Source organism: Cyphomyrmex costatus, unplaced genomic scaffold (assembly GCF_001594065.2).
Source record: "Cyphomyrmex costatus isolate MS0001 unplaced genomic scaffold, Ccosl1.0 scaffold323, whole genome shotgun sequence".
Lineage (NCBI taxonomy): Eukaryota > Metazoa > Arthropoda > Insecta > Hymenoptera > Formicidae > Cyphomyrmex > Cyphomyrmex costatus.
The window spans coordinates 1-58,542 of record NW_017277374.1 but is presented as its reverse complement, the minus strand read 5'-3'; the positions used below and the strand labels follow the sequence as shown (position 1 = coordinate 58,542).

General features: G+C 29.6%; 5 protein-coding genes and 1 long non-coding RNA gene across 6 annotated transcripts in view; all 6 read left to right on the top strand.

The window, feature by feature from the left end:
• LOC108775818 (xanthine dehydrogenase/oxidase-like) overlaps positions 1-2,431 on the top strand; it is a 14,370-nt gene extending 11,939 nt beyond the window's left edge. Inside the window, exons 13-16 of the mRNA XM_018542264.1 lie at positions 164-422; positions 551-632; positions 1,037-1,144; positions 2,361-2,431. Of these exons, the coding sequence (XP_018397766.1) occupies positions 164-422; positions 551-632; positions 1,037-1,144; positions 2,361-2,431 (520 nt within the window). The remainder of the gene's footprint in view (positions 1-163; positions 423-550; positions 633-1,036; positions 1,145-2,360) is intronic.
• Positions 2,432-4,150: 1,719 nt separating this feature from the next.
• LOC108775819 (uncharacterized) lies at positions 4,151-6,384 on the top strand. The gene is made up of 4 exons (XR_001940770.1): positions 4,151-4,202; positions 4,651-4,757; positions 5,987-6,036; positions 6,363-6,384. It is a non-coding gene; the product is annotated as an uncharacterized LOC108775819 (long non-coding RNA).
• A 43-nt stretch (positions 6,385-6,427) lies between these two features.
• Positions 6,428-24,018, top strand: LOC108775817 (xanthine dehydrogenase/oxidase-like). The gene is made up of 16 exons (XM_018542263.1): positions 6,428-6,546; positions 6,797-6,928; positions 7,285-7,441; positions 7,635-7,875; positions 10,064-10,590; positions 10,697-10,991; positions 11,381-11,896; positions 12,055-12,238; positions 15,439-15,735; positions 17,186-17,627; positions 17,890-18,018; positions 20,811-20,941; positions 22,004-22,262; positions 22,385-22,481; positions 22,882-22,989; positions 23,948-24,018. Exons 1-16 carry the CDS (start codon positions 6,443-6,445, stop codon positions 24,016-24,018), a joined length of 3,690 nt encoding a protein of 1,229 aa, XP_018397765.1. The 5' UTR covers positions 6,428-6,442.
• Positions 24,019-32,394: 8,376 nt separating this feature from the next.
• On the top strand, positions 32,395-45,483 carry LOC108775820 (xanthine dehydrogenase/oxidase). Its single transcript, XM_018542265.1, has 16 exons — positions 32,395-32,498; positions 32,778-32,909; positions 33,807-33,984; positions 34,174-34,378; positions 34,949-35,475; positions 35,584-35,881; positions 36,768-37,295; positions 38,776-38,950; positions 40,476-40,772; positions 41,715-42,153; positions 42,436-42,564; positions 42,675-42,805; positions 43,180-43,444; positions 44,240-44,336; positions 44,766-44,876; positions 45,407-45,483. Exons 1-16 carry the CDS (start codon positions 32,395-32,397, stop codon positions 45,481-45,483), a joined length of 3,693 nt encoding a protein of 1,230 aa, XP_018397767.1.
• A 1,821-nt stretch (positions 45,484-47,304) lies between these two features.
• LOC108775816 (uncharacterized) lies at positions 47,305-48,706 on the top strand. The gene is made up of 2 exons (XM_018542262.1): positions 47,305-47,489; positions 48,430-48,706. Exons 1-2 carry the CDS (start codon positions 47,314-47,316, stop codon positions 48,704-48,706), a joined length of 453 nt encoding a protein of 150 aa, XP_018397764.1. The 5' UTR covers positions 47,305-47,313.
• A 4,429-nt stretch (positions 48,707-53,135) lies between these two features.
• LOC108775815 (xanthine dehydrogenase 2) lies at positions 53,136-58,114 on the top strand (the record flags this gene model as incomplete). The annotated part of the gene is made up of 7 exons (XM_018542261.1): positions 53,136-53,254; positions 53,625-53,756; positions 54,669-54,825; positions 55,015-55,219; positions 55,771-56,297; positions 56,405-56,702; positions 57,596-58,114. Coding segments are annotated over exons 1-7 (1,942 nt in total), but the record flags the coding sequence as incomplete, so codon positions are not given.
• Between the last annotated feature and the right edge of the window lie 428 nt (positions 58,115-58,542).

The window sequence follows — 58,542 nt, the reverse complement described above, 5'->3', positions numbered from 1 at the left end:
GAGAGAGAGAGAGAGAGAGAGAGAGAGAGAGAGAGAGAGAGAGAGAGAGATAACGCACAACAAAATTAATAAATATTACACATTACATACCATTTTTATACATATATATATATATATATATATATATATATATATATATATATATGTATATATGTTTCTGTAGGCTGGTTACTGGACTAACGGAAGATAAGAAATCTTACTCTGTTTACGGTGTTACCATTGCCGAAGTAGAAATCGATGTGCTGACCGGTCAGCATGTAATTAGAAGAGTTTATTTGATGATTGATACTGGTCTAAGCTTGAATCCACTAATTGATGTCGGTCAGGCGGAGGGAGCTTTCGTGATGGGAATAGGATTCTGGACTTCTGAAGATCTGGTGTACGATCCTAAAACAGGAATATTAATGAATAACAAATCATGGGTATGTTAAGTTTATTAAATTTCGATATACGCAATATATCACCAGAACTCTACTACTTCAATTCACTGAGATTATCTAAAAATTATATAATTAAATTAACTCTAAAGTGTACATGAATATTTTCATAGAATTATAATGCACCAGGCGCGAAGGATATTCCTGAAGATTTCCATGTATACTTACGCAATATGGCTATCTACGGTTCAAAATGTAAGAACATTTTTATTTAAATTTAAATATGATCCGAGATTACTTTGGTCTTTATAGTACGAAAGTAATAAAATACTCTTATGATGTGATATTGTATAATATGAAAAACTAATTTATTACTTTGTATGATGTAAATTTAAATCTCGGATATTTCCTACATTTTTTGTATTTATGATTAAAAGTACGTAAAAATTTTTTTAGAAAAAATTTCATATAAACAAAAATTTAATCGATTTACAAGTATGCGTTTCAATACATTATTTAATTTGTTTAAAAAATATAACAAACAAATTTTAATTAAAATATAAAGAAAGTTTTTATTTTAAAATTTTATTTAGAATATTAGAATCAGGAATATTTAACCAATGATGTATTGAATTAATACCGAATATATATGTTTGCAGCGATCAATGAAGCACCGCTTTGTATGAGTTACGTAATTCCAATAGCGATCCGCAAAGCATTGGAATCTGCTCGAATAGATGCAGGAAATTACAAATGGTATCAATTAGGTAAGTTTTAAATAGAAATACATTTGTATCCTCTAACAATTCAACATTAATCGCCTAACTTCGTGATTCGGATTAATTTCTACGTTTTTGGCAACTAATCATTTCATTGTCTCTGCACTTTAATTCGGTGCTCGTATTAAAAAGAAAACATTTTTTAAATATTTTTACGAGATACAATCCAAAACAAAGTTTCCCCAATCTAGGAAAAACAAAAAAAACAGTAATTAAATATCTAAAAAAATTTAATTTCAACTTATTGCACTATGATTATTTTTTTGTATAAACGCAATTTTTTTCATTTATCATGATGATATTGCATCCTGAATATGTTTTTCTACACCTGTTTGCACCAAGGGGTACCAATTTTAGCAAACCGCCGTTTTTACTTCCTGGTTAATATTAATTTGCCAGATTTATAGAGTTTCAAATAGAGAAAAAAATGATAGTTGCTTGAAGCAAGATTCGGAGAATACAGAGAGTTTTTGTAAAGCTCGAAAAATCACTCAGGGTCGTGTTCGGATGCGTTACCCGATTGATTGAACGTATCAACTTATTCTTGCTCAAGTTTGTAAACGACATGAATAAAATGATATACGGAGACACAGAAGGTGACGTTCTGAACGTATTTCAGAGTTGCTCTTTAAATGAAAAAAAAAACTCATTTTTTATTTAATCGTAAATGGTTCGCGAAGAGTGGACACACCGTGACTCACAAGATTAGATTTTTTTTGCAGTACAAATACATTGAATAAATTTCAATTTTTTTACACAATGTAAGTAACCAACTTGTAATAGATTAAGATTTTTTTCTAATTTTAATAATTGTTTTTCTATTTTCTGTAAGAAGGGAAACTTACTTTCAGGTTAATATCCTCGTTTAAATCAACTTTTTTGCTCCATGATTCTCTTTGAAACTAAATTAATAAAGCCACAATTAAAGGGTTGTTTTTTAAAGTCTCGTTTTCTTTTAATCATTTTTCAGAATTATTATATCAATAACATTCTTCATATTAATCACAGTTCACAGTATTCACGACTTATAGTTGGACACAATTATTTAAATTTTGTTGTTAAAAACTGAAAATGTTTTACATTATTAAATTCGAAAATTTATGTATTTAACCTGTATATAAGATATGTAGTTTCTTATAAAATACCAAAATATTAGTAAAATAATATTTAAGATACTTTAAAATATATTTCGTTATGTTTATAGATGGACCGTGTACTACCGAACGTATACTTCTAAATACTTTAACTAAAGTAAACATGATGGTTTACGAGTGAAGAAATTTAGGAATTGTTCACAACGAAGCCGGTGTTTGAAATAAATTTTGTGTTTGGCTAACCTTTTAAGTAGAATAATTAAAAAATTTCCTCAATTAAATTTAATTGATGTATTCATGTTTTGTTAATATACAAGAACTTTTATAGTAACAATTGAATTATAATGATTCGTTTAAATAAATGTCTCTAAAATCACTAATGTAAGTTTTCTCATTTATCTACACTATCTTCATTAAATTCCTTTAATTCTAATATGCTAACATGTGAAAACGTATTCGAGCTAGTTAGACATTGAGTGCTAAGTTAATTTCTCGAAAATCATCAGGAAACTCACATTTCATTAAAAGATAAGATAAGTTGATCATAAAATTTAAAAAACTCATGTCGTTGTATACATATAAGTTTGGAGTTCTTGATAGACAATGTTGTAACAGAGAGCGTCATGAGTTTCAATCCTTAAACAATTTTGAATTATTATACATCTTATTTGTATATTATAATGAAATTATGTTACGTGCTTCATATCGCTTTAAGGTAGTAACTAATAACATGTTCAATGATATTTTTTCTATTTAAATTAATTATGGTATTTGTACTTCTAAAGATTATAAATATTTAACATTAAAATTGTGAAACACGTTTGGAAACGTTGTATCAATTAATTAAGTGCTGCCAAGCTTCTTGTACGTAAAATTAATTAACAGTCATATTTTATTACTTAATATCGATATTTAATGTAATAAAATAATATAATAACATGATAAAGTACACTATAAGCAAGAAGCAATCCTTACATTGGTCGAGCTCTTTCTGGTTCATGATTAATAAGTGCTTTAAATAATTTTATTCTCGAGAGAAGAGTAATGTTTGTACTTAAAAATTATTATAAGTTTTACGAGAATATTAGTATTATAAACCTTATGATTCTGCTTAGAATTTAGGAATAAGTTAGAAAACATGTGACAGAAAAAATGTATCAAATTTAACATAAACCGCATGTCTCAAACAATCCACTCAAATTTTTTGGATTAATTTAACACAAGATGAACATGTTAGAAGATTACACAAATATTATGTAAAAGAATAAATACAAAAAAGATAATATCGATACGGGGATAAACTTCCGAAAATGGCCAAAGCCCGATTTTCATGAAATTTAGCTGAAATACTCCAAATAAAGTCAAATGAATGGCCTTAAATGGATTTTTACCGACAAAAATTAATAATTTAAAAATAGGAGGTACTAGGAGTCAAACGTAGATAACTTTACGCAAATGCTGTCATATATCAAACAAAACTTCTTTATTATAATAATTATGCTACGGCATAACTATTATAAAAAGCATAATTATTATAATAAAGTTATAAAAACATAATTATTATAACAAAGAAGTTTTGTTTGATGTATGTATATTAGAGAGAGAGAGAGAGAGAGAGAGAGAGAGAGAGAGAGAGAGAGAGAGCGCACTTGACTCCTAATGCTCGTGTCTCTCCGAGAGTTTATATACGAAATAAATTAAAGACACAACAAATCCATCTGTCCTATTTGACACTGTTTATAATTATGGGAACGTCATATGACGATATCGTACGTTATTGCAAAAACTGGTGTTCAAACTAGCGTATGTATTTGGTATGTCCAGAGGAAGTATTTACTGATAGTTACTAAGAAAACGTGTAAACTTGAAGATGCTTTTACCTGTCCGATGAAATTGTAACGAGAAATATTGAAATACCATACGTATGAAAGCGTCTGTTACAAAAAAACAAGGTTAGTTAAAATAAATGTCTACTTGAAATTTTTATATTAAATTTATGATTTAAATTCGTTTTTAATATTATAATCTCATTCAGGACATTATGATACATTTGGTATAAAAAATATATATATATAGAATATATCCAAAGAATATAAGTTGAAAATATTCTTCCTTGTTTACCAATCGATTTTATGCAAAACAACTCTTCATTGAAATTTTTCTTTAACAATATGCAAAATTTATATTACAATATTTATTATAATATATGTAACACTTATTACGCTCATATTTTTATAAATGTGGGTACATTAATAGTAAAAGTTTGTATAGTTCTTTTAAAAATATTACAAACAATTCTTCTCAACAATTCACTTTTGTGTCTTGCATTGCCGTGTGATAAGTACTTATTGTTAGTGAAAAAATTACAGTATCTAACAATCACAATTTTCCGAATTTTAGACCCTATTTCTATACTGTCCTGCAGACAGTGTTTTTATAAGTACCTTGAAACGAAGGTTAGTCATAATTTGATACGATCAACGAATAGAAATGGAAATGGCAAAAATGTAAGTCCTTGAAAAAAATCTGTAACATGTGAAAACTATTAAAATGTAGATGCGATAAAGAGTGAACATAAAATTTCATTAATAATATTTTAGAGTTCTAAAATCACTTATTTCAACACAAAATATTTTATTAAAATTATAAATAATAATGAGACTCAATAATTAAAAACAATAGAAATAGAATAGGCTACGAGTCTAAGTTAGGATGTGAGATGTTCTTTAATATAAACAAAATGTAAAATACAAAAGTTAAATACAAACGTTTCTACGTTTCTGACTTTTGTATTTTACATTTTGTTTATCATGTATTATACTTATAATAACTTCAGGAAATGGAAAGTTACTTTTTAAAAGTAACTAGTTACAGTTACAGTTATCGCTTTTTAAAAGTAACTCGTTATACAGTTACCGTTACTTGAAAAATAACTTTTCGTTACTTTTCCGTTACTTTTTCAAAATTAATTAAAAAATGTACTTTTGCATTTTTTTTTATATGTAATACTGACAAATATATAGTTTTATTTAAAAAAAAAAAAAACAATGTAGAATGGCTCAAATAATAAATTAAATAAAAGTAAAATGAGAAGGGTTACGAGCCAAAAATGAAACAGTTTATTTCCGATAAGAACGACGATGACAATGTAATTAAATGTATAAATACCATATATATTAGAACAATACATGAATAAAACAAGATAAAAACAAGCGACGTTTCGACACTTATTATCATCGTATTTTAAACTGTTTCGCTTTTGGGTTCGTAGCCTTTCTCTCATTTTACTATTATTTAATTTATTTTTTAATTTTTTTTAAACACAATTTTGTAATTCTAAAACCTGTAAAATATGCAGCAAACTGAAATATTTGTATGTCCTATGTATTACATAGAAAATAGAAGTGTAAAATAATTACTGAATCATAATGGCCGAATGTCTAAGGGCTTTCAAGTCTTATTGATAAGCGCTGTAAATAGCATGTATCCAATCGAACCGTGTTCAATCGTGTGCAAAGTAACGACAAAAGTAACTGTAAATTTCGTTACCGTTACCCAAAAAATGTAACTCGTTACCGTTACAGTTACCAAAAAAAGAAAGTAACGCAGTTACCAGTAATGTTACCAAAAAAGTAACTGGTAACTGTAACTTCGTTACAAGTAACGAGTTACTTCCATTCCCTGAATAACTTATATAACGTTATAAATAACATGATTCCTAATCTATCGTATTTAGATCTGGCGACAATAGTGTAAACTTTCTAATTAATGCAGCACCATATTCAAGTACGTATTGCTTGTACTCAATGTGTAATTAAGGAAATAAAAAATTTTTTATTGTATCATTTAAAGTTAAAGTAACATAGAAGAAAGTTAAAGAAATCAATTTGAAATATGATAACAAATTTAATCTCAGAATTTATCATTTGTGTTAATGATAAGGAAACATTTAATACAAGATCGAGTTAATCATATAAATAACATACAGGAAAATTATAAAACTTAATTATGAAACTTTAACTGTAATTGTAAGCTTTAGAAATAAAAAATAATATGTGTGTTAAGAATAATATTTACGAGCCGCTATTATAAAATTGTAAAACCGCTTGCAGTATTTAATAACAGTATACCCGCTAACACGTCTCTACTTGTCTTTATCCGCGAATATGCGAAACTTCGAGGCACTAAAGCGATGTGTTATGAAGGCGATTGCGGTGCCTGTATCGTACATGTAAAATTCAAGAACAAAAATATAGCTGTGAATTCATGTCTTGTACCAGTACTGATCTGTGACGGGTATGTATGTACTTATTAAAGAGGATATAAGCAATCAAACTTAATTTCTAAGAAAGTGTTATGGATTTCTGTAATGACGTTACATGCGAAACTATTGTCTGCGATGCAAAAAATTCATCATGGAAACGTTAAAATCTTTTTTTTTACATTCGTATATATTTATTTTATATTTTATGCCAATTTTTAATTTCAAAGAATACCGAGTACATGTTCATATTATTTAATATTCCATAATCACATAATGTCACAGATGGGATATTTACACGATTGAAAGTGTAGGTAACAAAAGAATTGGTTATCATAAGATTCAAGCTGAACTTGCTTTAATGAATGGTTCGCAATGTGGATATTGCTCACCTGGCATGGTGATGAATTTGTATAGGTACGAAATATTAAAATAGTTAAATAATTTGTAATGTTAAAAGAATGTTATATTATACATATATTTTTATGCTTTTCTCCCTTTATGATAAAATTCTTTCGGAATTGTCGGGCATAGAACAATATAATATATAATAAAATATCTTTAAGAAAAATTAATATTTATAAAAATATATTAATAAATGCATCCTTGTAACTATTGTCCAATTATGAACAAACAAGTTGCAAATTAATGTAACGAATAAAGTCGTAGAGAATTGCTACGCTTAGGTCAGGTAAAAATAATATTTAATTAAGGATAATACTGAATGTTTGTAACAACTCTGCATTAATGTATTTATTTTTTATACATTGCAGTCTCGGGTTAGAAAAAGCTATGTCTATGGAGCAGATTGAAAATTCATTTGGTGGCAACATTTGTCGATGCACTGGATATCGCGCAATTTTGAAGGCTTTTAAGAAATTTGCCTTCGATGGTGAATCAATGGAATCGAAGGCCGTTCACGACATTGAAGTAATTGTGAAAAAATTTTCCTTCTTGTTTCCAAGTTTAATCTTTATCATAAATTATGTTTTTTTCAATTTTATTTTATATATATTCACAGAAATATTTGACTTTGTTATTACAACAAGGACCATTAACTTCACTATGACACTAATTGCATTGTTCCTATCTGAATGTAAATATAATAAAATACGCTTTACAGGAGTTACATAAGATTAGAGTTTTCCATCCCCGGCAAAATTTGTATCCACGTTTGTATCCCCACAAAATGCCATGTGTACGTACTTACTACGATAAGCAGCATTCTGATGGAATCACAATGTTGAGCATAAAATTAGAGGACGCATACTTTTACAAAGTTACCACAGTCGAGGCTCTATTTGAGTTATTAAAAAACAATGCACAGGCAACGTATATATTAAATGGTGGAAATACTGCATATGGTAATTTTTCTGTATTAGATTAACACAAAAATTTAAATCTTTTTATCTATAATAATAACATATTAACATGAAAAGTAACTAATATATTATTAATAGAGTTGCCAGTACAAACTGAACATACATAAAGTGTATGCAACTTTCGGTTGATTTTCGAATCGTCTCCGCCTTACGCTATCTTACTCATCTCACCACCTGCGCACAGATCAAATGTCGCTCCAGCATCAAGCGGCATTTGGACCGCGCACGATGAGGTGAGGGGGACAGCGAAAGGCGGAGGCGATTCGAAAATCTGCCGAACGTTGCATACACTTTATGTATGTTCACTTTGTACTGGCATCTTTATTAATAATATATCAGTTACTTTTCATGGTAATATGTTATTATTAGATAAAAAGGTTTAAATTTTTGAGTATCCTTTTTTGAACATGGCTTGAACTTTTCATTTTTATATGATTTTTTCGATTATCACTTACTTTTTAAAGTACAAATATATTACAAATATATAAAAAAATGATTTAAAAATATTTTATTATAACGAAAGAGAGTAAAATACGGCGAAAGAGGGGAGTGGTGGGAGCGATGGAGAGGAGAGGTGAGTCTTATAATTTAAACAATTCATTCGTTATCTTCATACACCAAACGTTTCGGCTTTCAATATGGCCATCATCATTGGTATTACTAATCAAAAATTATCAAAATATGAGATTAATAGTACATTGTGTAACAAGTGTGTATTAGTTGTTTATTGTGCGACGCTGGCGCGGGAGCGCACGAGCGAAGCGAGTGCTACTTATGGGTTGGTGCGTAGGGCGCAGCCCCCCCCCCTCCACGAAAAAGAAATTAAAATATTTCGTAAATAAACATTTTACAATACAAAATTTTGTATTGCTCATTACTTTTAATTATAATTGTGAGATTATTACAATTTAAAATTAAATTTAAACGTTATTGTAAGTTGAATGATATTTATAGATACTGTATTGTCGTTTTGTCGTAGTTACTTTATTATTGGAGAAAACTATGCTTCCCCCCCCCCCCTCCCCCCAGATGCCCCGAAAGGACGCTCCGGTCAGCGCGTTTCTTCGTGTTGATATTTGTACGAGCGCTACCACTACGTTGCGTTATTTTTCATAATGTAACGCTTTTGCTTGGAGTTAGAGAAATAATTCAATGGCTTCAGGTATTGGCTACTTACCGCACGCAAAAGCGTTGCTGTGTAGGGCACATTACGTGCACGCGTGAGGAAAAACTAATAACTACATTCGTCATTGTCATAAATTAAAACGATTGTACGTGTTGTTCTGTTGTCGATTACATTGTTACATTCGATCCGAATTATAATATGAAGATTCAATCTTGTTTTTTGTAATAATAATACGAGATAATCAAATAACGTAAGTGTTAATCTAATTGTATTGTGATTGATTCCTATGTAATTATTCAAGCCAATTAATAGATTTCGTTATTTATGATCTTTATGGATGAACGAGTTATAGTTTCCAAACTATATCTCTTTGTTCCATGATGATTATGTATCGCTGGTTTTCTTACGATTTGATGGTTTTCTTACGTTTTCTTGCGATTGTATTTGTAAGAAAACCAGTGATACATAATCATCATGGAACAAAGAGATATAGTTTGGAAACTATAACTCGTTCATCTATAAAGATCATAAATAACGAAATCTATTAATAGACTTGAATAATCACATAGGAATTAATCACATTACAATTAGATTAACACTTACGATATTTGATTATCTCGTATTATTATTACAAAGAACAAGATTAAATCTTCATATTATAATTCGGAACGAATGCAACAATGTAATCGACAACAAAACAATACGTACAATCGTTTTATTTATGACAATGACAAATGTAGTTATTAGTTTTAATCTTATATTTTAATAATTTTTGATTTGTAATACCAATGATGATGGCCATATTGAAGGCCGAAACGTTTGGTGTATCAAGTAACGAATAAATTGTTTTAATTATAAGACATATTCGTTATTACTACCTGTTGTATCATGTAAATTGTAACGAATGAATTATTTAAATTATAAGACATATTCGCTATTACTATCTTGCGTGTGGTTTAATGCTCTACCATCGCCTTTCGTTTATTTTGAAACTACGTATAGTCTTGATATTGATATATAACAATGTGGAAATTTAATTTGCAGGTATTTATCGTTCGAGCAAGAAAAATATGTACATTGATATAAACAACATTCCAGACATGAGTAACATTACAAAAACTGATTCGACTTTGGTACTAGGAGGAAATGTAACTCTTACCATGGCGCTAGAGGCATTCTTAAAATATTCAACAGAAACTGGATTTAAATATTTAAGTCAATTGGCCGAGAATATAGAGATGATAGCAAATGTTCCCGTACGAAATATTGGCACCGTAGCAGGGAATTTAATGTTAAAATACGAGCACAGAGAGTTCCCATCCGATTTGTTTCTGATATTACAGACTCTCGGTACTCTGGTACACATCCTGGAAAGTCCTTCTCAGAAGGAAAGTTTATATTTATGGCAATTTCTGAAACTCGACATGCACCATAAAATCATTTATAGCGTTGTATTACCAAAGCTTACTGATCAGCATATATACAGATTCTATAAGGTCATGCCTAGAGCCCAGAATGCTCGCGCTCATGTCAACACTGGCTTTCTCTTCAAAATCGATACCGACGGCAACGTAACAGAATTTTTTTAATTGTTTATATTACGTTATCATTAACTAGTCACTCAAATTTTAATTCTTCAAGTATCATTTGTTTACATTTATAATATTTGTCAATAAGGTGTTGGAAATTCCTGACATTATCTTTGGTGGCATCAATAAGAATTTTTATCACGCAAGTGGCACGGAGATTCTATCGATGGGAAAAAATCTCTTTGACCAGAAAGATTTAAAGTCACTGTTACAAATGTTATCTGAGGATCTACAACCTGATCATACGCTTTCGAATTACTCACCGGAATTTCGCAAGACTCTTGCCATAGGATTATTTTACAAGTTTATGTTAAGCATCAAACCGGAGGTGAACCATTTTTATCGTGGTGGAGGCACGTTCTTAAAACGAAGTCTCTCTTCAGGTACTCATAATAAAATGATGTCTATAATATTTTTTTTAATATTTCTATTATAAAAATTTTTATAAATCTTTTCCGTTCATATACATAATGATATATTTATAAGGCGATAACTAAAAAGATATAAATTTCGCAAACACTTGGAATGTATTTATGAACAACGTAACGTTCTCATTAGAGATTTAAATCTTTTTCGGTACGAAAGTTGTATAAAAATTATCTGCAGAAGAGAATTCAAATTCAGAATAAATATGTTTGCAGCAGACATAATTAGAAAGTACATTCCGATAATTAGAAAGTGTTTCCGAATCATATCCTAATCTTTTTGTATATACGTACGTATATTACAATTCAATATCCTTTTACAATTCAAAATGAACATAATTTTTTAGGTCAGCAAAAGTTCGATGAGAATTTCGACGAGTGGCCAGTGAGTAAGCCTATGCCAAAGTTAGAAGCTTATGAACAGGCAGCAGGTGAAGTCCGATATTGCAATGATCTGGGTCCATATCATGGAGAAGTGTTTTGCGCTTTCGTTGTTACCAAAATCTGTAAAGGCAAGATCAAGAGTATAGATGCAAGTGAGGTGCGTAAAATGAAGGGCGTAATAGCGTTCTTCAGCGCCGATGATGTACCGGGAGAGAATTTGTGCATTTCTGCCGCCAGTAAGTTGACGTCCTTGCCAGAGGATGAATTGCTGTTCGCCAAAGAAAATGTTTTGTACGCCGGCCAACCGGTTGGCGTAATCGTCGCAGAAACGCATAATTTAGCTAATGAGGCTGCGGATTTGGTACAAATTACATATAGCGAAGATGTGAAAAATCCGATAATAAGTATTGAATATGCTATTAATGCGAATGATAAAACTAGAATCAGGGAAAGCGTCAATATTCCAGCAAAACGTAAAGGTAGAAATGACATATAAAAAACAACATATTTAATAATAATTTATTAAACCGTTTCTTTTCTTTATTTAAAGTAGAGGTAATGTCGCCAAAGCAAACAGTTATCTTAAAAATAAAAAATAGTACATTGAAATAAAAGATTATTTTTTATTATTTTACAGGAACCGATATTGAATATGTAATAAAGGGTGGCTTTAAATGTGGTAGCCAGTATCACTATACCCTAGAAACTCAATCCTGCGTATGCGTTCCTGTGGAGGGTAATATGAACGTCTATCCATCGTCACAATGGATGGATCTCATTCAAGTATCGATCGCTAATTGTCTTAATGTCCGGAGTAATAGGTGATTAATTTATGGAGTCAATCTCTTCTGTGTTAAAAATAATTATATTAGCCCTTTTGGAATAATATAATTTATACTATAATAGAATTAGAAATTATAAGAATTATACAAAGTGCTTGACAAGTAATGTAAAATTTCATCAAATTGGGGTAGAATGGACTAATCTGAGAAGTAAGATCCTGTACCGTTTTATAATTTTCGCAATAGTTAACGAGATATTAATTTATAAAGATATCCAAATTTTTTTTCGCCTGACCCGCTGGTAAATGCAAGCGCATGATTTGATAGGACCGCACATCGAGGCGCATTGCGCGCATTTACCATCGTTAAGTATGAGTTGCTTATAAAAAGCGACAATGGTAGTCGTTAGACATGAGTCGCGAAGTCTATTGCCACTTGTAAACAAGGGCAATTTGGATATTTTTATAAATTAATATCTCGTTAACTATATTGCGAAAATTGTAAAATGATAGAGAATTTTTTTTCTCAGTTTAGTCCATTCTAGCCCTATGCGACAAAATTTTTCATTTCTTGTCAAACACCTTGTATATATATGTATATGTATATATACATATAGAAGGATATTCTGAAGCATTACTATTAAAGGTGCATTTCATTTACATATATGTAAGTAATGTTAAAAATACAATCATTACGAATTTAAAGATGCATATGATATACATTAAGGTACACTATATGTAGAGGAAAGGCTCCTATTATGAGATACTGAGTTTACTTTAAGTAAATGCTAGAAGTTTATAGGCAGAATTTAAAAAAATAATAGGTCATTTTGAAGAGAATTTAATAAGCTTTAAGATAGTGTTATGTAAAATTTAATTCAAATTTTATTTTATTTTTTAATTAAAGAAATGTAAAAGGTGAACAAATCGCAAAGTCAAAAAATTGTGCTCCTAATATGAGATACCCCGAGAAATCGATAATAAAGCACAAAGTACATCAGTATTAGAATTAAAAAAACTTTATTTGATGTTTCTAAAATACCAACGAGTACAGCCTGTGCGCGTAAATTGAGCATGTGATGCATTGTACTCAGGATTTTTCTTCAGTAATTGGAACGAAGTATTGCAGAAACAGACCCTCAATGTTCATTCCGATTATTCTTTTTATTATTGTACAATAACATTTACACTTTAACATCGATTTTCACTTGGACACAGAAGTATAGATTATTTTATATTAGAAATATCCTGGGTATCTCTTATTACGAGTATCACGTCTTACAGTTTTACGATCATCAAATCTAACTTCTTTAATTAAACAATTCAACATATTCCGTATTTTTCTATCAGTACAATCTTACTCTATTACTACATGAAGAATTTATTGATAATATATAAGAATTTATACAAATAATTACTTATTAAATAATAAACAATGATTAAAGGCTTATCTCAATGAAACTTGAAAAAACATTCAAATTCTAAAATTTTATTTTACAATTACTGTAGGCATGATTTAACAATGAATTTTCCACTAAATAGTTTTCAATCCAAGAGCAATAATTTCATGGTAGAATCAACAGATAGCATTTATTAGTTTAGTAGAAACGCCGCTATCTCATATTAGGCGCCTATCTCATAATAGGAGACTTTCCTCTATTACAAAAATTTTAACATTTACGTAAAATTATAAAATATATTATTATTGTTATAATCTTTCTTTGAATATGAAAACATATTTACATATACAGTCGGAGGTAAAGTACTTAGTGTTACACGAAAACAAAATATTTATGTATGTACATATCTAGGGATGTAACGAATATTCACTTTCGCATATGCGCATCATTTTAGACTTTCGCTTTCGTTTTCGCTTTCGCATCTAATTATGCGAATGTTTTAACGAAAGATTTTGTCCGGTCCGTGGAATTGGCAGCTTCATCGAGGGCATACTAGATGATGGGAAAGTAGTTTACATTTCATTCGTTGGTTTGCCAATCTAAATAAGCCAATAAGTAATACTTATTCTTATTAGAATTAGTTATACTTTTACATTTTATTTTATGTTGACTTAATAAAAAGTATATTGAGTTAATTTACTTATTGTTAGAGTTATAGGAGTCAGTTTATTTTATGTATTTACGAGTTGCAATACAAGATTCAAGAATAAGAATATATTTTATTTTATTTTTATTTTATATAATTATAATTAAAATGTATTTTGTATTTTATTTGATTATTTAATTTAAAATAAATAAGTCGTTCATATGCAAATACTAATTTACACATTTGCATTCATCTTTTTCAATCCATCATTCAATAATTTGAATAGGAATTAGCAATATTTTTTAAATATTATATATTATTTTTCGTGACTGTCAGTAATTGTGGCTGATTTAATCATTCAGCAGAAAAAAAAGATCTTTCGCATTCGCAAAAAAATTTTTTTTCTTTCGTTTTCGCATTCGCTTTCGCTATAACCACTTTCGTTACATCCCTATACATATCGTATATGTATATACGTATACACATATATACAATATAAAATATAAAATAATACAAAATAATTTATAAGGCTCACGTGAATAAATCAATAAAGGAAAATATAATCGCCATTAAGAGCCGACATAAGTTAGAAGTATGTAAACTCAATTTAAATAATATAATAAAATTCAATAATATATAAACGTTTCAACCCTATATTCGGATCCTTTTCAATATTAGTAACAATATTAAAATCTTAATCGAAATACATGAAGATGTCATACATCAATTCTTGTTCATATAAATGCTAATTTAAATGACTGTCAAGAATTGATAGTGTTAATAATAATACTATATGCAATTATTGTGAAGCTTCATTGGACTGCTCAGTGAAATGAAAAATGTTTAATTTATATGTAAGATATTACTCGTTCAAAATTAAAATATATAGTTAAAATATATAGTGATTAAGATTTTAATATTGTCACTTATATTGAAAAGGACCCGAATATAGGGTTGAAACGTTTATATGTATTATTGAATTTTATTACACTAAATTAAATTTACATACTTCTAACTTATGTCGGCTCTTAATGGCGATTATTTTTTCCTTTATAAAATAAAAACTAAATCACATTTCCTTTTTCTTATAGAATGAAATAAATTAAGTAGGTAATATAATAAGTATTTCAAAATAATATTAGCAAACGCAAAAAGTAAACTTAGCATAAATTGCGTGAATGTAATTTTTTTTAGCATCAATGTGCATGTCAATCGACTAGGTGGATCATATGGATCAAAAATCTCACGCAACGCGCAAATTTCATGTGCTTGCGCATTGGTATGTCATAAACTGAATCGTCCAGCGCGATTCATCACGACGATAGAGAGCAATATGCAATCGATAGGCAAAAGATGTTCTACGCGACAAGAATATGAGATTGGGGTAAACAACAACGGAGTTATACAGTATCTCGACTCGAGACATTGGAGCAACTGTGGGTCTAGTTTCAATGAATCACAGGCTGCTATGGTAGCTTCTTACATGCAAAGGTAACACAACACAATATGCAGAGCAAATAAAAAGTTACGTAATATATTATAACAATATCATATTAAATGTATATATACAGGGTGTTACGCAGTGGCGTAGTCAAACCCTGGTTGGACCTGGCGGCGCCAGGATAACTTTTTTGGAAAGCCTAGCGGTGCAGCGCCAAGATTCTTTCTATATAATTATTTAAAACTAATTTTTTTAGTTCGTGTAATAAGTCGGTAAAAGCAGAAAAAGAAGCATTTATATATTTAATAAAATCTGAATTTCGACATGACATCATGGCGATAGCATAGCTAACCAAAACGTCAAATCATAGTACTTAGTATATGTAGGTCTGTATTCAGAACGCGCTTACAACGATGTTAACGCTCTAATAGTTTACGTTACGCATACTATGGAATTTCAGAGATAAAAACGCGTCCTGAATACGGATCATAGACTTTATCTAAAAGGATCGCTTGCAGATCAATTGACTTCGATCGCGCCTCGCACGACTATATTCACTCTCCTATCTTGCTATCCCTGCCATAATACTGTACGTATATAACCGTGTACGCATATTTACGTGATTTTCAAATCCATGGGAAACAGGATCGAGTTCTAATATAAATAAAAAAATACATAAGAGAAATTAGATCGTATAAGCAACATCACATTTTTACGAATAGACGAATAGTGACAGGCGCTATTATCCTATTTATAATTTTTATTACCATGACTATTTCACTCTCTCTTTAAAAATAATTTATATATTTTATATTAAATGCTACCCCAAAGTCTCCCAGATATCAAAATCATCGCTAGGTTATAAGGATTTTCAACTGTTTGATTGATTAACATGGTCATTGAAAGTGCGACGTTGCCATATCTTCTAGACTTCGTTAATTCTCGAGAAAATGTATAAAATCAAAATTTTTTATTGATTGAACTTTAGTATCATGCGATAAATATTTGCGGTCTTGTTACACACGCTTCTTCATAAATTCAATTACATGAGACTCGTTTTTCATTAACTTCTTAATTGCGGTTTCGATGCTGTATGAAAATCCGTGTCATATCACAACGAAAATGGCTATACTGCAATGGTAAATATAGAAAAATCGGCTAAGTTTGATGGATTATATCTCAGGAATGGGACGATAATTCGAGCTCAAATTTTACAGCCATATGTATTAATTCCTAAATTACTTGAGACGAAAGTTTCAAGACATTCTTAAATAATTGTGCTTTAGGGTCTAACTACCATAAGTGGCAAATTTTTAAGCATAGACAAATATTAGGATAAGTTAATCCGTTTGTTTCCTATTTTGAACAAAATTTTGAATGATATTTCAAAGAAAGGGAAAATATCATAACGCTAATGCGAATAAAACAAATTATTTTAATTAATAATGATAAAGAAATATTTAATAATTAAGTAATTAATAAATCAACTTTTATCGTTAGAAGCTGCTATATAACCGATACTTGGACGTTCATTGGATTCGACGTAAGAACCGATTTACCGTCTAACACGTTTTGTCGGGCGTCAGGATCTACGGAAGGAATGGCTATAATCGAGAATATGATGGAACATATTGCAAAAGTGACACGATTCGATTCTGTACAAGTCAGATTGGCAAACATGAATGATGTGGATAAATCTGTTTTAATAGCTATGATGAACGATTTATCGACAAAGGCGAATTATGATGAGATGATGGTTAATACTCAGTACTTCAATTCACTCAATCGTTGGAAGAAAAAGGGAGTTGCTATGGTACCAATGAAATACTTGATAACGAATGATGAAGGACAATACAATGCAATGGTGTCGATTTGTGCTCGCGATGGTACGGTATGCGTGACGCATAGCGGTATTGAGATCGATCAAGGTATACATACGAAGGTACGATGATGCATTGGTTTATATGTAATCAAGTGATTTCATATTTTTTATTTAATTATTAATAGACTAATAAAGAATCACTTTTAAAAATTCAATTTCTTTGAAAATTTGAGTTTCTATAATTTTAATAGGAAACGTTGTTATTTGACATTTCTATATATTTAACATTTCTTATTTTTATACAAATTAATTATTTCATAACTTTATTAAAATTAGGAAAAATTCAATTTAGTATGTAAGACAAATAATTCTTGTATACCAGATAGCTCAAGTAGCAGCTCGTACATTAAAAATCGATATTAACACAATCACCATTAAAACAAGCAGTAATTTAATGGCACCCAACGCGTCAACTACAGGACACAGCATTACCACGGAAAACTGCGGATACGTAAGAATTCAATACGTCTCTTTCACTGTAAAAAAAACAATTTTATATTCCTATAGACATAAAGTGAAATACACATCGAGAATGGAAGGTCTTGGATCAGGAAATATATAGAAAACAAGGTGTATTTAAAAATAATTTATTGTTAGACAAGGGTTGCAGAGTTTAAAAGATCTACTTAGCCCGGATCCTCATACGGACAACAGCGCTTTGACACCGGACGCTGATTGGTGAAAAACGGGTTATGGGGGTAAATTTTATCCTCGCCACCGGTTTTTCACCAATCAGCGTTTGGTGTCAAAGCGCTGTTGCCCGTATGAGGATCCGGGCTTACTGATCACATTTGTTTGATTTTGGGTAATGCTGCTGAGGCTAGACCAAGGTCACATCAAAATGGGAAACCTGTATTTTATTTCAGAATCTATTATAACCCCTGATGTCAAGATTCTAGTAGCACAGACAATTGGCTATTCATTGGCTAAATGTTGGTTAAATTGGGCATAAGTTGGCCAATATTTCCCAATGTAATGCCAATATTGGTTATATAATGAATGCCAACGGAGAATATGTACCACTTAAAATCTTTCGTTTCCTTTCGTTCTAAGACATAAAGAATTCTGATTATTTAAATTTCTTATGCCTTATGTGTTATGCGTTTTGTAAGAGTCCCCGTCTAAAGCGGAAGGCGTCGAGTGGTTTACCGCTCAGTGCGATTAATTTGCGATCTGTAGACTCGAGTTTAATCCCATCTGCCCCCAAACGCGATTTTTTCGCATTTTAACGGGTCGAAAATGGCTCCTCCTGGTAATCAAAAGGTCTACGATCATCAGCGCCGTTTGAATTCGGCGTTAATTTGTAGGTCTTATATATATACATAGGTCAATAGATATATGTTTCTGATATCTGACTAAGATAGAATTCTGTAGATCAATCACCTGCAAATTCGAAAACAACCTATTTCGAGAAACGAGTATAGGCCTCGGATAACGGAAAGTGGAAGGGCCTATGTAGAAGTCCCATGCTTCACATGAAGAGATAAAGGGACACTCATCATCACCATTAGTAAAATATTGAACAAACAATGTACAGCCAATATACAACATTGGGTAAAATTGAATCCCCAATATTGTTGAACCAATATTGTTAAATCAATATTAGACTAATATTCAGGGCCGGCGTTAGGCTATGTGTGATAGTGCAGCGCACGCGGGCCCGCGTTTTATTTATTGCAACGACATAACGAGATAGAAAATAGTTGGACCTCTCACTTCCACATGTGCGGATAAGATTAAATCTGTTCTTTATTCCTGCACCGTGTGCACCAGTTCAGACACAGTGCAGGAATAAAGAAAAGACCTATTCTTATAGTAAATTTTATAATAAAAGATTTTATTACAAATATTATTATATAACATTAAACTTTTAAGTTTATTTTATTTTATGTTATTTTATATTTATTTTATATATTTGAAATAAAATAATTATGATTTGAAATAAATTATTTCTGATAAATGTAATCGGCCAAGTGACAGTCAAGCAGAATTTTTGTTGCTAATGTAATGTGTGAATTTTATTTCTCACGTATGTAGTCCCATTAATCACGTGCCGAAATTTTTTCAGACTTATAACGCAACTCTAAACAACTACCGTAGTAAAATCACTTAGTTAAATTGACAAGCAATCTAACAATTATTTATGCTTATAGCATCTTGTTGGATCTTAATAATATGTTGAAAGACATATTAAAATTTTAACGATGTAATGTTAAAGTAATGATAAATAAAAAAGAATTTCGGCGCGCGATTAAGGGGACTACATTATACGTGGTAAATAAAATTCACATATTACATTAAGCAACCAAAATCCTGCTTTACCGTCATTTGGCCGATTATATTATCACATTTACTTGTTTTTCAAATCAACGGTCCAACATAAATCGTAATTTTATAAATTATTTCATTTTCAAAAAAGAATCAGTCCCACATTTTTATGCACCCAGCCCCGCATTGCCTAGATCCGGCCCTGCTAATATTACAGATTAAATTTTCACCCATTATTGGCGAAATATTGGACAGTGTACAGCCAATTTAAAACATTGGGTAAAAATTGTGTATCCAATATTGGTCCAATATTGTTGAATCAATATTGGTTAAATATGACTAGGCGTCTACCTTATACAATATTGGACCAATATTAGATGTGCAATTCTTATTCAACGTTTATTATTGGCTGTATTTCCCAGTACTGCGCCAATTCTTTGTGTTACTAGGGGAGCTTTTTAAAACACTACGTAATAAAGACCATTTTTATTTTTATTAAAAATTTTTAAGTAAAAATAAAAATAAAAACTCTAATGTCCTCAATCTTGACAAATGTTATCTAGGTTATGGTCCTGAGCAACATTTAAGAGGTTTAGTCGTCGTCGCGTTAATTCAACCTCATAAGTAGTGCCGGCGGTAATAATAAATTTCAAACCTTGTAACTCTCGAAAAGACTTAAGGAAGACAAACTCTAGTCTAGCGTTTTCCAAAAATTATTGACATCAGCTATGAGATTCTGGAATTAAAAATAGGATATCCTATTTTTGAAGAATTGATGTAATCTTTACCTGACTTTGACGACGCCACCCTAGGTCAAACAGATATGATCAGTAAATAAATCTTTTTAAACTCTACAAATTTTGATTAGATTTTTCCCAAAAGTGCTTTGTTTTCGAGATGTTCCAGTTCAGTATTTTTCATTTACCCTGTAATATATAACGTATAACTTGACATCGGTTATTACATTTATTTCAGGCAACGCAACAAGCTTGCATACAAATTTTGAAGAAACTGGAGCCAATAAAGAAAAAGATGGGAGAAACGACGTGGGAGAAACTTATTTTTGAAGCGTATCGAGAAGGCATTGATTTGTGCGAACATTACACGTAAATATCATTTAATCATATATGATAGTGATATATCATATTGTGTCACAAAATATCACAAAGCACTTTAACATCTTTCCGAAAATATTGTACTTCCATCCCAGATATCACAGTAATGTTTAAAAAATGTTTTAAAAATGTACATATTGGACGTTTTGGACATACTAAAACCATTCAGATTAGATCCATGGATATTCTAAAAACATTTTAAAAACATCTATGATAGTATTATCATTTTGGACTTCTTAAAGCGTCCGTTTTAGGATGAAACGGACTAAAACTGGACTTAATTAATAAATTAAACAAAATTTGGACAATTTCCTCGGACAAACTTGCATGCTGGTAGCGAAATATTTTTAAATCTTATTACTGCAAGCAGCAAGCTATTGTTGCTTGACGCTTACCGCTTGCTGCGTGCTGTATGAACTAAGCTTTAATTTGGTAAATTTTTGCATTACTGAAGGTAAAAGTGCGATCTTAAATAAATCTTCGCTTGGGAAGTCAGCGAAAGCAGAGCAAACTTAGAAAACTTTTTGTAATAAACATTTTTTAACTGTCTAAATGTAAACTTACGTTGGATAACGTACGTTTATAAAACATTCGTACTAAGTCGGATGTCCAATGGATGTTTTGTGCTGTTTGGGATTAGGAAGAAACATTTGTTTCTCCTTTTGTTTAGTATGTAGTGGTATTGTATAAAATGTAGTTTAAACATTCCAATGGCATTTCCTATAATTAATATTAAACGTAAGATTTTACAAAACGTAAGATCTGAACACTTCTATTCAAAGTTAAATATAATCCAAGATTTTGTTTCTTATAGTACAAAAGTAATAAATTGCTTATATGATATTGTATTGTATAAAATGAAAAATGATATTATATGTTTTTTCCATGTGCTTTTGGAAAAATTTCAATCAATTCATAAATTTGAACTTTGAATTTACCATATATAGTAAAAAGAGAGAGAGAGCGCTCAAGCGAGCGCGTTACAATAAAATTATTATATATTACATAATACATGCCGTTCTTATACATATATATTTATATATGTCTCTGTAGGCTGGTTACTGAACTAACGGAAGATAAGAAATCTTACCCTGTTTACGGTGTTACCATTGCCGAAATAGAAATCGATGTGCTTACCGGTCAGCATATTATTAGGAAGGTTTATTTGATGATTGATAGTGGTCTAAGCTTGAATCCACTAATTGATGTCGGTCAGGCGGAGGGAGCTTTCGTGATGGGAATAGGATACTGGACTTCTGAAGATCTGGTGTACGATCCTGAAACAGGAATATTAATGAATAACAAATCATGGGTACGTTAAGTTTATTAAATTTCGATACACGCAATATCACCAGGACTCTACTACTTCGATTCACCGAGATTATCTCAAAAACATATTATTAAATTATCTAAAGTACATGAGTATTTTCATAGAATTATAATGCACCAGGCGTGAAGGATATTCCTGAAAGATTCCATGTATACTTACGCAATAACAAAGCCGACGCAATTGCTATCTACGGTTCAAAATGTAAGAATTGAAAATTTTTATTCAAATTATAATGATCCGAGGATTTTGGTCTTTAAAGTACGAAAGTAATAAAATACTCTTATGATATAATATTGTATAAATTGAAAAAGTAATCTATTACTTTTGTATAATGTAAAATTAAATCTCGGATGTTTCCTACATGTGTACCCATGATTAAAAAATTCGTAAAAATTTTTTTAGAAAAAATTTCAAATCCACAAAAATTTAATCTATTTACAAACATGCGTTTCAATGAATTATTTAATTTGTTTAAAAAAAAAAAGATTAAACAAATTAATTAAAATGAAAAGAAATTATAATTTAGACTTTTATTTAGAATATTAGAATCAGGAATATTTAATCATTGATGTATCGAATAAATACAAAAATATGTTTGCAGCGATCAATGAAGCACCGCTTTGTATGAGTTGCGTAATTCCAATAGCGATCCGCAACGCATTGGATTCTGCTCGAATAGATGCAGGAAATTATGAATGGTATCAATTGGGTAAGTTTTAAAGAGAAATACATTAGTATCCTCTAACAATTCAACATAAATCGCCTAACTTTGTGATTCGGATTAATTTCTACGTTTTTGGCAACTAATCATTTCATTGTCACTGCACTTTGATTCGGTGCTCGTATTAAAAAAAAAACATTTTTTAAATATTTTTACAAGAAACTATCCAAAACAAAATTTCTCCAATCTAGGAAAAAAAACAGAAATTAAATGTCTTAAAAATTTCTTTTAACTTATTTACTTTGATTATTTTTTTGTATAAATGCTTTTTTCATTTATTGCATCCTTAAAATGTTTTTCTACACCTTATTTATACCAAGGGGTACCAATTTTTGCAATCCGCCGTTTTTACTTGCTGATTAATATTTGCCAGTTTCATAGATAGAGTATCAAATTGAGGAGAAATGAAAGTTGCTTGAAGCAAGATTCGGAGAATACAGAGAGTATTTCTAAAGCTAGAAAAATCACTCAGGACCGTGTTCGTTTGCGTTACCCAATTGATTCAATATATCACCTTATTCTTGCTCAACTGCGTAAACGACATGAATAAAATGATATACGGAGACACAGAAGGTAACGTTCTGAACGTATTTCAGAGTTGCACTTTAAGTGAAAAAAAAAGGAAATCTCCTTTTTTAATTGATCGTAAATGGTTCGCGAAGAGTGGACACACAAGATATAAAAAGGTTTTTTTGCAGTACAAGTACATTGACAGAGTTGCAATTCTTTCTATAAAAATATCTAACTTGTAATAGGTTAAAAATTTTTTCTGATTTTAGAATTTACGTTTCTATTTTCTGAAAGTAGGGAAACTTTTATTTAAATAATTACATTCGAAAATTCATGTATTTTCCTGTATATAAGATATGTAGTTTCTTATATAATACCAAAATAATAGTATAATAATATTTAAGATACTTTAAAATATAATTTGTTTTGTTTACAGATGGACCGTGTACTACCGAACGTATACTTCTAAATACTTTAACTAGTTTAGACATGATGGTTTACGAGTGAAGAAATTTAGGAATTGTTCACAACGAAGCCGGTGTTTGAAATAAATTTTGTGCTTGGCTAACCTTTTAATTGCTGTCTAAGTAGAATAATTAAAAAATTTTCTCAATTAAATTTAATTGAAGTATTCATGTTTTGTTAATATACAAGAACTTTATAGTAACAGTTGAATTATAATGTTTTGTTTAATTAAATGTCTTTAAAATTGCTGTGTGAGTTAAAATATTCTTTATTTTATAGCAAAAAATCTCAAAAGTGGATCTTTATTCCCCGGTCTACCCTACACTATCTTCATTAAATTCCTTTAACCCTAATATGCTGCCATGTGGAAACGTGTTCGAGCTAGTTAGACATTGATTGCTAAGTTAGTTTTTCGAAAATCATCAGGAAACTCACATTTCATTAAAAGATAATATGAGTGATCATGAAGTTTTAAAAATTCATTTCGTTATATACATAAGTATGGAGCTCCTGATAGACAATTAAATATTGTAACAGAGAGCGTCATGAGTTTCAATCCTTAAACAATTTTGTATTATTATACATCTTATTTGTATATTATAAAGAAATTATGTTACGTGCTCCATATCGCTCTAATTAATAGCTTTAATTAATAACGTGTTCATTCATTTTTTCTTTGTAAATTAATTATGATATTTATATTTCTAAATATTATTAATATTCAACATTGAAATTGTGAAGCACGTTTGAAAACGTTGTATTAATTAATTAAGTGTTGCCTAATTTCTTGTATGTAAAATTAATTAACAGTAATATTTTATTACTTAATATCTATATTTAGTGTAATAAGATAACATTATATATAATGATATGATAAAGGTAAAAGTACACTATAAGTAAAAAGCAATCCTTGCATTGGTTGAGCTCTTTCTGGTTCATGATCAATAAGTGCTTTAAATAATTTCTTTTCTCGAGAGAATTGTACTTAAAAGTTATTATAAGTTTTACGAAAATATGTTATAAACCTTACGATGCTACTTAGAATTTAGACATAAGTTAGAATACGTATGCTGTTCGTTTAAGAACGCTTGCAGTAAATTTGGGTGGCGGGAACACGCTCCGAAGGCAGAAGACATCACATAATTATAGTGAAATTTATTGTAATTAACATTGAATACAGGAAATAATGGGCAGCAGTCTGCTTTACGTATTAACATTTGTAAATTGTACATTGAAATTAGCTCGCACTTATTGCTCGTACTTGTCAAGAATGCTATAGTCATGAAAGGAGTCATCGCTCCAACAGCAATTCAAATTCCGTGAACTAGAGTGAGAAAGAAAATGAGACAGCGGGTTACACTCGAACCGTATATCGAGCCCCGTGAGATAAAGTGAGATAAAATGAGACAACGGGCCACGCTCGAACCGTGTATCAAGCCCCGTGAGTTAGAGTGAGACAGCGGGTCACGTTCGAACCGTGTATCGAGCTCCGTAGGCATCGGTGTTGGCCGGACACCGCCTAAGACCGTCGTCAGGTGCCTTTATGCGACACGTTATGTGAACGCGAGACGAGGCGTCATGACGCGAGCCCGAGACCGTCATCGGGCTCATCAAAATTGTGATTTCTCATCGCTCGAGCCGTCTTCGAGCATTTTAGAGATTGAGAGAGAGAGAAAGAGAGAGAGAGAGAGAGAAGGGAACTAGGAACCGCGTATGGCGAAATGGCGAGCGAATAATCTCGTTGCATAATAATTAATCAGAGGCCCATTTCCTCTCTTACCTTCAAATCTGAAATCTCTCGTAAGCTATCTACTTAAATTTGGTGGATAGATGTATTTGTGATGGCTCTTTCGTCTTTACCAAATAGATTTTTCACCAAGGAGAAATATACCTTTTAATCAAGGAGATCAAGCCACCGTCGTTGCAAACAGACTTGTTATAAACAAAAGCACGTTCAAAAGACGATGCGCCCGTCGATATGCGCGGTGAGCGCAGCCATCAGCGCGCTCCAGCCGGACCCCGGCCATTTCGCCGATAATAGCGTTCGCCCAAACATATGCATACTTATAATATACTATTATAGGAAAAAACAAGGTCACACACAACGCTCAGCGGATGGGACCGATCACCATAATTACGAGGTTTCTAAAAAGAATATTATAATATATATTTTTTTATTTAATGTTTTACTTAATATATAAAATTTTTCTAAAATAATATTATAAAACATATATGAATAACTATTATGCAAAAAAGATACATTCCATGAAAATTTTCAGTAACAATTCATTAAGAAATAATGACATTATAATAATATTTTTAACAGGGTTAGTAAGTTATAACGCGTTATTTGTATCGTCGTTACCGTTACAAATTATTTTTTTCGGTAACAAATAAATAATGACGTTACATTTTCTACGGAGTAACGATCATACTAACGCAGCTACATTTTTAGGATAACGATTTCATTAGTTATTTCTATCGTTATACTTTATTTCTAACCACGTAAAGGTATTAGTCGTTACTAGAGGAGACAGAGATGCAACGTTAAAGATATAGATTTGATTGGCTCTCTTAATCACGTAATCATCATGATGCCTATTTTCATATTGTGTTCACAGTTTACACTTATAGGCTGCGTTCTCTTCACGTATTATCTGCATGATATGTATTATTTTATCTTTCTTTATTATTCGTTGACAACAATAATAAAATGATATATCATACGCACTATGCGTGAAACAGAACCTATACACAATTAGAAAAAAATGTGTCAAATTTAATATAAACCTCATGTCGTAAACAATTCACTCAAATTTATGGGTTAATTTAACACAAGATGAACATGTTAGAAGGTTACACAAATATTATGTAAGAGAATTAATACAAAAAAGATGATATCGATGATAAACTTCCGAAAATGGCCAAAGCCCGATTATCATGAAATTTGGCAGAAATGTTCCAAATGAAGTAAAATGAATGCTTTTAAATAGATTTTAACCGATAAAAATTAATAATTTAAAGATAAATATTAAACTACGTTTATTTCTTATATGTAACATTCACTTAATATTATATTTTGCAGTCTAGCAGCGCCAAGTTTTTTGTATTTTTACTTTTTAAAATAAAGTATATGTTATACATATTATACTTAATTATTTATTGCAAAAATGAAAGGGGAAAAAAATGCTTTTATATAAAATAAAAAATTTATTTATGAACAAAAAATATATATTTGCAAATAGAGTTTACCGTAATACTTATCTTCATGGTAGTATCTATATAATAATGTGCTTTCTTTTTTGCTTTTAATTTAATAGCTATAATAATTGTGTATATAAAAATTATAAATATTTTGTCATTAGAAGTGTGAACTATGTAAGAAAATTTTGTGTTAATTAATTAAGAGTGGCCTGCTTTCTTGTCAGCAAAATTTAATAACAGTAATACTGCATAACTCAAATAATAGCTGTAGGGTTAATGAGTTATTCAATTAATTGCAACATTAGAATATTCAAATAATATCATTGTAATGTAACATACACGTATAATGCTAATATATTGTTTATATATACGGTAAAAATATAATATAAAATTTAAAAAATAATATAATACTACAATAAAATTGAAAAAAAAAAATTTGTACAATATTTCTTTCCGTGTAAATATATAAAAAAATCATTCTTACTATATCTATTATATGTATGTATATGCAAACATCTTAATGAGTTTGACTACATTATTTACATTATTAATTAACGTATGAGCTTTGCTAGGTACATATATTTAATAATTTCGTGCACAATGTGCATCATTTTAAGAAAATTAAAAAAAAAATTAAATATCTGTAAATAAATTTGTTATGAAGAACATTATCTCGACCGGGTGTCATAAGAAATGACATTTCAAGCATCATTCCGTAAGAGTATTCTAAGTTGGAATACGCATATTTATAAAATATTATTATAATAATATTATTATAATAAAATTTTTTTTTCGTTATTTCTCACTTTGGATAAATATTGCGAAGAATATTACTACGTCGACCCGCCATCAGAGGTCTATCGATATTCGCAAATTCTCGCAAGTGCTGAGACACGCGTATATCTCTTTATATAGAATCTCGATTTAATAACTTACACCGGCGTCTAAGGTAGGCTTCCACTACAATACCTTACTGATGAGTCCAGTAGTGGAAGCCGGGACGAAACGCCAAACATTACGTGATATTCTTCGCAATATAGAATATTAGAATATATTATCAGATTTAGATTGACTCTTATTCGCCATTTTCAACGTATTAGTTATTGTTTATAAAAAGAGTTCTTTAATTCTTCAATTAAAATATAAAATATTAATATATAATAAGATAATATTTTACAATTTACAATAATCATTCACATATAATTTCTGATGTTTGTTTTATGAATATGTATCACGTAAAACGTGAATAGCCAAGTAAATCAGCAAATATGACATGTTGTTTTAAAAGCAGAAATAAGAATAACATATGCTGCACTAAACTGATATTTAAAATAAATTCTACAATTTAATAGTCATTTTTATTTGCTGTATGCTTGAAGTACATGAACAAATCTTCAGTATATAAATATATATATACAAAGTATATAATAATTGTATGTTTTATAATATATATAGATGTACAGTCTGAAAAAATTCAAGGCACAACAAATCCATGTGTCGTATTTGACATTGTTAACTAAATAAAAACGTCTCCGTGTATTATTGTGACAGAACTGCGTGTTCGTTATGTCAGGAAAGATGTGTTTATATACTGACAGTCAGTAATGAGATGCGTGAACGTGAGGATGTGTAATGATGATTGCTGAAATTGTAACAAGAGAATTATAGTGAATCACGTACCAAACGTTTGTAACTCGAAAAGAAGGTAAAATAAAAACGTTCGTCATTTCATATATACCAATTATTGCGAGGAATTTTGCTAAGGCCTCGGTAGTCTAATTGGCACTTGCGTGTAAAACAAGCGATCCAGGTTCAACTTCTCTCCTAGCCGAGGTAATATTTTTCGCAATTAGAAAAATAATTATTTTCAGATTTTAATATAGTTTAACATCGATATAAAATGCCAAAAGAGCATCAACTAATTATTAAATTGTTAATCAATTTAATTCGTGATAGTACAGCGGTAGTTTATTAGAGTTGCGTTTCAAAACCTTCTTCTTTTCTTCTTTGGTTAATGGCACCTGCCTCCAAACAATATAATAGGAGGTCGATACGGCCAGTAATCTGGTGTTTCAAAAGTCAAAACCGACAATCGTTCGGCACTCAAAGATTACACATATTAGTATATAAATTCACGGAAAATTATATATAAGCAACTAAAAATCCAAAATAGACTGTTATAGGCTTTGTATTCGTATTAATTTGTTGTAAAATAAAATTTTTCACAATAAGTATAATTTTCCAGATTTAGTAATATTTTCAGATTATTAGAGTTGCGATTCAAGACGATTGTTCGACGCGCAATTTGAGAGGGGACTACGTATATTAATTAATTATTAATTTAATTTAATTTGTGATACAACCGCTGTAGTTTATATGTAAGCAATTAAAAGATGCAAGCTAGACTGTTATAGGCTTCGTATTTGTATTAGTTAAGTTCTTACATTAACGGTCTTTAGTATTGAATATTGTTTATTTACGCGCCTGAAAGAAAGTGTTTATCATTTCACACATATACCTGTTATTGCGAGGAATGTTACTAAGGCTTCGGTAGTCTAATTGGCTAGGACATTTGCGAGTAAAGCAAGGTATCAGAGTTCGACTAGCGGCCGAGATAAATTTTTTGCAATAAGAATAATTTTCCATATTTAGTATTTTCAGATTACTAGAGTTGCGTTTCAAGACCGATGATTGTTCGGCGCGCAATTTGGTGGGACTACGTATATTAGTTAATTATTAACTTAATTTAACTCGTGATAGTATCGCGATAGTTTATATGTAAGCGATTAAAAGATTCGAGCTAGATTGTTATTGGCATCGTATTTGTATTAGTTATGTTCTGACATTAACGGTCTTTAGTACTAAATAAAATAAAATATTTATATGAATATTTTAAATTATTTTTACGTTCATTTCTAACGTTATGTCCAATCAAGACAATATGAAACTTTATATTAAAAAAATATAAATAATACATATAAACATAATATGTAATACAAATAATAAATAAAGAATTTAAATTAAAAATGTGCTCCATTTATTGATCGATTTTGTGTAAAATAAACTTTTATTGAAAATTTGCTTTAATAAAAGGTGTGAAAATTTCCATCATTTTATATTAATATACGTATGCTTGTGTTCTCATAAAAGGGAGTATATTTTTAAACAGTATGATTTGTAATCGTATAAAAAACACAAATCTAGATTCGCAATCTTAAATGCTTTAAGATGCCGTAAGTTGTAAATGACGATATCGGACAGAGAACTTAAGCTATTAAGTCGTAAAAATTGAGTTTATCAAATTCGATTAATTGTAACGATTAAAATCTAAATAATTCGCAAAAAATAATTTAAAGACAGAAATTAATGTCACATAACCGCTTATGGTTTACGGCTTACAATCTTTTAAAGCAATGTTGTGAAACAAAATTCGCACAAACATACACTTCATAACGATATTTCTACGTACAGTCTAGCACTGCTGGATAATTAATAACAGCTAATAAAAAATTGTAATATGTAACAATCAAAACTCTGCTGAACTCTACAGTGTCTTACAGAGAGTGTTCCTATAAATTCGCCGTATCTTTAGACAAGGAAAAGTTAGTCATAATCTGACACGAACAACGAGTAAAAATGGAAACGGCAAAAGTGTAAGTTTTTGAAAAAATTTATGGGACATTAAAACTATGCGTTATAAATAGTTAAAATAAATTTTTGTTATTAATAAAAATAATTATATTGAAAATTATGAACGCGTTAATATTGAGAATGACCTGATTGAGATATCGGTAATCAAAAGGTATGTTATAATAAACTTTATTTGCTGTTAAACAATTCACCATCATGACTTTGCTCTCGGCTCGTTTTTCTATTTTTAACATTTTAATCTCTTTTCAAATATTTAGGCCTTTTTACATTGTTAAATGAATTTGATACAAATATTTTAATTCTAAAAGATTCAATATTTATTATTTTAATACGGATGTTTTAAAATATTCTTTATTTATTTATATTTTAACGATTCAATGTAAATAATTTAGAACACAATTCCCACAAAATATCAGCAATACCTTCTTCACTAAAGATAACATTAAAATGTGATCTAATCTGATATATGTTTAGTTCCAGCAACAACATTATTCAATTTACAATTAACGGAAAACAATATACGGGTATGTATTCGTTGCATTAAATGTGATATTAAAGAAATGAGAATTTTCGATTATATTATTAAAGTGCTAAGTAATATAAAATAGAACACAATGGAATCTAAAATATATTATAAAAATCCGGGGTTGGCAAGTAACGTGTTATTTCTAACATCGTTACCGTTACAAGTTACTTTTTTCGGTAACGAATGGGTAACGGCGTTATATTTTCTTCTAAGTAATGTTTTTGGTAACGCAATTACATTTTTGAGGTAATGGTAACAATTTTACTAGTTACTTTTAACGTTACTTTATGTAAGTTAGGTTCTTTGCTTTATTGTAGCTTTCTGCTGCTTGCATGTGTTTATACTTTGCGATACGAGTACATATTTCGTATCATGTAATGACAGTTGATACAACTTTGCAAGACGCAATATTCTGCATTATTTAATTTGTGAGTAATGATTTTGTAAATAATTTATTTGAGAATTTATATATATACATACATTTCAGTTTTTGACCTTTATTCTTCTACTAGAAGATATAACTCTAGCTCTTATATTTTTTTATATTTACTGCAAAAATCTGCATATAATATTGTATAAGTATAAAAAAAGTAACGAAAAAAATAACGACTCGTTATATTTTTTAGTAGGAACGGTAACGGGTTACTTTTGAAAATCATTAACGAGTAGCGGTAACGAAATACTTTTCAGGAAAAAGAACGGTAACGGTAAATAGTTATTTATATGAGGTAACGTTGCCAACCCTGTAAAAATCTAATCAGAAGCTATAACATTTATTTACTACATAGTGACAAAATCCATCTCATTAAGTTCAAGAATTTGTCATACCTATACGAAGAATTATACAGAAAGTATAAAATTAGACGTTTAATTAAATGAGTTTCATATAATTAGACGATAAATATGTATGCTAAATAGTATGACACATTGATTATATAATTACAAAATTGCTTCTAGTATCCGGTGGTAGTGTTCCTGTTAGAACGTCCCTCCTTCTCTATATTCGCGAATATGCTGGTTTTCGAGGCACGAAGGCGATGTGTCACGAGGGTGGTTGCGGTGCCTGCATTGTATGTGTAATATTCAAGGACAAAACGATAGCTGTGAATTCATGTCTTGTACCGGTACGGATCTGCAATGGGTATGTATATGTTTTAAAAAGTGTGATGTGTATTAAAAAAAAATTGATTATTTAAAAAAAAGTGATTTCTCTGATTATTACTTATTTGTGGAATGACACTATGCGCGATAGCGGAAATTCCTTCTTTGACAAACACACACACGCAAATAATTATTTGAAACGTTAAAATCTTTCCTTTTTTCATTTTTATTTATTTTGTTTCTTACCCAATTCTTTAAATCCTCAGATACTGAGAACATATAAATGTTAATTAATATTTCGTACCATATAATGTCGCAGATGGAATATTTACACGATTGAAGGTATAGGTAACAAAAGAGATGGTTATCATAAGATTCAAGCTATTCTTGCTTACAAAAATGGCTCGCAATGTGGATATTGCTCACCTGGCATGGTAATGAATATGTATAGGTACGGTTACTAAAATTTAATAATTAATTTATGGATATTGTTAAAAAAAGATGTTGAATTTTTGACAAATTACTCTCCTTCCTTTGTGATAAAAGTTTTCCTCAATTATTTAGCGTTAAAACAAATGTCTCATGCAAAAAAGTACTATTACGAAAATTTAATATACATAAAAATATATTAATAATTGAATTCCATTAATTATAACTGTCTGATAATATACAAACAAATTAAAAATTGTACTACTATGTATAGTTCAAGTAAAAATAATTCCAATTAAGGGGCTACACCATGAGGTTAGATCATGAAAGGGGTTAGACAATGAAAAAATAAACTATTTTTGAAAATTTGTTTTGTGAAAGTGATCAAGTAAAAATCAAGAATTTTTATTTTCACTACATGACATTTACTAAAGAAGTACGTAGGGATTTTCAGAAATACGCTTTTGTATAATATAAAAATGGTGAACATTAAAAGAAAAGTGTCACTTTTTTTTAAAAAATTATGAACGAAATGTTAACAACAATAATAGTTTTTAACTAATCACACAAAGTCGCTACGAAGACTTTCTGCAAAATTCAAGTTGAATAAATATAAAGTTACAATGTATACCGATTTGAAAAATGTCATTTTGAAAAAAACGCGTTTAAAGTTTTCCGATGTGCGCCGATAATGTGAGGACGCACTTCAAAGAATCAACTGTATCACTGTTGTAAATACGTCAAATTCATCATTCTCTAAATAGTGGGGTTATATTTTCACATGTATAAACTGTCATTCAAGCAAAAAATTTTTTTTTCAAAATTTCAAAGTGGTTTAACTCCTTAAGTACAAATGTATACTAATGGGGATTTTATGATTCAACCGTTTATTAAAAAGCAAGAACTCTTTGTTAATGAGTTTGTTGTTTGTAAATCATAGTCTTGGGTTTGAGGAAAGTTTATCTGCAGAGCAAATCGAAAATTCATTTGGTGGCAACATTTGTCGATGCACCGGTTATCGTGCAATTATTGATGCATTCAGGGTATTTGTCACAGATGCATCTCCATCAATGATGAAAGACATTCAAGACATTGAGGTGTATAAAATTTCTTCTTTATTTCAAAAAATCAATCTTCATTTTGATATTTTGTTTTTAATTATATTTTGTTCTGAGTATTTTGATTTTGTTATTAGAAAAATAAGAACTGTTTAAATATTTTTATATTAATAACTCTTTTTAAATCGTTTTCATTCTGTTTCAAATATGGCAAAATACTCTTTGTAGGAACTATACGATATTAAACCTTGCCCGATATCCGAAATGCCATATGTACCTATACTCTACGATAAGCAACATGTAAACACAATGTTGAGAATAAAGTTAGAGGATGCAATCTTCTACAAAGTTTATACGATTGAGGATCTTTTTTCGATATTTACAAACAATGCAAATGCCACGTATATGTTAAATGGAGGGAACACTGCTAATGGTAATTTTTCTATGTTAAACAATTCAGATACAAATTTAATATATATTCCCGTTCATTTGAATAATAAAAAATTGTGTCCCCCATTAAAATAAGTTGATTGTAATCAACATTGTAATTTATAATAAAGTAAACAAAAGATGTCTCAGATACATGTTTTAGTTACGGATAGTTTTCTTATCTGTGATGTACTAATGGTGCAATATTATTTTCTCATAAAAACAATATTGTTTTGTAAAGAAGCAAATTGCCTGATATGATAAAAATAATCATATTTAACTCACAAAATCTTTTGAATTAAAGAATCCACATTTAGATTCTATTATATCATTACTCTTATATTTCAACAATTAAGTGTAATGTGTTTAAATATAATTTTGATAATTATTCGCATTAATAATCTGTCACGACATAGAAATTTACCAAGCCTTTAAAAATACAAAAATTTATATTATTCTAAAGTATCCTACAATGTTAAATTCAACATTTATATATTAATACTTACATTCAACTAAATTTGAAAAGTAAAACTTCACGTATGCGCGTATATGATTTTGAAATTAAATTTTGCAGGTGTTTATCGTTCAACCAAGAAAGATATATACATTGATATAAACAACATTCCAAAAATGAATAACATTACAAAAACTGATTCGACTTTGGTACTAGGAGGAAATGTAACTCTTACCACGGCACTACAGGCATTCCAAAAATATTCAACAGAAACCGGATTTAAATATCTGGAACAATTGGCCGAGCATATGGAGATGATAGCAAATGTTCCCGTACGAAATATTGGCACCATAGCAGGGAATATAATGTTAAAATACGAGCACAGAGAGTTCCCATCCGATTTCTTTTTGATATTACAGACTGTCTGTACTGAATTATATATCATGAAAAGTCCCTCTCAGAAGCTAAGAGTATATCTGCCTGAATTTTTGAATCTTGACATGCACCATAAAGTAATTTACAGCGTTGTATTACCACAGCTTACTGACCAGTATATATACAGATTTTATAAAGTCATGCCTAGAGCCCAAAATGCTCGCACTCACGTCAACGCTGGCTTCCTGTTCAAACTCGATGCCGACGACAAAGTAACAGAATCTTTACAAATTTTTATATTATGTTATCATTAACTACTTATTCATATTGTAATTTTCTTCAAATATTATTTGTTTGCATTTATAATATTTTTCAAAAAGGTGTTGGAGCAGCCTAACATTATTTTCGGTGGCATCAATAAAGATTTTACGCACGCAATTAACACAGAAAAATTGTTGGTGGATAAGATTATTTTTTCATGTTCCCTGCTGAAGCAAGCCTTGGATGTCTTGCATGCCGAGCTGCAACCTGATCATGTTTTACCGGATTACTCACCAAAATTTCGCAAGACACTAGCCGAAGGATTATTTTATAGGTGTATATTAAGCATCAAACCAGAGAAAATACCTCCTTTTTATCTCAGTGGAGGCACCTTATTAGAACGTGATCTATCTACAGGTATGTACATATAAAATATCATAAATATTTTTAAAGATATATGTCCATTATAAGAATTTATATAAACTTTCGCAATTCATGCACGTAATATAAATATAATTCTTATAAGACGATGATTTATATAATTGAAATGTACATACATAAAAGACGTTAACTGCAAACATTTCAATTCGAGATTTAAGATTTCAATAGTATGGAGATCAAGTACTATATAAAGAAGCAAATTCAAATGCAGATTGGATAGATTTGTAATTAACATTGCTAAACATTCCAATATTTGGGAATTACAATTTATTTTATTACAAAAATATTAAATATATATGTATATATTATAATATTTATTAAACAAACACACATGGAGATACACATAAACATTTTTACGTACAGATATCTTAATTTATTCCTGGAGCAACAAGCTATGCTTTTCCATTTTTATTAAAAATATTTTTTAATGATCTTGATGATTTTAATAAATATTTTAGAAAAAATATTTTTTTAATTTTAATAAGTATTGTCACTGGGACAGTCCAAACAAATTTTATCAAATGTTAATTAAATTAAGAAAATGATTGATTGCATTCAAACTAAATTTTTTGGATTAAACGGAACAGTTTTATTAAGAATGATCCCGTACAAAATATAGTACAAAATTGTCACATAAAATGACTTTAAGACATGTTTAAGTTGCAAAAAAACATTATATGTCCAATTTTACATACTTATTGTTTTCTGAGAAATTGCTTTAATAAAGTAAACAAAAGTTTCGAGCTCAACTAAAAATTCTCCTCTCTATATATTGCATGAATAAATTAATTTATGTATACATAAGTTTTAATGTATTCTAATTATGCAAAATTGATTATACGAAGAAATATAATCTTCCTAGGTCAAAAATTCTACGAAACGAATGTAGACATATGGCCAGTGACTAAACCTATGCCAAAATTAGAATCTATTGCACTGACATCAGGCGAAGCCCAATATTGTGATGATCTGCCAACATTTCCTGGAGAAGTGTTTTGTGCTTTTGTCGTCACAAATATCGCTAAAGGTTACATCAGTGGGATAGATGCTAAACAGGCTCTTCACATGAAGGGTGTAGTGGATTTTTTCAAAGTCGATGACATACCAGGAGAAAATCTGTGTATTTCGGCTGTTAACGGGATGATGTCATTGCCAGAGGACGAGTTACTGTTCGCTGACAAGGATGTTTCGTATGCCGGCCAACCTGTCGGTGTAATTGTCGCGGAGACGCATAATTTAGCGATTGAAGCTGCAAAATTGGTTCAAATTAAATATAAAGAATCTTCGAAAACAAAGCCGGTATTAAGTATTGAGGATGCTATTAATGCAAATGATAAAACTAGAATCAGGCAATGTGTCAACATTCCAGCAAAGAGGAAAGGTAAAAACTGTGAAAGAACGACATTTATTTAATTAAATTGTTTTCTTTTGTTATAATTATCTTTAAAAAATAGCAGTAAATGTATCTTTATGTTTTGAAAAAAGAATAAAATAGGCTGTACATTTGCAATCATGTGAAATAGTACATGCAAGTACTGATAGCAACTATTGGAAGTGGTAATTACTCAGTTTAGGCAAGTTATCTCTAATGATTTGGCCTTGGCATTTATTGTCCAAAACAATCTACTGAATGATTTTCAGAAATTTTAGTCGTTACCTGTTAAAATTAATTAATCATAAAACACTGAAGATAAAAAGATAAGATAAAAAGTAAATATTCCTTTTTACAATACACAGTTCCAACTCAGATAGAGCACAAAACTGAACTCATCAACAAATCAAAAGATCAGCTATTAGAAAAAAAGCAACACTATGTGACCGACCGTATACTTATTAAGCTCTTTTCATGATCTCTTTTAGAGTGACATAACAATTCTTAAATTTATATACAATTTTTTAATTAATTTTAATTCTTACAATTATTAATAATAATGAGACTCAATAATTAAAAACAATAGAAATTAGATAGGCTACAAGTCTGGGCTAGGATGTGCTATTTAATATAAACAAAATATAATTTACAAAAATTACAAACATAACTTTTCTACTCTCATCGGGTCATCATCAGAGTAAAAAACATTTAAACTAGATTCTTTTCTACATAAAGTTAAAAATAATAGGTTTAATAGAACCTCATAATTCATAAAATCTATTAAAATAAGCATGTAGAATATTTTAAAACTTTATATTTCATGTTTGAGATGTTGTTATATATTTAAACATATACTTCAGAACATATTTATGAAGAACACGATAGAGAACTTATTTCATTTAAAATTTCTATACATATTCCGGTTATGTTAGTTCATAAATTTGAGAACAAACTTTTATTATACAATATTTTAAATTTTGAATTTAATATTAAGTGATACATGTCGAGACGAATATCATTCCATTTGAATTCTTTCAACTTCTATAAAGAATCGAAAATCATCGGTCTTCATCTGACATAGAAAACGCCACCCACGGTTAAATTGATAACATAAATAAATAGATTTTTTTAAACTATATATATAACTTTGGTTTAAACTATTTTTCCAATAAACTAATAAAAACTTTCTGAGATAATCAGCTGTTCCAGGACATTTATTACGCACTGTATAATGTACTATATATATTCTGCAATGGGAAAAGGTTTTCCTCTCAGCCTATCTCTCCATAAAGAACAAAACGTGTCTTATAATTGCAGTCCACATACTTTTTTGACTTCTCGTAATAAGGAGCTACATTTAAAAACTTGTCAAGGGCGGTTGGGAAGGTGCCCTCGCGACATCAACAGAGATAAAACTTCGCCAAAGTGAACGGTTATCTTAAAAATAAAGATAATATATGAAAAAAGAGAAATATTTGTTATTGTTTTACAGAAAAAGGTGTTCATGAAATAAAGGGAGCCTTTCGATCTGGTGGTCAATATCACTACTCCATGGAGACTCAATCCTGCGTATGCGTTCCTACGGAAGACGGTATTGACGTGTATCCATCGTCACAATGGATGGATCTTATTCAAGTATCGATCGCGACTTGCCTTAATGTTAAACATAACAGGTAACTCACTAATCATGTCAACCTTGTGTACTACCATAAATGTCGAATTAGTTACATCGTTAAAATAATTATATCAATTGTTTTATTATAATTTATACTACAAATTATGTAAAATTCCAAGAATGATATTATATAAGGTGTTTGGAATTTAAATAACCAATCTTTGGTAGCGTGTTGAGGATCGATAAACTAAGAAAAAAATATCTTCTATAGAGATATGCTAATTTTTGTTTTGTTTTGGAGAAGATCGCAAAAAAGGAAAAATTATTTTTTTTTTTGCGATTTACATTATATTCATTTATTCGTTTAATATTGTTCAATTTGTGGATCTCTTACAGTAATACAAGCATTGCATTTAGTACAAACAACTCGTGTTACAGACAAAAACTAATCTGTTGATATTTGATGTACTGCAGCCTCGATGCAATTTTGCAATGTTCTCTTAAAACTATGGTTACACGGTCCGTGATCTTGCATGGCTCGTAATCCGTTTTGGCTCGCCTAGGTTTGTCATAGGATCATTCTTAAAATTGATATTAAAAAAGTCAATATTGAGGATCACGCGGCACGCTGTGGAATCCATAGTTCGCGATCCATGATCTGTGGCTCGTTGACTCGCCGAAAATTATCGGTAACTTATCGGTCACGAGTCAAAGAGATTCGCTAGACCTCGCGTCTGCTTATGCCTTGGCTGCATGAAGAAAAGAATAAACTGTCACGCCGTGCGACAGTAGTGTTGTAAAAAACGTAAAATAATGTATATAGCTGCACAGACTAGCTATCTTTGTTTGTTCGTTTTCTATTTAAAAATGCAAAAATAGTACAAGGTGTGATTCGAGATGCATAAAGAGTATGATGTATTCTTTTATTCTTCCTTATTATTCGATAAATAACTAGGACAAATGATGCATCATGCGTTTTATGCGTAAATCAAAACGTATAATGCACTTTAATTTACTTATATTACTCTTTGCAAGAACTGCGTTTAACAGAATATATGTTTTGCAATTGCTCAAAGTATCTTTAGCACTGATTAAACTACTATTTTAGATCTAGAGAAATAATTCTATGTTAACAAAAAGAAATCGTTACATTTGCAAAATTAAGCATTCTGCAGAATGCGACCGTTGATGAGTTCAACAGCGCAACGTTCCTGTCGGCTTATAAAAACCTTTGACTCGTGAAACTTACTGCTAATTTCCGAAAACGATGGATCGCGATAGCAAGTCGTCCCGGTCTCAGAACGCGTAGAGCTCTGCCGAGCCATGGCGAGCCATGACGAGCCACGAGCTGTGTAATTCTAGCTTAAGTTAATTAACAACAAATAAACTTCCTACTTTAGGACCTCCTTCACACAACACACACACACACACACACACTACTATACGTACCAACACAACTCTGCTCTCTCACTCGCCTTTAATTATTGGATTTTATGCATATTAATTTGGAAAGCCCGTAAAAAGATTATGTTTGAATAGAATAAAGTTAGCAGCAATAACGTGTGCGAATTTAATTTTTCTAGAATCAATGTGTATGTAAGACGACTTGGTGGTTCTTACGGATCGAAAATCTCACGCAACGCGCAAATTTCATGCGCTTGCGCATTGGCATGTTATCTACTGGATCGTCCAGCACGATTCATTATGACGATGGAGAGCAATATGCTATCGATTGGCAAGAGATGTCCTATGCGTCAAGAATATGAGATTAAAGTAAACGATGACGGAGTTATACAGTCTCTCGACTCGCAACACTGGAGCGAGTGTGGTTCTAGTCCTAACGAACCACATTCTGGCATAATAGCTCACTACTTACAAAAGTATTGAAATATAACATGTAGAGTAAACAAAAATTTAAGGGGACAACCTGATATAAGACGCCGAAAAGACAACGACTTTCGCGAATTTTTTCTCAGTAACTATTAAACAATATCAATACTAAATTTTAGAGTTGTTTTGTGACATCTATAGACAATACAAAAATATATTCTTTATTTAAAAAGGACGTCATTTTATATTGTTATATTTTAATATGTTCATATCTCTGCGCAGCTGGAGTTGTTATTTTATGTAACGGCTATTGGATCTAATTCCTATCTGAAATAAAAAATCAAAATTTTTTATTAATCTTCAAGAAATTTTATCCTAAAAAACTAAAAAGACCAAGACAGAATTACGGAAATTGTATAAGTTTAAAGAAAAAATACAATTTTTACGAGAAATTTTCGACTTCTTTATGAAAAAACAATTTAGTTTAGTTACATTTTTCTAAAAACGTTTTTAGAAACTCATCGATTTATCGAAATACTTTGAATTTTGATTTGTTACTTCAGAAACTATATTTTCATAAGTTTTATTACCGATTTATTTCAAAATTCAAAAATTTTGAATTTTTAAGTCAGGTTCCCCCCTTAGATAATTTTTATGACACAGTAATGTATTATACCAAAACGCATTTCTAATTATTACAATTTGTCTATTAGATTTTATGTACACAATATTGTAAAAACCGAGAGGCAAAATTTTAAACAGAAATATCGTATATTGTATTAAACTATTTTTATTTTATATTGAACAAGATTTAGAAAAATATTTAAACATAACGAAAACATGTCACATTAATAATGTGAATAAAAAAATTATTTTAGTTTATTTCGACAAAGAAGATTTCAATAATTATTTAAATCAAATTTGAAAACAATTTATTGCGATTGATTTTACTTCTTTAATTAAAAAACATAAACAATGTTTTGTCATTATAGTAGCTGCTACTTAATTGATAATTGGAATATTAGAGGATATGAAGTCATAACCGGTACACCATCAAACACGTTTTGTCGAGCATCAGGATTTACGGAAGGATTAGCCATGATTGAGAATATGATGGAGCACATTGCGATAGTGGCGAATAAGGATCCGATTGCAGTCAGATTAGCGAATATGAATGATAATGATAAATCCGTATTAGATAATATAATACAAAAGATGTTGAATATGACCTACTACATAAAGAGACAGATCTCTATTTGGGAGTACAACAGAGACAATCGCTGGAAAAAAAAGGGAATTGCAATGGTACCGATGAAGTATTGGACAACATATGTAGGACAATTCAATACAATATTATCGGTCTGCGCTCGCGACGGTTCGGTATGCGTGACACTTAGCGGAATTGAAATTAATCAAGGCATAAATACGAAGGTATGAAAATGCAGTGAATTATTCAAATGAGTTGTGTCATGCTTTTCATTCAATTATCAATAATGGAAAATAATGGAAAATTGTATTAAAAAATCCTTCACTTTCAAGTTTTCTATTTAAAAAAATTAAAATAAAAAATTGTGATATGAGAGATTTCTATGATTTTAATCACTTCTATTTCTAGATACACATATTTCCTGTATTTTAAATAGCAAAAGATTAAATTTAATATGTAAAATGTTTCAAATATCTGCCAATATAAAAATTATTTCTGTATACTAGATCGCACAAATAGCAGCTCATACACTAGGAATTGATATCGAATTAATTTCCGTTAAACAAAGCAACAATTCAGCGGCACCAAACATGTCAGAAACAGGACACAACGTTACTATAGATACCTGTGGATACGTAAGAAATCAATGTCTCCTTCACTGTAGAAAACGCGATGTCATACATTACATATACATGTATAACAAAGAATTTGATGATGGTACCGATTATTGCACCATTTTTTTCAGGCAACGATTCAAGTTTGCACACAAATTTTAAAGAGACTCGAGCCAATTAAAAAAAAAATGGAAAATCCGAAGTGGCAGGATGTCATCTTTAAAGCGTTTCAAGAAGGCATTGATTTATACACACGTTATAGGTGAACTAAATAAATCGTATTTGATACATCGATCATATACTATACTATATGTCACACAGTTTCTTAAATTGACACATTCTATCACACAAAGTTGTAAAGCACTTTAACAAATTTTCAGAAACATTTTACATCCGTCAAGAAAAAACACTCCTTATCTTTAGCATGAAACAAGCTACAATAAGCTGTAAAAAAGTGCGATTTATTAGCCCTTTTTGTTATCATTATGATATGCAGCGTAGTTATCATGTATTTTCAGAATTATTTAAATAGATAAATAGATTTAAACTCTGTGTATTTTTAGAGTGAGATAACATTTCTTAAAATGCTATACGCATAACTAATTATTATATAATACATTCCATTTACCTTGGCAGCTTGACCCTCAGCGGGTCAATGGAAGATACGTTGAAGCCTTACCCTGTTTACGGTGTTACCATTGCCGAAATAGAAATCGATGTGCTGACCGGTCAGCATATTATTAGGAGAGTTGATTTGATGGTCGATGCTGGTCAAAGCTTGAATCCAGAAATCGATGTCGGTCAGGTGCAAGGGGCTTTCGTGATGGGAATGGGATACTGGACTTCGGAGAATCTGGTGTATGATACTGAAACAGGATTATTAATAAATAACAGATCATGGGTAAATTAACTTTTGTCAAATTTCGATTCTCATAATACGTCAAGACTACTTCTCTTTACCGAGATGGTCCAAAGTATATAGAGTTAAAATAAAACAGTAATGAATATGTGGATAGGCTATGAGCCAACGTTAGATGTTATTGTTAATTATTTAGTTAAAATTCAGATAAACAACACAAATGTTTCGATCCATATCTGGTCATTATCAATGCGACAATATTAAAGTTAAATACTTTGTAATTATTATCCTAATATAATTCAAAATACACAGGCCCACAAAAAAACTTTTTTTTTGTGGGCCTGTGATATTTTTTCTTGTGAAAATATTTAAATGTGTAGTAATTAAACCAATATTAAGTTAAGATTACATTTCTAAAAAGCTAATACGAATCCTGACTAATACGCTGTATCTAGACAACTATTTTTACAAAACTATATTTTTGCAATACAAAAGGTTATGGAACTAAATCAGAATAATAATAATTATTATTATTAAAAAAGAAATCAATTGTTTTTCAAATCGACGGTCCAACACAAATCGTAATTTTATAATTATTAAATTTTAATATCAGGAGACGCGGTAGTGTTTCCGATCATGTTTATCGTCATATTGATAATAATCCAGGAGTCAAAACATTTGTGTGTTGTTTATCTGCATTTTAAATAAGTAATTAACAATAACATATAGCTTTGACTCGTAGTCTTATATATATTTATTAATGTTTTATTTTACAATAATAATTGAGACCATTCTTCATTTCTGTTATTCATAATTAAATTATCTGTAATGTTGTAGAATTATATGCCACCAGGAGCAAAAGATATTCCTGAAGATTTCCGCGTATACTTACGTCAAAAAACTATCAATAAAGATGGTGTCTACGGTTCACAAAGTAAGACCAAAATTCTTCCATTCAAATTACTTTTCACTATAAAAAATAAAAACTTGAATATATTATACGTATTTGCATAAAGTTGATAATTTTGTTATAGAAAAAGCTTTTCTTTTAGAAAAAGCATTAAATGAACATGAATTTAATTAATTTAGGCTATATTCTATTTGTTATTTTAAATAAAGTATTTCAAGCGTATTGATTGGCTACAAACAAGAGAAGTTTCCGCATTTATTTATCTCATGATCAATGAATAAACCCAAAATCTTTGTCGTACGACAAATGTAATACCAATTTTACAAGCGTGCGCTTCAATAATTTATTTAATTTAAATAAAATAGACAATATAAAAAAATATTAAAATAAAGAAGGTCTTAATTCTTTAATGTTCTGGAATTAGTAATACTAATTTTGAAAACATCTTTGCAGCAATCAATGAACCACCGCTTTGTATGAGTTTTGTAATTCCGATAGCGATCCGCTCAGCATTGGATTCTGCTAGAAGAGATTCAGAAAATGTGGATCTATGGTTTCAACTGGGTAAGTTTTAACCAGAGATACATATTCATTTTGTTGACATTCAACATACAAGACGAACTTGATAATATGTATTAATTTTTACATTCCTTGAACCAACTACTAATTATTGAATTGCCATTATATTCTACTTAAATGTCATGCTTGTATTTAAAAAACGTTTTTTAAATATTTTTCTAATGTAATCTTTTCTTTCGCTCTTTTTTGTTTAAAATGAATCGAATGGGCAATTTAAAAAGAAATGTGTTTTCAAATTTTATAGTCTCTTATTCTCTAGACCGTTTTTTGAATGCTATATTATATGAATAATATCTTGTTCGCATTATTACGATTTACGATGTATATAACTCGAAATTTTTAATTTTATATTAAAATAACTAAATATACATTATTCTACATAATTAATTTAAATTTTCATAATTTTCTTTACAAATCGTTTTTATAGATTATTATACATGTGTATACATTTTTTCTTTTAGAACACTACCATAATATTTCGATTTATATTCATGTATCATTTGTAATGTTTGTAGATGGACCGTGTACAACCGAAAATATACTTCTAACTAGTTTGACTAGCAGAGACCAAATGTTGATAGAAAAAAAATAGAAATAGAAAGCATTCTCATGTAATCCTGCATTTAAAATAAGTTTTATCTTTAGTTAGTTGGTTCATTTCTATCTAAATAAAGTTATTCAAATATTTTGTAAAACAAAGGATAAAATTTATGAATTTATATGTTTTATATTTATGTAAAACTGTTATGGTTAATTATGGAATTATAATAATTAAATTAAGTTTTAAAATTGCTAAGATGTGTCTTCTCATTTCTACAAGTTTTGAGTAAATTTTCTCCATTAAGCTTTTTTAACAATACGCTACCGTACATATTTAAATAATATACATTACGCATGCAAGTGAGCTAGATCAATGAGTTTTAAATTAAGCTTTTTTAGTCTCTTGTTATGTCTCTTGATACAAAACGCATATAATGTTCTTCTTTCGCATTTTTGTTCCAACAATAACCAAACTCAATTTGAATTCGATTGTGAATTATTTTTTCTGTTATCTTTAATTAAGAATCCGTACTTTTTTATATTGGAATCTATGTTACAATCTACAAGTAGTCTGACAGAAAATACAGAAAAAATTTGCAATCCCACTAATAATTATTTTATATTTATACAATAAAAATAAATATTGATGCAGCGAATTAGATGGTAAAATATGACATGACGTTTTTAATTGACCGCTACAGCCAATTTTGGTTGTGTTAGCCTAATCGCAATGTTTGCTAATATACACACTAATGAATAAACTATCGCAAAAATTGCAAAATAGTACAATATTTTTCGACTTAATTCAGTTTACCCACGGATAATAAGTAATGCGATATCAATTAATAAAGATTTCCGCATAGACTCATGTTTGCTCGTTGGATCGCAAAAATTGCAAAATGTTAGAGAACATTTATACTCGGTTTGGTTCGTGCTGCCGTTATGCTGTCGTTGTTTTAATTGTCAAACACCATGTATAATTTGTAATGTTTTCAGACAAACTTGAAACTGTGTATTACAGAACGTACTCTTAGTTTAATCAACAAATATGACATGGTACTTTGGTATCAGACATGAAAATCGTTTGCTAAAAAATCGATATTTAAAGTAAATTCTATTACTTATTGTATTTTTAATTACTGCCTACCAGAAATAAATTTAAATATGTTAAGTATATAAAAATACATATAAAGTATATGTAGAACGTTTTATAAAATTTAAAAATACTTTTACAAATAAATTCAAGGCACAACAAATCTATCTGTCTTATTTGACACTATTTATAAGTTGTAAACATTTTTGTATACCATTGCGAATAAAACCAACGTTCAATGTGACCAGAGAAAGTGTTTACTGATAGTCAATAAGAAGACGCGTGAACCTTTGACTCGTGAAACTTACTGCTAATTTCCGAAAACGATGGATCGCGATAGCATGTCGTCCCGGTCTCAGAACGCGTAGAGCTCTGCCGAGCCATGGCGAGCCATGACGAGCCACGAGCTGTGTAATTCTAGCTTAAGTTAATTAACAACAAATAAACTTCCTACTTTAGGACCTCCTTCACACAACACACACACACACACACACACACACACACACACACACACACACACACTACTATACGTACCAACACAACTCTGCTCTCTCACTCGCCTTTAATTATTGGATTTTATGCATATTAATTTGGAAAGCCCGTAAAAAGATTATGTTTGAATAGAATAAAGTTAGCAGCAATAACGTGTGCGAATTTAATTTTTCTAGAATCAATGTGTATGTAAGACGACTTGGTGGTTCTTACGGATCGAAAATCTCACGCAACGCGCAAATTTCATGCGCTTGCGCATTGGCATGTTATCTACTGGATCGTCCAGCACGATTCATTATGACGATGGAGAGCAATATGCTATCGATTGGCAAGAGATGTCCTATGCGTCAAGAATATGAGATTAAAGTAAACGATGACGGAGTTATACAGTCTCTCGACTCGCAACACTGGAGCGAGTGTGGTTCTAGTCCTAACGAACCACATTCTGGCATAATAGCTCACTACTTACAAAAGTATTGAAATATAACATGTAGAGTAAACAAAAATTTAAGGGGACAACCTGATATAAGACGCCGAAAAGACAACGACTTTCGCGAATTTTTTCTCAGTAACTATTAAACAATATCAATACTAAATTTTAGAGTTGTTTTGTGACATCTATAGACAATACAAAAATATATTCTTTATTTAAAAAGGACGTCATTTTATATTGTTATATTTTAATATGTTCATATCTCTGCGCAGCTGGAGTTGTTATTTTATGTAACGGCTATTGGATCTAATTCCTATCTAAAATAAAAAATCAAAATTTTTTATTAATCTTCATGAAATTTTATCCTAAAAAACTAATAAGACCAAGACAGAATTACGGAAATTGTATAAGTTTAAAGAAAAAATACAATTTTTACGAGAAATTTTCGACTTCTTTATGAAAAAACAATTTAGTTTAGTTACATTTTTCTAAAAACGTTTTTAGAAACTCATCGATTTATTGAAAAACTCTGAATTTTGATTTGTTACTTCAGAAACTATATTTTCATAAGTTTTATTACCGATTTATTTAAAAATTCAAAAATTTTGAATTTTTAAGTCAGGTTCCCCCCTTAGATAATTTATGATACAGTAATGTATTATACTAAAACGCATTTCTAATTATTACAATTTGTCTATTAAATTTTATGTACACAATATTGTAAAAACCGAGAGGCAAAATTTTAAACAGAAATATCGTATATTGTATTAAACTATTTTTATTTTATATTGAACAAGATTTAGAAAAATATTTAAACATAACGAAAACATGTCACATTAATAATGTGAATAAAAAAATTATTTTAGTTTATTTCGACAAAGAAGATTTCAATAATTATTTAAATCAAATTTGAAAACAATTTATTGCGATTGATTTTACTTCTTTAATTAAAAAACATAAACAATGTTTTGTCATTATAGTAGCTGCTACTTAATTGATAATTGGAATATTAGAGGATATGAAGTCATAACCGGTACACCATCAAACACGTTTTGTCGAGCATCAGGATTTACGGAAGGATTAGCCATGATTGAGAATATGATGGAGCACATTGCGATAGTGGCGAATAAGGATCCGATTGCAGTCAGATTAGCGAATATGAATGATAATGATAAATCCGTATTAGATAATATAATACAAAACATTTGTTACAGTGAAGTCGTAAAACCCACTATTCTGTCATTCCCCAGTAAATAAAGATAACGTATTTTCTGACACCGCTGTTGCACACGGAGTCTCGGTTTTGATCCCGGGACTTTTTTTTAACAATTAAATCTTGCAATTTGTAATTGTTATATACAATTTTTAAGCCGATCTTAATCATTCAATATAAAAAAATTATTTATTATACTTAATTATATTTATTGCAAAAATGAGGGAATAAAAAACAATGCTTTTATATAAAATAAAAAATTTATTTATGAACAAAAATATATATTTGCAAATAGAGTTTACCGTAATACTTATCTTTATGGTAGTATCTATATAATAATATGCTTTCTCTTTTGCTTTTAATTTTATAGCTATAATAATTTGTGTATACAAAAATTATAAATATTTTGTCATTAGAAGTGTGAACTATGTAAAAAAATCTTGCGTTAATTAATTAAGAGTGTGGCCTGCTTTCTTATCCGCAAAATTTAATAACAGCAATACTGCATAAATCAAAAAATAGCTGTAGGATTAATGAGTTATTCAATTAAATGGAACATTAAAATATTCAAAAAATATCATTGTAATGTATAACATAAATGTAAATGTTAATATATTGTTTATATATACGGTAAAAATGTAATATAAAATTTAAAAAATAATGTAATAAAGCAATAAAATTAAAAAAAAAAATTTGTACAATATTTCTTTCCGTGTAAATATACAAAAAAATCATTCTAACAATATCTATTATGTGTATATGTAAACATCTTAATGAGTTTGTCTACAATATTTATATTATTTAACTTACGTTTGAGTTTTGCTAGACACAAAGATTTAATAATTTCGTGCACAATGTGCATCATTTTAAAAAAATTAAAAAAAAAATTTTAAATATCTGTAATAATTTCAAATATCTATAAGTTATGAAGAACTTTATCTCGCCCGGGTGTCACAGGAAACGAGATTTCAAGCATCATTCCGTAAGAGCATTCTAAGTTGGAATACGCATATTTATAAAATATTATATAATAATAAGATAATATTTTACAATTTACAATCATTCACATATAATTCCTGATGTTTGTTTTATGAATATGTATTACGTAAAACGCATGGTTCCAAGTAAATCAGCAAGTATATGACATGTTTTAAAAGCAGAAATAAGAACAACATATGCTGCATTAAACCGATATTTAAAATAAATTCTACATTTAATAGAGTCATTTTTATTTGCTGTATGCTTGAAGTAAACAAATCTTCAGTATATAAAAATATATATACAAAGTATATAATAATTGTATGTTTTATAATATATAGATGTACATTATGAAAAAATTCAAGGCATAACATATCCATGTATCCTATTTGACATTGTTAACCAGATAAAAACGTCTCCGTATATTATTGTGAACAGAACTGCGTGTTCGTTATGTCAGGAAAGATGTGTTTACATACTGACAGTCAGTAATGAGATGCGTGAACGTAAGGATGTGTAATGATGATTGTTGAAATTGTAACAAGAGAATTATAGTGAAACACGTACAAAAACGTTTGTAACTCGAAAAGAAGGTAAAATAAAAACGTTCGTCATTTCACATATAGCAATTATTGCGAGGAATATTGCTAAGGCTTCGGTAGTCTAATTGGCGCACTTGCGCGTAAAACAAGCGATCCAGGTTCAACTCCTAGCCGAGGTAATATTTTTCGCAATAACAAGAATTATTATTTTCAGATTTTAATATAGTTTTATATCGATACAAGATGCCAAAAGAGCATCAATTAATTATTAAATTGTTAATTAATTTAGTTCGTGATAATATAGCGGTTGTTTACTAGAGTTGCGTTTCAAAACCGACAATCGTTCGGAGCTCAAAGATTACACATATTACTATATAAATTCACGCAAAATTATATATAAGCAACTAAAAATCCAAACTAGACTGTTATAGGCTTTGTATTCGTATTAGTTACGTTGTAAAATAAAATTTTTCACAATAAGAATAATTTTCCAGATTTAGTATTTTCAGATTATTAGAGTTGCGTTTCAAGACCAACGATTGTTCGGCGCGCAATTTGGGGGGACTACGTATATTAGTTAATTATTAATTTAATTTAATTCGTGATAGTACCGCTGTAGTTTATATGTAAGCAATTAAAAGATTCAAGCTACACTGTTATAGGCTTCGTATTTGTATTAGTTATGTTCTTACATTAACGATCTTTAGTATTGAATATTGTTTATTTACGCGCCTGAAAGAAAATGTTTATCATTACACATATATACCTGTTATTGCGAGGAATATATATGTTACTACGGCTTCGGTAGTCTAATTGGCTAGGACATTTGCGCGTAAAGCAAAGTATCCGTGTTCGACTAGCGGCCGAGATAATATTTTTCGCAATAAGAATAATTTTCCAGATTGATAGTATTTTCAAATTACTAGAGTTGCCTTTCAAGACCGACGATTGTTCGGCGCGCAATTTGGGGGGACTACGCGTATATAAATAGTTAATTATTAATTTAATTTAATTCGTGATAGAGAGTACGCGGTAGTTTATATGTAAGCGATTGAAAGATTTAAGCTAGATTGTTATTGGCTTCGTATTTGTATTAGTTATGTTCTTCATTAACGGTCTTTAATATTAAATAATGTAAAATAAATGTTTATATGAATATTTTAAATTATTTTTACGTTCATTTCTAACGTTATGTCCAATCAAGACAATATGAAACTTTATATTAAAAAAATATAAATAATACATATAAACATAATATGTAATACAAATAATAAATAAAGAATTTAAATTAAAAATGTGCTCCATTTATTGATCGATTTTGTGTAAAATAAACTTTTATTGAAAATTTGCTTTAATAAAACGTGTGAAAATTTCCATCATTTTATATTAATATACGTATGCTTGTGTTCTCATAAAAGGGAGTATATTTTTAAACAGTATGATTTGTAATCGTATTAAAAAACACAAATCTAGATTCGCAATCTTAAATGCTTTAAGATGCCGTAAGTTGTAAATGACGATATCGGACAGAGAACTTAAGCTATTAAGTCGTAAAAATTGAGTTTATCAAATTCGATTAATTGTAATGATTAAAATCTAAATAATTCGCAAAAATAATTTAAAGACAGAAATTAATGTCACATAACCGCTTATGGTTTACGGCTTACGATCTCTTAAAGCAATGTTGTGAAACAAAATTTGCACAAACATACACTTCATAACGATATTTCTACGTACAGTCTAGCACTGCTGGATAATTATTATTAGCCAATAAAGATTGTAATATCTAACAATCAAAATTCTGCTGAACTTTAGGTAACGTTCCTATAGTGCCTTACAGAGAGTGTTCCTATAAATTCGCCGTATCTTTAGACAAGGAAAAGTTAGTCATAATCTGACACGAACAACGAGTAAAAATGGAAACGGCAAAAGTGTAAGTTTTTGAAAAAATTTATGGGACATTAAAACTATGCGTTATAAATAGTTAAAATAAATTTTTGTTATTAATAAAAATAATTATATTGAAAATTATGAACGCGTTAATATTGAGAATGACCTGATTGAGATATCGGTAATCAAAAGGTATGTTATAATAAACTTTATTTGCTGTTAAACAATTCACCATCATGACTTTGCTCTCGGCTCGTTTTTCTATTTTTAACATTTTAATCTCTTTTCAAATATTTAGGCCTTTTTACATTGTTAAATGAATTTGATACTAATATTAATTCTAAAAGATTCAATATTTATTATTTTAACACGGATGTTTTAAAATATTCTTTGTCTATTTATATTTTTACAATTCAATGTAAATAATTTAGAACATAATTCCCACAAAATACCAGCAATACCTTCTTCACTAAAGATAACATTAAAATGTGATCTAATCTGATATATGTTTAGTTCCAGCAACAACATTATTCAATTTACAATTAACGGAAAACAATATACGGGTATGTATTCGTTGCATTAAATGTGATATTAAAGAAATGAGAATTTTCGATTATAATAATTATGTTATTAAAGTGCTAAGTAATATAAAATAGTACACAAAGAAATCCAAAATATATTATAAAAATCTAATCAGAAGCTATATATAATATTTATTTACTGTATAGTGACAAACGCCAAACATTACGTGATATTCTTCGCAATATAGAATATTAGAATATATTATCAGATTTAGATTGACTCTTATTCGCCATTCTCAACGTATTAATTATTGACAAAATCCATCTCATTAAGTTCAAGAATTTGTCATATACGAAGAATTATACAGAAAGTATAAAATTTGACATTTAATTAAATGAGTTTCATATAATTAGACGATAAATATGTATGCTAAATAGTATGACACATTGATTATATAATTACAAAATTGCTTCTAGTATCCGGTGGTAGCATTCCTGTTAGAACGTCCCTCCTTCTCTATATTCGCGAATATGCTGGTTTTCGAGGCACAAAGGCGATGTGTCACGAGGGTGGTTGCGGTGCCTGCATTGTATGTGTAATATTCAAGGACAAAACGATAGCTGTGAATTCATGTCTTGTACCGGTACGGATCTGCAATGGGTATGTATATATGTATTAAAAAGTGTGATGTGTATTAAAAAGAAATTGATTATTTAAAAAAAAGTGATTTCTCTGATTATTACTTATTTGTGTAATGACACTATGCGCGATAGCGGAAATTTCTTCTTTGGCACACGACACACACACACACACACACACACACACAAACACACACACACACACACAAGCAAATAATTATTCGAAACGTTAAAAAAAATTATTGGCTCTTTCTCTTATCTTTAATCAATTTGTTAAAATCTTTCTTTTCTTCATGTTTATTTATTTTGTTTCTTATTGAAATACTTTAATTCCTGAGTATACTGAGCACATATAAATGTTAATTAATATTTCGTACCATATAATGTCGCAGATGGAATATTTACACGATTGAAGGTATAGGTACCAAAAGAGAGGGTTACCATAAGATTCAAGCTGTTCTTGCTGACAAAAATGGCTCGCAATGCGGTTATTGCTCACCTGGCATGGTAATGAATATGTATAGGTACGTTTTACTAAAATTTATTAATTAATAGATAATGTTTAAAAAAAATGTTGAATGTTTGACAAATTATTCTTCTTCCTTTGTGATAAATGTTTTTCCGAATTATTTAGCGTTAAAACAAATGTCGCTTTCCAAAAAGTACTATTAAGAAAAATTAATATACATAAAAATATTAATAATTGAATTCCTTTAATTATAACTGTCTGATAATAAACAAACAAATTAAAATTATGTATAAAAATAGTACTGCTATGTATAGTTCAAGTAAAAATAATTCCAATTAAGGGGCTACACCACTTTAGACCATGAAAAAATAAACTATTTTTGAAAAGTTTCTTTTGTGAAAGTGATCAAGTAAAAATCAAGAATTTTTATTTTCTCTACATGACATTTACTAAAGAAGTACGTAGGGATTTTCAGAAATATGCTTTTGTATATTATAAAAATGGTGAACATTAAAAAAAAAGTGTCACTTTTTGCTAAAAAATTTTGAACGAAATGTTAACAACAATAATAGTTTTTAACTAATCACACAAAGTCGCTACGAAGACTTTCTGCAAAATTCAAGTGAATTGAATAAATATAAAGTTACAATGTATTTGAAAAATGTTATTTTGAAAAAAACGCGTTTAAAGTTTTCCGATGTGCGCCGATAATGTGAGGACGCACTTCAAAGAATCAACTTTATCATTGTTGTAAATACGTCAAAGTCATCATTCTCTAAATAGTGGGGTTATATTTTCACATGTATAAACTGTCATTCAAGCAAAAAAATTTTTTTTTATCTTTTCAAAATTTCAAAGTGGTTTAACTCCTTAAGTACAAATGTATACTAATGGGGATTTTATGATTCAACCGTTTATTAAAAAGCAAGAACTCTTTGTTAATGAGTTTGTTGTTTGTAAATCATAGTCTTGGGTTTGAGGAAAGTTTATCTGCAGAGCAAATCGAAAATTCATTTGGTGGCAACATTTGTCGATGCACCGGTTATCGTGCAATTATTGATGCGTTCAGGGTATTTGTCACAGATGCATCTCCATCAATGATGAAAGACATTCAAGACATTGAGGTGTATAAAATTTCTTCTTTATTTCAAAAAATCAATCTTCATTTTGATATTTTGTTTTTAATTATATTTTGTTCTGAGTATTTTGATTTTGTTATTAGAAAAATAAGAACTGTTTAAATATTTTTATATTAATAACTCTTTTTAAATCGTTTTCATTCTGTTTCAAATATGGCAAAATACTCTTTGTAGGAACTATACGATATTAAACCTTGCCCGATATCCGAAATGCCATATGTACCTATACTCTACGATAAGCAACATGTAAACACAATGTTGAGAATAAAGTTAGAGGATGCAATCTTCTACAAAGTTCATACGATTGAGGATCTTTTTTCGATATTCACAAACAATGCAAATGCCACGTATATGTTAAATGGAGGGAATACTGCTAATGGTAATATTTCTATGTTAGATAATACAGATACAAATTCATTATTAAAACATCGTTATCTTAAATAATAAATAGATAAAAAATTGTATCCCATTAAAATAAGTTGATTTTAATAAACATTATAATTTATAATGAAGTAAACAAAAAGATGTCTCAGATACATGTTTTAGTTACTGATAGTTTTCTTATCTGTGATGCACTAATGGTGCAATATTATTTTACCATAAAAATAATATTGTACCGTAAAGAAGCAAATTCCCTGATATGATAAAAATAATCATATTTACCTCACAAAATCTTTTGAATTAAAGAATCCACAATTAGATTCTATTATTACGTTACTCTTATATTTCAACATAATTTGATAATAATTCGCATTAATGATCTGTCACGACATAGAAATTTACCAAGATTTTAAAAATACAAAAATTTATATTATTCTAAAGGTGTCCTACAATGTTAAATTCAAAATTTATATTAATATTTTAATATTCAACTAAATTTGAAAAGTAAGACTTCACGTATGCGTATGATTTTGAAATTAAATTTTGCAGGTGTTTATCGTTCGAGCAAGAAAGATATATACATTGATATAAACAACATTCCAGACATGAGTAACATTACCAAAACTGATTCGACTTTGGTACTAGGAGGAAATGTAACCCTTACCACGGCACTACAGACATTCCAAAAATATTCAACGGAAACTGGATTTAAATATCTAGAACAATTGGTCGATCATATAGAGATGATAGCAAATGTTCCCGTACGAAATATTGCCACCATAGCAGGGAATTTAATGTTAAAATACGAGCACAAAGAGTTCCCATCCGATTTGTTTTTGATATTAGAGACTCTCGGTACTGAGGTACACATCTTGAAAAGTCCCTCTGATAAGCAAAGTATATATTTGTCGGAATTTTTTAATCTCAACATGCACCATAAAGTTATTTATAGCGTTGTGTTACCACAGCTTACTGACCAGCACATATACAGATTCTATAAGGTCATGCCTAGAGCTCAGAATGCTCGCGCTCACGTCAACGCCGGCTTCCTCTTCAAACTCGATGCCGATGACAAAGTAACAGAATCTTTACAAATTGTATTATGTTATCATTATAACTACTTATTCATATTATAATTTTCTTCAAGTATTATTTGTTTATATTTATAATATTTTTTAAAAAGGTGTTGGAGCAGCCTAACATTATTTTCGGTGGCATCAATAAAGATTTTACGCACGCAATTAACACAGAAAAATTGTTGGTGGATAAAATTATTTTTTCATCTTCCCTGCTGAAGCAAACCTTGGATGTCTTGCATGCCGAACTGCAACCTGATCATGTTTTACCGGATTACTCACCAGAATTTCGCAAGACACTAGCCGAAGGATTATTTTACAGGTGTATATTAAGCATCAAACCAGAGAAAATACCTCCTTTTTATCTCAGTGGAGGCACCATATTAAAACGTGGTCTCTCTATAGGTATGTACATATAAAATATCCTGATTATTTTTAAAAGTATATGTCCATTATAAGAATTTATGTAAACTTTCGCAATTCATGCACGTAATATAAATACATATAATTCTTATAAGGCGATAATATATATAATTGAAATATACATATAAATGATGTTAACTGCAAATATTTCAATTCGAGGATTGAGATTTCAATAGTATGGAGATCAAGTACTATATGTAGAAAAAAGCAAATTCAAATACAGTTTGGATAGATTTGCAATTAACTTTGCTAAAATGTACATTCCAATATTTGGGAATTACAATCTATTTTATAACAAATATATTAAATATTATAATATTTATTAAATGAGCACCCATGGAGATTCACATAAACATTTTTACTTACAGATACCTTAATTTATTCCTGGAGCAACAAGCTATGCTTTCTCATTTTTATTAAAAATATTTTTTATAGATCTTGCTGTTTTTAATAAATATTTTAGAAGAAATATTTTTTTTAATTTAATAAGTATTGTCACTGGGATATACCAAACAAATTTTATTAAATTTTAATTAAATTAAGAAAAATAATTGATTGCATTCAAGCTAAATTTTTTTAATTAAACGGAACAGTTTTATTAAGAATTATCCCGTACAAAATATAGTACAAAATTGTCACATAAAATGACTTTAAGATATGTTTAAGTTGCAAAAAAACATTGTATGTCCAATTTTCGATACTTATTGTTTTCTAAAAAATTGCTTTAATAAAGTAAACAAAAGTTTCGAGCTCAATTAAAAATTCTCTTCTCTATATATTGCATGAATAAATTAATATATGTATACAAAAGCTTTTAGTGTATTCTAATTATTGATTAACGAAATTGTGTATATGAAGAAATATAATCTTCCTAGGTCACCAATTCTACGAAACGAATGTAGACATATGGCCAGTGACTAAGCCTATGCCAAAGTTAGAATCTATTGCACAGACATCAGGCAAAGCCCAATATTGTGATGATCTGCTACCATTTCCTAGAGAAGTGTTTTGTGCTTTTGTCGTCACAAATATCGCTAAAGGTTACATCAGTGGGATAGATGCTAAACAGGCTCTTCACATGAAGGGTGTAGTGGATTTTTTCAAAGCCGATGACATACCAGGAGAAAATCTGTGTATTTCGGCTGTTAACGGGATGATGTCATTGCCAGAGGACGAGTTACTGTTCGCTGACAAGGATGTTTCGTATGCCGGCCAACCTGTCGGTGTAATTGTCGCGGAGACGCATAATTTAGCGATTGAAGCTGCAAAATTGGTTCAAATTAAATATAAAGAATCTTCGAAAACAAAGCCGGTATTAAGTATTGAGGATGCTATTAATGCAAATGATAAAACTAGAATCAGGCAAAGTGTCAACATTCCAGCAAAGAGGAAAGGTAAAAACTGTGAAAGAACGACATTTATTTAATTAAATTTTTTTTCTTTTGTTATAATTATCTTTAAAAAATAGCAGTAAATGTATCTTTATGTTTTGAAAAAAAAATAAAATAGGCTGTACATTTGCAATCATGCGAAATAGTACATGCAAGTACTGATAGCAACTATTGGAAGTGGTAATTACTCAGTTTAGGCAAGTTATCTCTAATGATTTGGCCTTGGCATTTATTGTTCAAAACAATCTACTGAATGATTTTCAGAAATTTTAGTCGTTACCTGTTAAAATTAATTGATCATAAAACACTGAAGATGAAAAGATAAGATAAAAAGTAAATATTCCTTTTTACAATACACAGTTCCAACCCAGATAGAGCACAAAACTGAACTCATCAACAAATCAAAAGATCAGCTATTAGAAAAAAAGCAA

Excerpts from the sequence above, each read along its gene's own strand:
- LOC108775817 (XM_018542263.1), top strand. The coding sequence starts at position 6,443 with ATGTGTTATGAAGGCGATTGCGGTGCCTGTATCGTACATGTAAAATTC. Across the intron at positions 6,547-6,796 it reads CCAGTACTGATCTGTGACGG|ATGGGATATTTACACGATTG; the intron begins GTATGTATGTAC and ends ATAATGTCACAG. Across the intron at positions 10,992-11,380 it reads AAAACGAAGTCTCTCTTCAG|GTCAGCAAAAGTTCGATGAG; the intron begins GTACTCATAATA and ends ATAATTTTTTAG.
- LOC108775820 (XM_018542265.1), top strand. The coding sequence starts at position 32,395 with ATGTGTCACGAGGGTGGTTGCGGTGCCTGCATTGTATGTGTAATATTC. Across the intron at positions 42,806-43,179 it reads GATTTATACACACGTTATAG|CTTGACCCTCAGCGGGTCAA; the intron begins GTGAACTAAATA and ends TTACCTTGGCAG. Across the intron at positions 43,445-44,239 it reads TAATAAATAACAGATCATGG|AATTATATGCCACCAGGAGC; the intron begins GTAAATTAACTT and ends GTAATGTTGTAG.
- LOC108775816 (XM_018542262.1), top strand. The coding sequence starts at position 47,314 with ATGACGATGGAGAGCAATATGCTATCGATTGGCAAGAGATGTCCTATG. Across the intron at positions 47,490-48,429 it reads ATAGCTCACTACTTACAAAA|TAGCTGCTACTTAATTGATA; the intron begins GTATTGAAATAT and ends TTGTCATTATAG.